This window comes from Lygodium microphyllum, chromosome 23, assembly GCF_053477565.2.
Source record: "Lygodium microphyllum isolate KBCC chromosome 23, Lygodium_microphyllum_v1.1.10, whole genome shotgun sequence".
In the NCBI taxonomy this organism is placed as follows: Eukaryota; Viridiplantae; Streptophyta; class Polypodiopsida; order Schizaeales; family Lygodiaceae; genus Lygodium; species Lygodium microphyllum.
The window spans coordinates 73,095,898-73,167,986 of NC_141157.1; the positions used below are offsets into that span (position 1 = coordinate 73,095,898).

At 40.0% G+C, this 72,089-nt stretch overlaps 1 protein-coding gene across 2 annotated transcripts; it reads left to right on the plus strand.

Moving 5' to 3' along the window:
- The first annotated feature begins 30,448 nt into the window (after positions 1-30,448).
- LOC148016331 (DEAD-box ATP-dependent RNA helicase 7-like) lies at positions 30,449-36,589 on the plus strand. Of its 2 annotated transcripts, none has more exons than XM_087663683.1 (15): positions 30,449-31,520; positions 31,624-31,758; positions 31,834-31,974; positions 32,058-32,169; positions 33,014-33,084; positions 33,175-33,329; positions 33,468-33,579; positions 33,658-33,759; positions 33,846-33,906; positions 34,929-35,100; positions 35,195-35,291; positions 35,545-35,639; positions 35,723-35,856; positions 36,045-36,159; positions 36,242-36,589. In XM_087663683.1, the coding sequence occupies exons 1-15, from the start codon at positions 31,020-31,022 to the stop codon at positions 36,354-36,356; spliced, it is 2,118 nt and encodes a 705-aa protein (XP_087519809.1). In that variant the 5' UTR covers positions 30,449-31,019; the 3' UTR covers positions 36,357-36,589. The 2 variants fall into 2 exon arrangements, with proteins under 2 accessions (XP_087519809.1, XP_087519810.1); XM_087663684.1 differs by having other exon boundaries at positions 36,048-36,159.
- Positions 36,590-72,089: the final 35,500 nt, after the last annotated feature.

Below are 72,089 nucleotides of genomic sequence, written 5' to 3' on the forward strand. Positions count from 1 at the left end.
TATTGTCTCGGCCTCTTCTTCACTTTCCTCATTCAAGGACAAGTAGCCCTCGTACTCATCATTTGAATTGCTACATTATGACTGCTTGTCATTGTCTAGGTCCCTATTCTTAACCCTTTTTTCATCCGTGATCAGTGCCCAATTGTACATGAGGTTTAGGTCATGCACCTTGGTCCATTGCCATTTTGGCTTATTCATGAGGTCTTGGAGTGGCTTGAGATTGGTAGCTGGGTTACCAGCTAGCTCCCTCATCAAGTACTCAAGAATCCTTTGGAGCTCGAGTATATTAGAAGGAATATGAAAAGGGGTAGGAGTTTGTCCTCTACTAGGACTTTTGGTCATCATGCAAAGTGGCGTTGAAGGTGGGGTCTCACCCTTTGCGGTAGAGCTGGGATGATGTGGTGGCTTTACGGGACTCACCTGACTGATATCCTTGCTGCGTGCTTATAATCCTCTTCTTCATCTGAAAACAATAGGTTGATGGTGGCTAGCACATGCATCCAATCCCACTCGTCTTCTTCAAGATAGGGAATATACTTCGTTAATGGCCTGCACGAATTCTTGGCTTGTGAGCCCCTTCAAGATAAGGGAGATGGCATCCAAGTTGACCGGCATGGTCTTCCAAGTGTCCATCTTGACTCTTACTATCTTTGACATGTTACCTAGGAATATGAGATCGTTACCCTAGTCTTTGATTACTCATGCGTTTCGCATCCAGGGTTGGCCTAGCAGAATGTCATAGTCTACTCCCTTCATAACTATGAAATTTATTGAGAACTAGACACTTGCTATTTTCAAGGGCAAGTCCTTCAGTACTCCAAATGGCCTAACTTTTATGCCATTTGCTAGTGTGACATTAAACCTTACGGTCTCCACCGGCGGGTTACCCCATGCCTATAGGACGGCATGGCTAAGCACACTGACTCCCGCTCCTATGTCTACAATCCCCTTCCTTGTGATGTCTCCTAATGCTACCACCAGGGTGGTAGGACTGCGTGCATCTCTCTACCCTCTCAAAAGGCATTTACATGCAAGGAATTAGGCACTGAATTCAGTGTTAGGTTTGGTATCTGCATGGCTACATCATGGCCATGCAAATCAGCTACTCTTGGCTCATTAGATCCCTCTACCCATTGTTGTAACTCTCGCCATAATGAGGAACTTTGCCTAAGCAAATCCCCCATTGGCAGAGTCACTAGGGCCAATATTAATGTCATAAGCAAGCCATTAGCTGCTTGCCTTTCACTACACTCTACACTCCTTTGCCACTGCTCTTGAGCAATTTGCATGCCTATGGCACCTAGGCTTTGTCTTTGTGTTGCTACATGGGGTGCAGATGCTTTTCTAGATTCTATACAAGTAGGTGAGACAAGCATGCACACACTACAGAGCTCATCGATCTCATCTTCTAATATGGGCTCAGCATCCTTTAGGTGCCCTTGATCCTCTCTCACCCGCTCCTTGACCTTGTTAACCACTTCCAATTGGTGCCTCGAGCAAGACCTTGGCACTCCCCTTCTCTATTGTCTTAGGAGCAGATGTTTCTGCTTTTGCATCTGTGACTTGCTTACCCTTTGGTAGTGTAGTGGCACTGTCATTTTTTAGTGTGACTTTTGTGTCAGCTCTCTTCCTTCTCCTCCTATGACTCCTCTTTCCTATGGAGGTTGCGTCAAGGTTGCTAGGTCTGAGTAATGAGATACAAGCTTGCCTCATCTCCGCCTTGTCGTCTGCGGCCTGATCATGACATTCAATGAGATGGGAGTGGCCTCACTATCAAGTGTCTCGACTCCAAACAGCTCCAAAGGCACAGATGGCACGATAGCTAAGAACTAGTGGATGCTTTTTGCCTAGGGCACTTGGCAAAGAAATGAGTCATTCCACACTTAGGGCATCTCAAGTCAGCCTTTTCTCGATTAGCTTCCTCTCATTTCAGAGCAACAAGATGAGATGTGCCTTGGGTGGTTGCAAGTCCAACATGTGATAAGTTCTTGGTTTTGACCTCCTAGGCCTCTACCCCTTCCCCCCGACCTAATGCCATCATCGGTACTAGTCTAAAATCCATTAGAATGGGATTACCCTCTTCATCGTAGAAGATGTAAGGGTTTATGTATTCCTCTTTCTCAGTTGGCTCCTCAATATAATGCACGATGGATGGGTCACGAAGGGTCCAGGTGGTCTAGATATCCCCGTAGGGTTGATGTCCATCCAAGGGATAGCTAGCCTTGAATCATTGGGTTCTGGAAGAGCTAATGGAGCTTCCCTTCCGTAAGGTGGGGGTCTATTTCCTAGGTAGTAAGGCTGATGGTATGGCTATGGGTATGGCAACCTCGGCAATCAGCAATGCACTACGTCATGGCCAAACCTACTGCAATTGGCATAGGGTCTGGATCTAGAATCCATGCACTCGACCAAAAGGTGGTTTCCTCCACAATGCACACACTGCACATGAGGTTTTGTGAGTCTTCTCATCATCTCTTAGAAAGCTTAGCCAACTCTAGGTTCATATCCACTAATTCCTTGATCTAATCGGTATTCTTTTCTTTCTCTTGGGCACTCTAGCACGATCTCTCACTAGCGATCGTGGATCTCTCTAAGGTTCTTGAGGTTATGTTATTTCAACTTGCGGTCCTTGAGCTTCTCTCTTTGAGCAGGTCATCCACTCATATGGATTCTTCAAATGCCCTAGCTAGTACATCTCTTTGCATATTCGAATTACCCACCAAGGCCTTGTAAAGCTCTTCTCTTCAAATTCCACTTATGAACATAGTGGAGACTGCTTTGCTAGTCTCCACTCTTCCTTGAGGTCCATTATGATGTCCTTGGCAAGTATTCTATGGTGCTCCATTTTGGTTTGCAAGTCATATCGATTTATCATCTACTGGATGTCGAGTGGGAAGTCCCCCAAGGTCGCGAGCTCACTATTTTTGGGATAGGTGTTGGATCCGACATTTTCTTAGTCTCTTGGGCTACTGGGTGTCGATCAGAGGCTGACTAACTCAAGTAAGATTGAGTCCCTAACCGTGTCAGCTCCTTTTCACTCTCCAAGAGGCTTGCTTTGAGGCTTAGTATCCTCAATTGCACATTCAAGGTCTGAGCCTATTAGTGGGTTCATTTGGTCTTGCGTATCTTGCATGTGAGTTCCTTGTTATTTTAGACAATTCTCAATTCTAAGTGCACTCAGGTGCTTGTGGGGTGCTTTCTTTTGTGTGTGGTGAAAAATCAAGATTTCAACTTTCTAGGTGCACTTCAAGTGATTATTTATGCAGTGTGTGACTGTGATGAAAACAATGTGGTGTAGCAACACTTTTCTAGTCTGCTCTTGTAGGTGATGGTTGCTTTAATAGGTTCGTGTGGGTCCTTTAAGACATTTTGGATCGGTGGTCCTTTAAGACATTTTGGATCGGTGGTATGGAGGCTCTATGAGTCTTTCGATGTGTTTGAAGGCCTAGGGGGTGTTGCTCAGCAGCTCCAAGTTGGACTCTATCTGGTCAAGGGTATGTTGTTTTGCCAGCTTCTAGGCTCTGGTTTTAGTGTTGAGTATTAGATGTCCAATTCCCAAAATGATCGGACTCTCCCATTCTGACTCTTGTCTGAGTCAAGTTCACTTGAATGGTCCAAGTCATCCGAGGGGTCGAGTTAGACGGTCTAAGTCTAAGTGCTCGATTTTGGGCATCTGAGTGACCGAGGTCTGAGTCAGATTGCGTTTGAGTTGGACTATGTTTGAGTCGAATAGTCCAAACTATGTGGTTTGAGTCAGACGGATGAGTGTGTCAGTGGCTTGAGTTAGAGCGTCTGAGTTTGGTGACTCGAACAAGGAAAAGTGTGTCCAAGTGGACAAATTTTGAACAGTCTGATTGGGGCAATCGGACCCTACGACTAATGTCCGAGAGAAGTGAAAATTTCCTGAACAATGAAAAGATCTTTAAAAACCCTTCTTGCACCTTACTAATGACGATTGCATCCACCATGGAGTTGACATTGATCAATAAACACCATGTGACATCCAAAACATACCTGGAGGGTCGACCATGATGCACAATCTCTCCTCTTTCCTATAGCTCTCTCTCTCACTCTTTGATGAGCAAATGAGTTCTCCCACTTGTTCGTGGCTTATTAAATCCCTTTTCTACTCAGTTCTTCCCTTTCTTCCTTCTAATGCATTATATGCATTAGAGCTCTTTTTCTTGTTTTTTATTGATCCTAATGCATTCAAATCACAAGCAAATGTCTACACTAATCCAATCTATTTATTGAGAACCAAAAAATAAAAAAATTTACTTGGTAAGGAGATCAAATACCTCTTCAAACTCCCTTGCTTCCTACCTATCCACCTCAAGCACTGGTTTGGGGAAATCCCTACTTCAATGCTCGATTCAGAGCAAGAATGCACTTAAAGCTTGAATCCATTGGTCCTGGAAAATGGAACCAAAATGATAGAGCTCACACTCAACTGCCAAGACCCATGAACCACTTATTGTTCAAGTGTTTCAAGCCAAGTGCAATGGCTACCTCTCACTTAGTCGTATGCGCTCTCACACGTACGAGTGTAGTGAGCTTACCTCCATGCCAATCAAGTTACCTCCTCCCTCAAGCACTCCAGTAGCTCCATGATCCAAGTGCAAGCTTTAAGCAAGCTCGATCCTCAATCTCCAAGATCCATGCTCCATTTCCATGTGTGCAAGATAAGAGAAGAGAAGAGAAGAAGAAGAAGAAGAAGAGAGGAGAAGATGGAGAGAGCTTCTCCACCACGGTCCCTCACCCTCACATACTTACTCCCCCACTCCCTCACACACACTCTCTCTCAAGCACAAGCTCAAGTAAGCAAGAATAAGAAGAATAAGAAAAGAGGAGAGCTAATTTTGGCCACACACAAGAATGAGCTTCTCTATTCACTTTTTGGCTTTTATATATGCCCTAATCCCTTTTGGACACCCACCCCTTTTTTACATGACCGGCCATTTTAGTGTTAAGATAAAGTTGTGGATAAGGATAAAAGCTTGGATAAGATAAGGATAAGTCAGTATGTGAACAAAAGGATCTCATATATATCCACTTTGTAAATAACTTAGATATTTAGAGATGGAGCTCACCTACCTCATTTAATGTACCATGTATATATACAACTACTAGCAATGAAATGTTCAATTGCAATTCACTCCTTTCTCTATATTATTTCTATCTCTTTATCTTATTGTGCACATTATTCTCTTCTCTACAAGTTCCTGGTTTTCACTACATGGTATCAGAGCACCAGGTCCTATCTTTCTAGCTTATCATATTCTCCTCAAAATCACAAACCACTAGTCCTCCTTTACTCTCATTCTTCCAATGGCTTTTGTCAATGCTACTATCTCCTACAACCGACACATCAAGATTGGCAAACTCAATGGAAGCAACTATCAAGTGTGGAAACTAAGGATGAAACTTTACCTATCTCAAGAAAACCTATGGAATATTATCAATGGCAAGGAAGACTGCCCTGAACAAGAAGGAGTAGACAAGGAAGATTGGATGCAAAGAGATTTAGCTGTGAGAATGGAAATACTTGTCCATTGTGGAGATCAAGAAGTACAACTAGTAAGAACAATACCCACTACAAAAGGTATTTGGGAATTCTTCAACAATACATATGAACACACATATATTGTTTATCAAATGACCATGTCTAGAAAACTATCTACTGCCATTATGCATGAAGATCAGTCTGCCACTAAGCTCTTAGAATAGTGGCAATCTTTGCTAGATGAAACCATAATATCTAGTTTAGTCATCTCAGAAGAATTACAAGCCATATTTCTACTCTCTTCCTTGCCTCTATCTTGGAGAGCCTTTATTACTACTCAAACCTCCACTAATAAACTCAAGCTTTAGCCACTAATCAATAGAATCAAGCAAGAGCAAGTTATGAGAGATACTCTTTCTACTTCTTCAAATCAAGAATCCAAGGCTCTATCTATAACTACTTACAACCCAAAACATCTTCACAAAAGAGCTCAACACTTTCAACAAAAGCCCAAGTTTTCTTCTCAATCTAACATCAAAGGAATTCTTGGTAATCCTAGCCCAACTCTTAGCTGTCTTTTCAATCCCTATCCTTAACAAGAAACCCTCATTATCATCTCATATGTAATGCTTGCAAAAGACAAGGTCATATTGAAAAATATTGGCATCAAATAAATAGATTCAACAAATATCAATCAAAAGGTCAGGCTCACTTTGTTAACATCGGCAATTATGACATAGAAGAGAAACCAAAAACTATCATCAGCCTAGCCACAAGTGTTTGGGCACCTTCCTCAAAATCCAAAGAAGAAAATACATGGTTTCTAGATTCTGGAGCTACTCATCATATGACTTTTCACAAGGAATGGTTAGTCGACTTCAAAGAAATCTCCACTCCACTCAGTGTTGCCATGGGGGACAACAACATTCAACAAGCTCAAGGCTATGGGACAATTCAAGTGGAGCTTCCCTCCAATCACATAATCAAGGTACATAAAGTCTATTATGTTCCCAATCTCAAGAAAAATCTATTAAGTATCAATGAACTCACATCTCAATCCTCTCTCACTGCTCACTTCTTTAAAGATCACTACACCTTACAGCTACTCTCACCTTCTCTCAAACTTACATGCCCCAGAGTAGGTCGGCTTTATACACTTGGGTATTCACTTCTACAACCTTTTTCAAATGCTTCAGCTAACTCCACTTCACTCACAAGTCTACCACAGAACACAATCCTATGGCACTCTAGGCTTGGTCATGCCTCTCAGAATGTTCTTCAACAACTTATTCACAAGAAGCTTGTCCATGGCATTCCACCTTCTCTCTCTCAACTTCCAATTTGTCAAGCTTGTGCTCTTAGTAAGGCCACAAATCTTCCTTATCCCAAATCTTACTCCATTATGACTCAACCACTTCAATTAGTACACTCCGACATTTGTGGTCCAATAAATCCTGTTTCTCTCACTGGCACAAAATACTTTATGGTGCTTATTGATTATTATTCAAGATACACTATTGTATATTTTCTCACAAGGAAGTCACAAGTCTTCTCCAAGTTCCAAGAATATAAGGAAGCAGTTGAAAATAAGCATGAGTTACGACTCAAAGCTCTTTGTACAGACAATGGAGAAGAATATGCTTCAAATGAGTTCGAAGATTATTGCAAGGCCTTTGGCATTCAACATGAGCTTACTATACCATATCATCCACAAAAAAATGGAGTTTCCAAATGCAAGAACCATACACTACTCAATGTTGCAAGAGCTATGCTATTACTAGCTCGTCTGGGAAAAGACTATTGGGAGGAAGCAATTGCTACAGCAACATATCTTCAAAACAGGTTGTACTCAAACTCTCTACAAAATAATACTCCTTATGGATTGTGGTTTGGTCACCCTCCTGACTTATCACATCTAAAAGTCTTTGGATGCATTGCCTTTCATGTCAACCACGATCACAAATCCAAATTTTCTCCTAAAGCCACACAACTAATTTTTATAGGATATGGTGAGCCACATGGTCATAAGGCCTATTGTTTCTATGATCCAATTGACAAGGTTTTTATTTATGGTCGAAGTGCCATCTATCATGAGGTTAATCTTCTTCCATCCAACACAACACAATGTTTATCTCTCACACTTTATCTCGTCAATGAATCCCTGACCTTAAACATACTTCATACAAGGCCCACCATATCTTCGATAGAATCCACTCCTTCTAGTTCTACCCACATAGGCTCTTCACCATTATCATCATACTTATCTCATTTCAGAGGTCCAAATTTGGTTCATTCATGTGAACAACCCTCACCTCCAAAATCTTCAATCCTTAATGCATCATATCCAACCTTAGTAAAGCCTTCAAAAGCTATTAAAGATCTAGCTCGTCACGAAGCAAAAATCATGCCTTCAAATCTATCAAAATGGTGGTGAATCCTCACATCAGGGAGCAAAACTTGCACCTCCAAATGCCACGCAGGAGCAGTTGTTGCTAAATGATGCACAAAAAAAGCCTTCTTTGATCAGTCCCAGGCCACTAGTTGCTCCACTCCACAACAAGTAGATACATGCATCTTCATTGAATCCCAAACGGCAGCACAACTGGCCCACAATGATAGCTCGTATCCAGAACCACAACGTGCCCACATTTATAGTGAACAAATTCACACTTCAACTCTACCAAATACTCTCTTATCTTCATAGCTTCAAAGCTCCCAATATGATACACGAAATCTATATAACCAGCAAGTCTCCTATCTCCCATAAGCTCCATTTCATCAAGAGAATTCGAATCCTCTCCATGCCTCTACTCCACAAATAGCGCCATCCTCTTCCCCTAAAGGGCACAAACCTCAAAGGTCTGCTCGCATAGCAACAATGTCTTCAACATCAAGCAATACTTCCCCTACGGCTCTCATTGTTACGACTCTACGACCTCCATCTCCAGCCTATCCGTCAATGCCCATCACTCTATTAAGTACTTCTGACTCCAACACTGAAGAGGTACAAGCACAATCAACTCTTTGCTTCAAAAACTTACATGACCTTCATCTTCAAGCTAACATTGCCCTTGGCCAAGCTTGAGATTCACCTCTAATCACTATTCCCAAACCCCCAATTTTCCCTTATGTTACTCAAGCACTTCAAAGTCTTGAAGGCTCTCAATGGCAAGCTGCAATGCTTGATGAATACAAAGCTCTTCTTCACAACAACACCTGGAAATTGGTACCCCTTCCTCCTAGAGAATTTGCAATAAGCTGCAAATGGGTACTTTGCAAAAAGCTTAAACTAGATGGCTCCATTGACAAGTACAAAGCTCAACTTGTAGCTCATGGTTTCGAAGAAATTGAAGGCCTCCATTATGGAAATACATTCTCTCATGTACTTTATTTATTTTCCTTATGGGTATTACTCTCCATTGCAGCTCATTTTAAATTGATTCTTCACCATATTGATGTCAAAACTGCCTTCTTACATGGTCACTTAGAAGAAAAAATCTATATATCTCAACCACCAAACTTTGTTGATCCAAAATTTCCTACACATGTTTGTCTACTGCATAAAGCTCTTTATGGCCTAAAACAGGCACCAAGGCAATGGTACACTCATATTCATTCTCACTCACTACACCATGGCTTTCGGCGGGGCTAGAAATAGATCACAACATTTATACTCATCTTCAGGGCAACACAACCATTATCTTAGGTCTCTATGTTGATGACATTCCTATTCTTGCCAACTCTCCTCATGCAATGTCCAAAGCCAAATCCATATCACTAGTGAAGGGAGAAGCCAAAGTGGAAGCACGAGCAAGCGGAAGCAAGAGAGGTGTGAGCTATGGCGGATAGAGCAAGAGAGAGAGACTCAAGATGTGGGAACTCTAATAGTTACAATGTGTGACTGGCCTTCCCTTTATTCAAATGTCACTGAAAGAATAAAGAATGAAGTGACAGTGATGGGCGCCTATTGCCTACAATGTGCAAGTGTGGGTACTGTCAGTGTAGTAATACACGGGTGGCTAGGCACATGCGCCTTTACCCCCAACAACCTCCCACTTAAAAGTGAATATGCCTCGAGTGAAGAGGGAATAAGAAAAGAAAAGAAAAAAAGGTGACAAATTACAAGGTGTACATAGAATACAATATGATAAGAAATAGAGATCGTCTCATCCAGTGCCCACCATCGACTTCCTAAGGAAGGCACAATGCTCTATTGAGAGGCTTTTCGTGAGCAAATCTGTAGGATTTTGGTCAACTGAGATCTTGACAAGGTCAACAAACTTGTCCTCAACAACCTCTCTGATAAAGTGGTATCGTACCTCGATATGCTTTGTCTTCACACATGGAAGACCAGATTCTTGGCTAATTGGATAGCACTCATAAAATCTGAATGTAATGTAGAAACCAAGTCAGTCATACCAAGGTTTACTGCTAGACAGCCTAACTAGAGAGTCTCCTTGCAAGCCTCAATGGTTGCAACATACTCGGCCTCTGTAGTAGAGAGTGCCATGTATTTTTGCACCCTAGACATTCAAGAAATAGCACCCCCAACAAAGATAAACACATAGCCAAAGGTGGATTTTCTACTATCTGCATGTCTTGCATAATTAGAGTCAGTGTACCCCCCACTTAGTTCATGGAGCAGATTTTTAGACTACATGGATTACCACAAGTGATTGTTCATGATAGAGACTCAAAGTTCATGAGTAACTTTTGGCATGCGATATTCACATCTATGGGCACTAAATTGGCTTCTTCTACGGCCTATCATCCACAGACTGATGGACAAACATAAAGGGTAAATAAATGATTGGAGACTTATCTTTGCCATTTCTACTACGGTGTCCAAAATTCATGGGATTCTAGGTTACACTTGGTTGAGTTTGCCTACAATAACTCTATTCATGCTAGCATTGGACAGCTAATAGGCTTAACATCCTGCATATGAAACCACTCAAGGATCTTCTAGATATACTCCTGTTGTGACAAGTAAAGAAGCCTCTAAGAGTGGTCACGCATAATGCACATCCCAATAATATATGAGGCTTGTCCCATCTCTTTCATCTCAACGTATATAGCCCTCTGAATGCATAAAAGCATCAAACTTGTGGTATCATTCCCTAGGTGCCTACTTAAGGCCATAAAGGCTCTTTCTCGATTTGCACACTAGGTGTTCCTTGCCTTTTTCCTCAAAGCCCTTAGGTTCCTACATATAAATCTCCTCATGCAAGTCCCCATGTAAGAAAGTTGTCTTAACATCCATCTGATAAAGGTCCAAATTTAGTTGAGCAACCAATGCTAGTACCAGGTATAGGGTAGTCATCTTGACTACAGGAGAAAAGACTTCCTTGAAGTCAACGCCATGCTCCTATTTAAAATCCTTAGCAACCAATCTAGCCTTGTAGGCAGACAAGCTTGGGGCGTCCATTGGTGCTCTTTAACTTGTACACCCACTTGCATGGTAATGCACACTTTCCACCAGGCAAAGGAATCAACTCCCACGTATGATTTTTTTTATAAAGAGTCAAACTCTGATTGCGTGGCCCTATCCCAAGAGTGACTATCACCACAACGCATGGCCTCATCATAAGTGAGAGGCTCACCTACATCCATCACTATCACATAATCAACAGAGGGCTCAAACTGCTCAAGAGGGCCTCTAGCTCTAGTAGAGCATCTCAAGGCAGAGGCTAAGGAGCCTCCACATTTTGTCTAGCATCATGATCATGGTCTATGAGAGCATCAGATTGCTATTACTACAAGTTGTCTAGCTGGCTATATGGGAGTAGGAGGCTCCTCCTGAAAGATAATCCTATGTATCTCGACTATCTACTCGTGCTGCTTATACATATTTTCTTCATGGAAAACTACATCATGGCTGCGGATGACTTATTGAGCCTGTGGATCCCATACGTGATAGCCCATCTCACATGCATCCCCATAACCAAGAAATATGCATTTCACGAACTTAGGATCTAGCTTTGCATACTTGTCCTTGGATACATGGTAGAAAGCCTCACAACCAGAGACATGCAAATGATCATACGAGGGAGGATTTCTAGATGGCACCTCTTCTACAACCTGAAAGTTAATAGAACTACAAGGAGATCGATTGATCAAGTGTACATTAGTAGTCATTGCCTTAGCCCAAAACTGCTATGTGGTAAGCCTACATGGCTAAGCATATTGCATGCCCTTTCTTGTATTGTCATGTTCATGCGCTCAGTCATGCCATTCTGGGGTGGGGTGTACGGTGTGGTCAACTGAAGCTTAATACCTCTCTCATTGCAAAACTACTCAAAGGCTTTAGAGACGTACTAACCTCCAATATCTGATCGTAGGCATTTCAGTCTATATCCAGACTAGTTCTCAACCAATGCAAGCCAATGCTAAAAGGCAGCCAAAACATCAGATTTAAGCTTTATGGGATGTGCCTAGACCATATGTGAGTAATCATCAATAATGTGACCAAGTACTTCGCACCTCTTAATGACTAACAGGGCATAGGTCCATAGACATTAGAATGAACGAAAGCCAAAGGCTCGCCCATGTGCAAAGTGCTAGACTTCTTATGTGTACTATGAGTATGTCTGCTATACAAACAATTATCACACATAACTCAAAACACTTATTGTCAAGAGGTAGAAGATACTACAAATGAGTAAGCATCTTCATTCCCTTTAAGGACATGTGCCCAAGGCGACAATGCCAAATAGATACATGTGGAACTACAACCACAGACAAAACATGATCTACGAATCCAAATACAACCAAGGGATATAAAGTGCCAAACTTGGCACCAAGTGCCAAAACAAGGTTCCCATGGGTGATTTTCCAAGAATAATCCCCAAAGGAAACAAAGTAACCCTCATTATCCATTGTGCCAATAGAGATAAGACTCTTCGTGAGAGCCAGTACATGTCAAACATTATGCAAAGTAAACATACTACCTAAACCAAAATGTAGTAGAATATCACCAATACCAACTATTTGGTAATGTCAAGTCATTCCCCAAATGGACAGATCTAGTCATATTGCGATAGGATTGGAACCACTGTCTATGAGGGGTCACATGAAAGGAAGTCTCTGAATCCATCAACCAACACTGAGTAAAACCAAGCAAGGCATTAGACATATGTGATTCATCCAAAGAAGAAGCTACAAGTATGTAATCATTGTTGGAGGTAGGTTGCTGCACTACATTGATCTCTTTGATAATCATTGGACTTGTCCTACGCTTTCCCTTTGTACTTTTCCTTGTACTTGTCATTGTGCATTTATGGCATTGTGGTCTAATATGTCCTGCTTTCCCACAATAATTGCTGAGATATTGGCAATCACACTCAGCTTAGCCTCTTTGTATGGAGCAGTGCGGGCTCAGGATGCAGAATCCCATATGCACAGTGGTGGAAAGTGCAACCTAGTCTATTCCTATAAAGCATTGTACTTGCTCTCTTTTTGAATGCAATGTCATAGTACTTTTGTACTTCCAGAAAAGTGTCTATGTCATTGTCAGTCCACTACACAAGATTGTGTGTATGAGTCCAAGCTTCCATCTTGAAACCTAATTCACTTGTGTGACATTTGGTTTTGATGTCTGTTACCTCATGAGCTCACTCTTCCTCTTTCAACCTCCATAGCCATACTCTAGATTTGACATTTTCTACATGGTATCAGAGCCTAGTTGAGCATGGCTCAGCTCTATAAATCACTCCTTCAACTCCTCTCAATCTTTGGTTAGCTTAGCTTTACATAAACCCTTCATCTTCCACCTCCATCTTCACTCTATCTCTCTTGGCTGCCATAGACAACACCTACCTACCTCTGTTGGAGTAGCCACATCTCTTCAACCAGGCAATATCTCTTCACTCTTTCTTCTTGAGAGTTGTTCCTTAGGCCAAGGCACATCTTTGTAGCCCAAAATTACCCGATATTGTGCAACATACAACCCAACATTGTTGAAAAACACAGATTTGGTGTAAATTTTGCTGTTGTAAACTGGACGTGTTCTCTCTCCCTGCTGTGATCATTATTCTACAAGTTATCATAGGGAATTTTTTGGTCATATAGGTGACTTACCTTAGCTAAGAGGGCTTGAGAAAATTCCACTCCAGTAGAGAGATATTAGAAGATTACTGAGAGGTCATACTACAAGAAGTCATAGCCAGCCTGCTGTTGTTCAACTGTGATGGCGCCATCATCACGCCTCTCACAATGTCAAGGGCTACCATATGGCTTTTGAATTTTATCATATGGCCTACCTCTTGACAAAATTTCAACTCAAATGGTCCGCTAGGTGAGCTGCTACAACCAAAATATCAGGCTGTTGTCCTAAAACCGTAACTAGTAGAGCCATAGCCACTTACCTTCAAGCTCATTTTTTCCTTCATTTTCTCTCTCTTGCCACTTAAACCAAACCTCTACGACTCTGATCCATTGAGAATTGAAGTTTCCAACAAGCAAGCCTTGGAAAGCTTTTGAAGATTTGAAGCTGTCACTGAAGTACAAGCATCAAGCATAGTGAAATTTTAGGCTACCATTGCTTGTGTTTTTCAACACATTGCAAGTCAACTTGGTTTATTGATAAACCTCAATCAAGTGAATCCATTTTGAAGCTATTTTTAGCAAGCATTTTCCATCAAATTAGGAAGGAGGGGAGAAATCCAAGCATCAAACTCAAGTGCCTGAAAGCATAGTATCTATTGATACTTATCAAGTGTTATTAGACACGACATTCCTTGTGTCTCTTAACACAATTAAATCTTCTGCTGCTCAAAACTAAGTGTTTTGGTGCTGATTTGCTGCTCCAGCATGGGCAAAGACTCTCCAATTTTTTAGTTCAAAGGGGTCGAGTTCCACGCCACTTGGCAAACTTGCATCAACCTCATCCTGATGAAGAAGGGTCTTTGGGCCATTACCAATGGCAAGGAGAAGAAGCCTCAGGATGTGGATCTTGCAGCTACTTGGCAAAAGAATGATGACAAAGCACATGCCATCATTAAGCTAGAATTGGATGACAACTACATTCACCATGTGGATACCTGTGAAACCTCTAATGATACATGGAAGAGATTAGATACTTTGTTTGGTGCACAATCAAAGTCATCTAAGTATGGATTACTGATTGAAATTTTCAGGCTAGACATGAAATCAAACACATCTCTTGCAACTCACTTAAACTACATGGAAAGTCTCTCAACTTAGCTTGCAAGAATTGATCTCAATATGGATGAAGATATTTGTATTGGTATGTTGTTAAAAAGCCTGCCTCCTGACTATAATAATGTGTAAACTACATTGATCAACATGCCTAGTCCTAAACTGGCTGACATTAAGGCCTCCCTGCTAGAAGAAGAAAAGATGTAAAATCCAAAGAAGAACCAAGCACCTCTAAAGATGAACAAATGTTATATGTAGGTACCAAGTACAAGGGCAAGAAAGATCAAGTGATATGTAACTTCTGCAAAAGGATCAGGCACATGGAGAATTTCTATCATGCTAGGAAGAGGTCCCAAAAGGCCTATCTAGTTATTGTTAAAGAAGAAGAAGACCATGGAGCAAAAGAAGAAGAAGACAACTAGGAGGAGAACAAACCTCATGAATCCTTCTATTCTAATAGACTTTTTAAACCTTGCATTGCCTAGCCCTAATGCTTCTGATATAAGCTTGTAAACTTCTCATGTAACCTTGTACTATAGCCTTTGTACACTTTGTGAGGCCCCTGTTACAGCCTCTGAATGTCCACCACGCCTTTGGTACCCATGCTTAGCCTTTTCTATGACAGCCTCTCTGGTGTTTACCATGTTTGTGGTATGCCCACACTTTTCAAGTGGTTACTCACTAAAGCCTCTACACACTTTGTACTTCTCTGGTTGTGATTAAGGAGGGGTGTTGAGATATTGGCAATCACACTCAGCTTAGCCTCTTTGTATGGAGCAATGTGGGCTCAAGATGCAGAATCCCATATGCATAGCGGTGGAAAGTGCAGCCTAGTCTATTCCTATAAAACATTGTACTTGCTCTCTTGTTGAATGCAATGTCATAGTACTTTTGTACTTCTAGCAAAGTGTTTGTGCCGTTGTCAATCCACTACACAAGATTGTGTTTATGAGTCCAAGCTTTCAACTTGGAACCTAATTCACTTGTATTACATTTAGTCTTGATGTTTGTTACCTCATGAGCCCACTCTTCCTCTTTCAACCTCCATAGCCATGCTCCAGATTCGACATTTTCTACAATAATGGCATGTCAAATCGGACTTATGTCCACGAGACTTATTGCGAGATTGTCCACGGGACTTAGAATGAGACTTCTGCGAGTCTCTACCATGGCGTTCATTCCTGCTCTTACCATCATGGCAACCCCGAGCAGTCAAAGCATGAGAAGTACGAGAAGCATCTACATTCTTCTTATTGATCTCCTCTGTCAGGAATTCACCCTCTACATCAGACAATTTCAGCCCCCATTCTCAGGCATATTTGCACACATAGTAGTATGGAATGTCCCAAGACTCAGCCAATGTGACCAACAAGAACAAAGGTGGATATGAAACTTGCTCAAATGCTGCGAAACATGGGTACCTTCCTTCGTATGAAGGTCCATAAGTTGCTTTAGCCAATACATATGAGAAGTAGGGCTTTGCTTATCATAGAGATTATGGATTTTCTCCCAAAGATCCCATGCAGACTGCCCATCGGTGACGACATTATAATAAACCTACTTGTTGAGGGACATGATAATCATGGACGTGCAAGGCTAATCTAAGTCATTCCATGCATCCTGATCGCGACCTTTAGGCTTCATGCTTTTATGTTTGATCAGTCTAATCTGAGATTTTGCACCAAAACTTGCCAAATTTGGGTCTTCCAATAGCCATAATTGCTACCATCCAACTTTTTAATGTTGAAGATGGGAGTGTCATTTGAATGACTAGCCATACTACAAGAAAAAGAGGCATAGTATAGACCAAACATGCTACTGTAATACCTACAAACAACACCAAAACCACTGCCAAAACAAGCCGAAAATAAGAGGTACGAACCAAATAATGAGCTATCCACAAACTATGACCAAAATAGCATCAAATGGAGAAGACTGCTCTCATAAATAATACAACAGTTTGCAATTATAGCATGTTGAAAATGAGGTATAGTATACTCAAGCTCACTGCAAATAAAATCCAAAGCTCAATGTAACATCCAAGTGTCAAGTAAGTGACTCCCACCGGAACAAAAGTCTAATGCCAAATGAGTAAACAAAGCTCAAATCCTCATGTGAGTGGCATCCAAGCATCCAAGATGCATCGTGCATAATCAAGAGGATAAGACCCAATTAAAGCATCAAGTTTGTAAGGTCATAGACGTCTCAAGCATCCAATGAAGTAACTGAGAATAGATGTCAAATATTGTAAGCTCAAATGTATTTAACAGCATAATCAAGCATAGAGCTTCAATGTCCTACATCAATACATCCGATAGAATGCCCGGATAGCATGAAAGAGCATTAGGCATAGACTATCCTTGTTAAAAGCTTGTTGTCCACTGTATACACAACAATAAAATGACAATCAAGACTGAGCAAAAGTGAGCTCAATCAAAGCCCAAAAGCATTTCGAGAGCATGGCCAAGCATGTGGCATCAACAATAGATATCAATGTATCATCCCTAGTAGTCGGGAAGCATTGATAAGCAACATGCATATGCTTTCAATGATAAAATAATCTTCAGCCCTACTTATTACAATAGTAAAAATGATAGTAAAACTGAGCCAAATATGGGCTCAATTCAATCCAAAAGCATTCCAAGCATGAAATGAGCATCCCAAGAGCATCACACAAGCAAAGAGCATGATATTTCCCAGATAATCAGCATTCTGTTATGATAGCAGTGATATCTATGAGAAAACTGAACTAAAAGAGTGCTCAAATTGGTCCAATAGCTTCTCAAACCAATGACATATGATCCCCCAAATATTCGGCAACAAAAGATAGGTATATGGGCATCCCAAGAAGCTTATACGAGCTACAAACATTGAAGATATGACTGTCCATGTTTTATGACAACATGCTACTCTATTTGTGTAGTTAATAGTTGAAGCTCAATGACTCAAAACCAATGCTCAATGTTAATGATCAATGCCAGGAGGAGTGGCAAACAATGCCAAAGCCTTTGTCCAATGCCAGGGAGTGGTTGAGTAAGCACAAGTACTTAAAAGTGGCCACATCTGAAAAAACCTATTTGTAGTTTCAAATCTGAATATTGAGCTAAATAGTCCATGAAATAAGCTCAATGTAGGCTCAATATTGCCATGAGATAGACCTGATAGGTCCTAAGAAGTCCTAGAGCAACGAGAGCTCAATATGAACCTCAAAAGGTAGAGCTATTGGCTGGCAATGATAAAACCCTACTATAGGTAACTCGAATGAGAGGTGAAATAATGCCAGTTTGAGCTCAAGCTCATGGAGAATGTGGCTCTGATACTAGCTGAAGGGAGAAGCCCAAGTGGAAGCACGAGCAAGCAGAAGTAAGAGAGGTGTGAGCTATGGCAGATAGAACAAGAGAGCAAGAGAGAGATATACTCAAGATGTGGGAACTCCAACAGTCACAATGTGTGATTGGCCTTCCCTTTATTCAAATGTCACAAAAAGAATAAAGAATGAAGTGATAGTGATGGGCACCCGTTGCCTGCAATGTGCAGGTGCAGGTACTATCAATGTAGTAATACACAAGTGGCTAGGCACAGGCACCTTTACCCCCAACAACTAGGTGTATATTCATGTGAATGCATGAAAGATTAAACCTATGGTACCATTTCATAGGTGCCTACGTAAGGCCATAAAGGCTCTTTCTCAACTTGCACACTAGGTATTCCTTGCCTTTTTCCTCAAAGCCCTTGGTGCATATGAATCTCATTATGCATGTCCCCATGTAGGAAAGCCATCTCTACCATCCATATAATAAAGGTCCAAATCTAACTATGCAATCAAAGGTACTAAGCATATGGTAGTCATCTTGACCATAAAAGATAAGAACTCATCAAAGTCAATACCATGCTCCTACTTAAAACACTTTACAACCAATCTAACCTTATATGTCAACTCGGGGTGTCTGAGGGTACTCTCTAACTTATACACCCACTTGCATGGCAAAGCACACTTTTCACTAGACAAAAAAACCAAATTTCACGTATGATTTTTCTGCAATGAGTCGTACTGTGACTGCATGGCCCTCTCCCAAGAGTGCTATCACATCTGCACATGGTCTCATCATAGGTAAGAGGCTCACTAGCATTTGTCACCATAATATAGTCCACGGAGGGACACAAATCGATTAGATTGATGTCTATCTCTAGTAGACCATCATAAAATAAATTGTGGGACCTGTATATCCTATCCAATATCATGATCATGGGTCACTATAATATTAGTTGTAGGTTTTTTAGTTGTTGTACGATAACAAGAGACTCCTCTTGAAATATCACTCTGCATATCTCAATTACTTGCTCGGGCTGCTTATGTATCTTATCCTCACGGAAAACAACATCATGGCTATGAATGACCTTCCTAGCCTATGGATTGCATAGGCGATAGCCCATCTCATCTATGTCCCCCGTAACCAGAAAAGATGCATTTCATTGATTTAGGATCTAGCTTATTGCGTTTATCCTTGGGAACATGGCAAAAGCCCTCACATCCAAAGACATGCAAATGAGCATATAACAATGGAGGTTTTTGAGACCATGCCTCCTATGCAACTTAACAACCAATAGTAGTGCCTGGGGATCTATTTATCAAGTGTATGGTACTAGTAATTGCCTCTACCCAAAAATGCTATGTTAAGCCTGATTGGCTAAGCATACTACCGACTCTCTCCTGAATCATCATATTCATGCGCTTTGCAACACCATTCTGGGATGGGATGTAAGAAGCGATCAACTGATGCTTGATACCTCGCTTATTGCAAAATTGCTCAAATGCTTTAGAGACATATTTAACCCCATTATCTAACCCTAGGTATTTTAGCCTATACCCATACTAGTTCTCAATAAGAGCAAGATAACGTGCTGAAAGGTGGCCAATACATCTAATTTATGTTTTATGGTGAATGCCCAAGCCTTTTGCAAATAATCATCAATAAAATTCACAAACTACTTTGCGCCACCTGGTGATTGATAGGGTATGAGACCACATACATTAGAATGAACAATAGCCAGAGGCTCACCCATGTGTATAATGCTAGACTTCTTATGAGAACTATGTGTTTGCTTGCCACCATAAAGACAACAATCACATAAATCAAAACATTTGTAGTTAATGGGTGGACGATACTACAAATGAGAAATAATTTTCATTTCTTTTAAGGACATGTGCCTAGGTCGATGATTCCATAAATATACATGTGGTATATTAGCCACAACCAAAACATAGTCAAATATAAGCAAGGGATAGAGGCTACCAAGCTTGGCACCTTAAGCAAATATGAGATTCCCATGGGTAATCTTTCACGTAGAATCACCAAAAGATACATGATACCCTACATCATCCAACTATCCAGTAGAGAGTAGGCTTTTAGTTAAAGTTGCAATATGGTATACATCATGCAAAACAAAAGTGCTACTTGAAGCAACCTGCAATCTAAGATTACCAATGCCAAGTCATTTCCTAGTCTCACAAAACCTGTCATGCTGCAATAAGAATGAAACTAATCCTTATGTGGGGTAGCTTGAAAATAAGCCCTTGAATTAAGTAGCCAACATTGAGAAAAAGTAGATGAGGCATCAACCAATTGACTAGCATCAAGAGAAGAAGCTATCAAGATATAATCATCATCAAACTCAGGCTCCAAATGTATTTATCTCCTCAATTTTTACACTAGACTTACTAGGAACAATGCTACAAGTATCAAACTTATCCTACACTTTGCCCTTGCCTTTCTCCTTTCACTTATCATCACATATCTTATGGCGTCGTCATCTAATATGACCCTACTTTCCACAATAATGGCATGTAAGAGAGGCCTTATGACCAAGGGACTTACTATGAGATTGCTCGTGAGATTAAGACATTTGTAGTCTCTACCATGATAGTAATTATCTTTCTTACCATCATGTGTGTCCCTAACAGTCAATGCATAAGAAGTATGGGCTGCATTCACATTATTTTTGCTTTACTCCTCCTCTATGAGTAAGGCACCCTCAACATCCTAGAGTTTCAAACCATCCTTAGGTATATTAGCACACATGGTAGTACCAAAAGTGTCTCATGACTCGAGAAGTGTGACAAGCAAGAATAAGGAAGAAAAACTAACCTTAAACTCAATGCCTTGTGAAGCCAACTGGTTGAAAATCAAACGAAACTCATTCAAATGCACATACATGTCCATGAGCTATTTCAAGCCAATGCAACTATGAAGTAGGACTTTGCTTATCATAAAGATTACATATCTTTTCCCATAACTGCCAAGTATTATCCTCAAGTGCCACAACATTGAAATATACTTGTTTTGACCATGAAAATGTAATATTGGATTTACATAGCTCATCCAACTCATCCCAAGTATCTTAATCAATGCCTTTGGACTTTACCCTCTTGGTTTTCAAAGGCCTACCCTACTTCTTTTGAACCAATACCTGACATATCTATGTCTTCTAATAGGGAAGTTTGTGCCATTAAGCTTGTCAATATTAAAAGTAGTAGTATCATTTGGAGAACCGGCCATAACGACAATTTACCAAAAGTAAAATCCAAGAGAGTAGGCTGCTATAAATGATTGCAAATCAACCCCTAAAACTAAGCCAAAACGAAGGCAAAATAGGAGGGAATACCAAAGAGCTATCCACCAACTATAAGCAATAGAAAATCAAAGTACAATGTCTCCTCTCTAAGACAGTGTTGAAAACTATCATTATAGCAATGCTGAAATAAACACAATTGCATATGTTAATCCAACTATGGGCAAGTAGCCAAGAAAGTGAGCTCCCACTACCAAGGATATTAGAGTAGTAATCGGGATACGAAGAATAAAACTAGCAGCGACAACTAAGCATAGACCACTATTATCAAATATTGTTACAAAGTCAATTTATCAGTAAGCCATGCATCCCATAAGCATATACATCACTTACAAACTACTGACAGAGATAAGCATTGGTGTCCAAAGTATATAGAATCAAATCAACCCATAGGGGCGGAGGTAGCTGTGTTCAATAGCATATAAGAGATCATATACATGAACCAAGAGTCCCATTGTTTCAAAGAACCAAGCTCTAGTAACTAAGTACAAGCATCTCCCATTGGAAGTGAATCTAGAATGCAAAGTGAGAAAGCAAAGCTCAAGACATATACATCAAAGCACGCGGGAAGCTCAAGTGCATCATAAATACATCTAGGAGCATGAGTGTCAAATGAAGCTTCAATATCTGTAAGTGAGTAAGCATAAAAACTCAAAGCAATCGATCAAAGCCAAAGTACATCAAATGTAGATTAAATCCAAGTGTCAAAGCATGCCATAACCATATCTGGACTCATATCTAAATGCTAGACATCATCGAGACATATAGCATACTCAAAATACCATGTTGGCACAATAGGCATTGAAAGCATGAAGCTCATGATTGTATGCTTGCTCTCCAAATAATCATGATAGCAGTAAACCTCTACAAAACTAAGCTAGTCAGGATCTAAACAATCCAAATAGCATCCCAAATCATAACCATACCATCCGAACACCAAAACAACATCCTGGAAGCATCAAACATGCATTATGAAATTTACAGTTTGTTGTCTAAACCAGAACTCGTTCTATTCTATGTGAAATAGAGAATAGAAAACTTCATAGAATCAACTTTCTGAGTGGTCAAATATGTAGCTCTTGTTGTGGTCTACGTTTTTAGCCATAGAATCCCTGAATATGATATGGTATGCAAAAGTTATGGCCAAAATATGACAATGTTGTCAAGCTGCCATAATTGTCCATGACTTCTACAACATGCTTTGTATCCACTCAAAATGGATAGAATGGCCGCTCCTCAGCTCAATAAGCACTCAACAAGCCTTAACTAAGCCTTGGGAAGCTCCTTAACAAAGAGTAAGCCGGAATAAGCCGAGAGTAGGCATGAAGCAAAGGATGAAGAAAGGTCCTCAAATGGTTGGCTTTGATACTAGTGGAAGCACACAAGTGAAAGTAAGAGCTATGGCAGTATATATATATATATATGTTAAGACTTCAAGCTCAATCTACTATCTTTGGTATGACCATACCCAGCACTTAAGTTGTCTAGTTGTACCACACTATGTGGACATTAAATAAGCCGGTGCTTAGGACTTAACTGCTTTGGTGTGAATGGTCCTTTGTGACCTTAGGTTGTACATTTACTAAGGAGTGTGTGAAATGATTATGAATTAGGGAGAGGACTCTGCTCTTGTTGTTGTCTCTGAATCTTAACATGGTATCAGAGCACCCATGACTGGGCTCTGTGGAGTGCATGCGGGAAGAAGACCTGCAGACTAACTTGCCAAGATTAAAAAGAGAAGAGGGCTGCCTGTCATTTCTCACCATTGCTCACACAGGGTATGCATTGTTTCATTGGTCTTGATCTTGCTCAAGAGTTGTCCTTGGCTTGTTTGGAGTCTTTCAAAGGCTCTATTGAACATCATGGAGAAGGCATTGAACATCATTTGTGAAGAAGCTTGATGTTGTGAACTCCCCAGGCTGCCAGCATGTTTGCACCAGGACAGAAGGCTGCCTCTGTTGGCTGAAAATCAAGCCATTGATCATCTACAAAGTGCTATAAAGCATGTTTGCACTCTTTGGAAGGTACTTGAACACTACAAGAAGCTATTGCTTGGGTTGGATCTCTGTTATGAGCTGGAATCAGAGTATACAGATTTGTAAAACAGTCCTGAACTGTTGGGAAAGTGAAAGGACAGCTTGCATTTGATCATCATTGAGCTACAGAAGCTCGTGGTCATGCCCAAAAGCATCAACAAGACTTAGACATTTGCTTGGAGGCCATATGTACATGTTCTCATGTGTTGGAGCTGGTTTTTTATGACTGAAATATTCAGATTTGGAAGCCATTGATAGGCTGAAAACTGTCATTGAATGCGGGCAGCAAGCATCATCTTCTATTGAAGCATGCTATGACACTGTTGATCTCTAACAAATGTATGCTATTGGGAATATATCTGGGAATGCTTGGAGCATTGAATCGGGCATTGAGCATGATTGAAAACTGAAATCAGAAGCTGAAATTGAATGCATTTACATTGTCTTAGCTGGGTACAAATTGTAAATGCAATGTATGCCACTGGCTATTGAAGACAGCTTGTCTCTGGGTGCCCATATGGTCATGCAGTGACCTTGATACTTCAAAGTGGATGTATGGTATGTTTTTTGAGCTATTTTGGAGCTAAAAAGGCTTGATTTCACTGAGTATTTGCTGACTGCAATCTGTGAACAAGTTATTTGACAACCGTACTTGCTGGTTATGCATTGTTTTGTAACCGTATGCTTATGTCTGGATTGCCACATGTACTAGCTGATATTCTGGAGGGTTTGGAACATGTATGACATGTATACACATTGATTTTGGCCTTGAAATTGCTGCTGGTTACTCACAGTTTACAGTTTTCAAACTCTATGTATTTACCCTGGCAGTGAGGTTGCAGGAGTGTAAGCTGAAGTAACTACATAGCATATGTATTGACTGTTATACCTACGGGTTAGACCACTTGTTTGTGGACTGTTTTGAGCTGTCATTGGGCTGAAATACCCTGGTTTTTTACTGCAATTAATTGCAGAAAATTGTCATAAATAGTTGAGGATTGAACTTGGTCAGTCAAACTTGTTGGCTTGTAGGAAGTCACGCAGTGACTAAATATTGTTCAGTACAATATGGCTAATGCAAAGAGGACTGACAACATAACCCAGATAGTGGGGGAAAACCTTGACAATAACAATTATGCCATATGGAAGTTCCTCATGGAGAACTTCTTAATAGGGAAAGGCTACTGAGAGTTGGTGACTGGAGCGGAAGCTGAACCCGAGCTCCCAGATCAACCTACGGCTGATCAGAGACGATTACATCGAGCCTGGACAGAAAGAGCTCGTAGAGTCTTGCACTGGCTCTCTTTATGTATCTCAGATGCCATGGTAATGCATATAATGAATTGCAGCTCTCCTAAGAATGCATGGGACATTTTGGTCAAGTACTATGGCACAACCACAAGTGCCAGGAAGATACAGTTGAAGCAGAAGTTCAACAACATGGAGAGAAAGAGCAGATCTATACAGGATTATGTCACGGAGGTTAATGCCATTGCGGATCAGTTGGCATCTGTTGGTTCACAGGTTGAAGATGAAGACATGGTTGCTGTGACTTTGAATAGCTTGGGGCCTGAGTATAAGTCTTTTGACACTTCTGTGTCTGTGAGGGCTAAAATGCCTGATTTTAATGAGCTGGTTGCATTGCTTATACATGAGGAAGTTAAACTTGGCTTGGCTACAGGGTCAAGCAGTTCTAAAAATAAGGATACAGTTTTTTATTCGAATCAGCGCGGCCGTGGCAGCTGAGGTAGAGGCTATACATCTGGCAGAGGAGGCCAGCAAAATGCATCCTATGGCAATAACAACTAGTAGGTATCGAATGCAAGAGGTGGTGGGAACTTTAGAGGTAGGGGGAGATCTAGCCCTAGAGGTAGAGGCTCGTGGCAGCATCAGCGCCCATTTGACAATCCCAATAGGGATAAGGATTGTCACTACTGCGGGAAGTATGGGTGGGCATATTGCCAAGGACTGATGGAAGAAGCAGGGCAATCAGAAGAACAAACAACATGGACATTTTGCTACGTCTAGTCAGGGAGATGATTTCTCAGGTGATAGACTGTTTGCCATGCAGTATGTAAAAGACAGGGCTGCTGAAAAATGCACTGATGATGCAGTTTGGTACATTGATTCAGGGGCATCGAACCACATGACCCCTCACGATGATTGGTTTACTGATATGGTGGCTGAAAAACATGGCTATGTTTGTACAGGTGATGACACGCGACATAGCATTGAGCATAAAGGCAAAGTGCCTCTTGTGGTTTATGATGGCAGAAAGAAAAAATTGCATGATGTATTGTATGTTCCTTCGATTACGAAGAACTTACTTTCTGTCAGTCAGATGACGAAGCAGAACTTGCAGGTTAGATTCAATAAGCATGGCTGCTTTATTGAAGAGTTTGGCAATGGATGCAAGTTGATAGCTCGCGGTCACAGGAATGACAGAATGTTTACTCTTGATGCTACCTTGCCAGAGCTGAATTCAGCTATGTTTGCCCATGGTTCTAGCACTATCAGAGATTTGGAAAATTGGCATAAGAGAGTGGGACATGTGAATTTGCAAAGGCTGCAAATTATGTAGAAAAAATAGCTTGTTATAAGTTTATCCAAGTTCCAATATTCAGATATTGGTCATGTATGCGATGCTTGCCAGTTTGGTAAGCAGTCAAGGTTGCCATTTGTCAGGGATGTAAGGCAGAGTATACATCCATTGCAGTTAGTGCACTCTGATGTTTGAGGGCCAGTCCATAATGTATCTATGGGAGGCTAGAAGTATTATGTGACATTCATTGATGATTACAGTCGCTATACTTGGGTTTATATTCTGAAGACAAAGGATGAGGTGTTTGCTGTTTTTCAGCAATTTAAAAAGCAGGTTGAAAAGGAAATTGGCTGCTATATCTCTTGCTTGAGATCAGATAGCGGTGGGGAGTATGTGTCAAATGAGTTTGACAATTTTCTGGCTGAAAATGGCATATGCAGGTAGCTTACCTGCAGCTACACTCCTCAGCAGAATGGGGTAGCTGAAAGAAAGAACAGGGTCTTGATGGAAGCTGCTCGTGCCATGATGAATGAGAAGAAGATGCCGCTCCATTATTGGGTTGAGGCTGTTATGACAGCCATGTATATCTTGAATCGGACTCCCACTGCAGGTATTCATGAGATGACACCGTTTGAGAAGCTGTATGGCTATAAGCCGGATGTAAGTCACATGAAAGTCTTTGGTTGTCTTGCTTATGTGCACATTCCAGATGAGAAAAGGAAGAAGCTGGATCCAAAAGCGCATAAGTGTGTTTTCATTGGATATTCGCAGGAGAAGAAGGCATACAAATGCTATGATCCCTCTACCAGGGAGACTTTGGTGAGCAGGGATGTTAGTTTTGATGAGATGGGTTCCTGGTACGTATCACAGGCTACAGTGCCATCAGATATGCCTTCCACTCATGTATCTACAGTTGATTTGCAGCCGTGCACTGCTATGACAGGACCTAGTAGTCAGACAGTATCCCCATGGATAGGGAGATTGAGGAGCTCACCGTCCACTGACACCAGTATGTCAGTGAGGGGGAGATATGATGTCTTGGACAGCAAAGGAAAAGAGAAAGTTACTGAGGATGCATCTGGTATGATGACACCTAGTAGAATGACTTCTGGCTATGAGTCTGCTGACACTTTAGACAATGAACTTGGTATTCCGACTGTCTATACGCCTGGCATAAGCCAGAGCAAGTACATTCCGCCTCATGAGAGAGGGGAATCGAGTAGTGCACCACAGCCTAGACGCTCACAGAGGGTCAGATATCATGTTGACAGGTTGACATATAGTGGCTACTCTGCAAAGCATTATGCTTATATGACAAAAGTGATAGAGATCAAAGAACCAGGTACATATGCTGAAGCAGTAAAAGATGAGAACTGGTGTGCAGCTATGGATAAAGAAGTGAATGCCTTGGCTGAAAATAAGACATGGGATCTTGTGCCACTACCTGAAGGGAAAAAGACCGTTGGCTGCAAATGGGTTTACAAAATCAAATGCAAATCAAATGGCAATGTGGAAAGGTACAAGCCAGGCTGGTTGCTAAGGGGTATGCCTAACAGTATGGACTTGATTATGAGGAAACATTCAGCCCTGTTGCCAAGATGGCAACCATATGCACTGTGATTGCTTTGGCTACTGCTAGAGGCTGGAAATTGCAGCAGATAGACGTTAAGAATGCATTTCTTAACGGTGACTTAGCAAAGGATGTCTATATGGTTTAGCCGGAAGGGTATGTTCACCCTGATTTTCAGCAAAAGGCATTGTACGGGTTGAAGTAGGCTCCGAGAGCTTGGCATGCTAGGATCAATAACTACTTGTAGAGATTGGGATTTGCTGTTGGTAGGGCTGATCATAGTCTATTTACGAAAAAGACAGACAAAGGCTTGGTAGTGCTGGTCATCTATGTTGATGACCTGATAATCACAGGTCATGATGATTTGGGGATAGAGCATGTTATGCAAATGCTGAAATCTGAATTTGACATGAAAGATCTAGGTGAATTGAAGTACTTTTTGGGTATTGAGGTGATCAAGGCTGAAAATGGTTTATGGCTGATGCAGAAACATTATGCCATGGAAATGCTGAAGAAGTATGGCATGGCTGAAAGCAAACCATTGGATACACCCCTTGATCAGAATGTCAAGTTGGACATTAGCACTGGAGCTGAGATTCAGGATGTGACTATGTACATGCAGATGGTTGGAAGTCTGATCTACTTGACCATCACTAGGCCAGACTTGAGTTATGCAGTTGGGCTCATAAGTCAGCTTATGTAGAAGCCCAGCAAGCCACATTTGGATGTTGTTAGGCGGATTATGAGATATGTTAAGTCCACTATAGACTATGAGTTATTTTATGTCAGAAATAAGCCCTTGAAACTCATTGGATACATGGATGCAGATTGGGCAGGATGCTCATATGATCGCAAATCTACGAGTGGTTATGCTTTTGGCTTTGGAAGTGGCATGATGAGCTGGAGCAGCAAGAAGCAACCAACGGTTGCATTGTCTAGTACTGAGGCAAAGTACAGGGGTTCTGCATTGGCAGCATGCGAGATTTCATGGCTGCTCAAGCTTATGGCTGATTTGGATATTCAGGTGGATGCTCCAGTGACCTTATTATGCAACAATCTCAGTAGTGTACTCTTGGCCATGAATCCAATATATCATGCCAGAACCAAACACATAAAGGTACACTACCACTTCATCAGAGAGATGGTTCTTGCAGGACGAGTTGATCTCATGCATGTAAAGACTGATGAGCAGGTTGCGGATATCTTTACCAAGTCCTTGGGTAAAGATAAGTTCAGTGTTTTTAGACAGCTGCTTGGTGTGCAGATACTGGCTTGAGCTTGAGGGGGAGTGTTAAGACTTCAAGCTCGATCTACTATCTTTGGTATGACCATACCCGACACTTAAGTTGTCTAGCCGTACCACACTATGCGGATAGTCGGTGCTTAGGACTTAACTACTTTGGTGTGAATGGTCCTTTGTGACCTTAGGTTGTACATTTACTAAGTAGTGTGTGAAATGATTATGAATTAGGGAGAGCACTCTGCTCTTGTTGTTGTCTCTGAATCTTAACTATATATATATATATATATATATATATATATATAGAGAGAGAGAGAGAGAGAGAGAGAGAGAGAGAGAGAGAGAGAGAGAGAGAGAGAGAGAGAGAGAGAGAGAGAGAGAGAGAGAGAGAGAGAGAGAGAGAGAGTACGTGGAAACTCCAACACTCACAATGTGGGAACTCCAAAGGCACATCTCTTAGAGTACTATTATGGGAGGCTATTGAACATATGCCAACAAACCTATAGCCTACATGTTGATGGGCCTTGACATCAAATGCATGACTCGGTTGTCTATGAAAAATGTGTATTGCAACATGGAGGGTTGCAATGTTATGATTCTTTGCCCCAAGCCCACAACATAGGCACCCTAAGTGAATTTTGTATCAATATGCCTCCTTTTGTTATATCATGGAGTCCATGTTTCCTGCTATATATGTGCTATTTCTATGCCCTCCACACCTCATTAATTACAACCACGTCAAAACCATGAGTAAGATGATAAATAAGTCACCTTCCACTACTAGAAGCATTTGTGAAATAGTATTAGCCTCATTTGCAGAGCTTGCTTCCAACTTGAAACTAGCATCCTCTAATGAATACCCAAATCTACCATGGAAGCTACTTTTGAGAATGAAATTTGAGACATTTCAATAGTAAGCATCTTACATCTCTCTTTTGTAACCCTCCCTAATTATTGCAAATTTGAATGTAATATCTAGATCAATGCCAATTAAACCTTGAAACTAGCAATAGTAGTAGCCATGCCTCTCAACTCCTATAAACAGGACATTTGCTAAGCCAAATAAGTTTCTCTTGACTCTCAGTTGTTGCCATAATCCTAGTACATCATCTTTTGCCATTGCTAACAAATTTTTTAGTCTTTACTCCACATTCACTCCATAGAAACCACCCAAGAAGCCTTCCATTGAGTGTTAACAATAACTCGTACTACATTAGGTCTGCAAAACTTCATTTTACTGTTCATTTTGCAACAGATTCAAACAATAAAACCAAGGTGCTTGGGTGGTGGCCATTTCAATCATGCAGATCATCATATAGAGACAACTTGTGGAACATTTTTTTCTCTCTCTCCTGCCTATGCACTTAAGCAAAATGTGTGCAAAACTTCTCAGCTTGCACAATGAGTTCACTCCCCTTAAGTGTGTCCTATTGGAAGGCCCTTTTTTATCATCCAAAGGTTTTTCAAATTGATTGAAGATATGTTCGAAAACCTTTGAATAATAATAAGAGAAACATAGTTGCAAGCAACCTTGCACCTCAATTGGACCCGGAATTTCAAAGCTCACCCAAATAAGAAAAAAACACCAGTGACCACATATACTGGTGTCAACTAAAAGCACAAAGTGTTAGCTCTTATTCTATGTTAAAGAAAATAAAAGCACAAATTGCTAGGTGTTATTCTACCTTAAAGAAGATTTTTCCGAGTGTTAGGGGTTAACGGGGGAGTTTAGGGTTTCGATAAATATCATTGGGGGCGCCACGACTTCCTTCTTTTCGGGTCGGCTGCTGAGAGCTGCCCTCTTTGCCATCTGTGTGCTGTGAGCGTATGCGATGATCAGCTTCATCTAACGTCTTTTAGGGTTTCCTCTTTCAGCAACGCCTGTGCAGAGCTGCCATTTGGATGCAGCAACCGATTTGGATTGTGCCAGCATTTAACTGTTCGATCATCCGCAAGCTTATCTCGTCGTTGCATGTAGTACTGCATCAGCGTTTTTTAACTGATAGGGTCTGTTGAATCCGGCAAGTTCCGGAAAGCTTTGTCCTTTCGTTACACGTAGTACGCGAATAATCAGCGTTCGGTTTTAGGGTTTTCAGTGTCAGCAAGTTCACAAAATCGAAGGAAAGTACTCCGGCTCGTCCTCCAACAGCAAATCGAAGGAAAGCTCACAGGAGCGTTTCGGGGACTTTTATTGTTTGTTATATCGGCAAGGCAACATAGTTGACGGAAATCACACAGAGGCGTTTTGCCGACGGAAGTAAACGTCACGCATTGTCATCGCAGAGGTTGTGGTATCGTGACACTGCTTCTTCACGATCCCTTTGAGTCCACATCGACCAATGCCAGGGCCAGACACGAAGAAAACAATGGCATTAGAGGAGACAGTTGATTATTCCCCGATCGACTCAGGCAAGAAGAAAAAGAAGAGTAAAAACAGGGACGTGGATGGCATTGTTCAGGATTCCTCAGAGCACCAAGTTGTAGCTGACGACTGTAAAAAGGTGAAGAAAAAAAAGAAAAAAGGGGACGACAGTGGTTCACCGCAGCCCTTACCACTTTCTGATGAGCCAAGGAAGAAGAAGAAGAAGAGAGAATCCTCTGAATCACCGGAAGTGGAACGGAAACATAAGCTTGCAAAGTCCGAACCAAGTGACAGTGCTGACAGTGAACAGGGAAGCGAGGTCGTTAATCCTTATGCAGTAAGCAATTTCAAAATATCAGATGCTCTAAGGCAGAAGCTAAAATCAAAAGGCATAGAGGCTCTGTTCCCTATTCAAGCTCTCACCTTCAATGCCATCTATGAAGGGAATGATCTTGTTGGTCGAGCTCGCACTGGGCAGGTGAGAGCAGGAGGCTTATAATGTGGTGCTTTTGAACAGCCCCAGCTTTACTGGTTTCGGTCATTTGCTACAATGCAATAATGTCTGTCTGGTCTGCTTTCAGGGTAAAACTCTGGCTTTTGTGCTTCCCATTTTGGAGTCTCTGAAGCTATCAGATGCATTCAAGGGGAGAAGTCGTGCCTATGGAAGAGCGCCTAGTGTCCTCGTGCTTGCACCTACACGCGAGCTTGCAAAGCAGGTGATATGATTACATGCTGTTTCTTAAGCAATAATGAATTGACACAGCATCAGCTGAAGCCCTGCCATTCACCAGGTTCATGCAGATTTTGAGTTTTATGGGGAGGCTCTTGGTCTCAGTACTGTTTGTATATATGGGGGAGCACCATATGGTCCCCAGCAGGGTGCATTGCGAAAAGGAGTAGATGTGGTGGTAGGAACTCCTGGTCGCGTGAAGGTATGTATTACACTGCAGGTGCTCTATTGTTATTTTTGCTGTGATATCTATGAGTATGATTCCGTCTTACTGACTATTATCAGGATCACTTGGAACGAGGGAGCTTGAATCTGAAAACATTGAAATTTAGGGTACTTGATGAAGCTGATGAGATGCTGAACATGGGTTTTGTTGATGATGTTGAGACTATACTCGGTGAGATTTAGATGCTTCATGATCTTTCTTTCTTGCAGGGAACTTTATAATATAATGGTATTTGGTGTTGCAAACAAATTGTGATGGGATTCAAAACATTTCTGAGCTCCAGTATTGCAGAATTTTAGATTGTACATGGTGATCAAATCTGTTAATTCCTTTTGCAGATCTCTGGTCTTTCAGTTTGCTCTAAGGATCACTTTTAGGCTTTTCATACTTGTGTGCTACACACGTAGTAGATTGCACTAGTGAAAGTCAGAAGCTGCTGGTTCATTGTGTCATCTCTTGAAACTCTTCCTGCTCCCCTTTGCTTTTTTAGTTGCTAAGCCAAGTAAATGTTTGATGATTAAGCATTAGTCAGCACAGACAAACATCTAGAAATGATCTATGACTTAAAAATATTGGCATGGAACTTGCAACCGCTTGAGCCAGCAGATTGTAGGTCCTCTTTGATCAAGAAAAGAAACTTGGATTATGGTAGAACAAGCATGTATGTAGATAAATGGCTGTAGTTCCTAAGATCTGCCTTACTCAACAAGTAATTGTAGGGTGTCTTGAATTGGCAAGGTTCCAAAGAGGCCTTCTACAAGGCCTTTGTTAGTTTGATCTCTTAAGTCGGGCCTTGAATCTGCAAGGTTCAAAACAGGCCTTTCTATGAGGCCTTTGTTAGTTCGCTCTCCTAAACTAGGTGACTTTTTCACTTTCCTGAGAAGTATGTGGGCTGTTTGGTCCTTCATTTCATATTGACAGAAATCTTTCTTTGCTTTAGCATGTGCATAGTTTTGGCTGCTGTTATGTGATTGATTATTGCTGGTTCTTATCCTATTTTTACCTTGACTGATAGGCCATGTTGAGGATGCAACAACGGTTCAGACTCTTTTGTTTAGTGCAACTATGCCTGATTGGGTACAAAAGGTGTGTTCCATTTTCTTACTTGGTAATGTAGGGTTGTGTCCAAGTCATGCAGCCTGTTTGTGACTTATCTGTATGATGGCATATTTGCAGATAGCATCTAGATTCTTAAAAGCCACAAAAGAAACTGTTGATCTGGTGGGAGATGAGAAAATGAAGGCGAGTTCAAGTGTCAGACATCTCCTCCTCCCGTGTGCAAGATCAGCACGAGCACAGCTTATCCCAGATGTGATCAGCTGTTACAGCAGGTCTGCATAATAATGATTTTGTTGCTAACAAGCTTGTAATGCATTACCACCTATCTTGTGTTCTGAGTATTATCGCCTTTCTTGTATTTGGAGATTAGACATGGATTATGCTGACGTTCATTTGAAAAACTGTTTCAGTGGTGGCCGTACCATAATTTTTACAGAGACGAAGAACAATGCATCTGAGCTTGCAAGTGTATTACCTGCTGCCCGAGTGCTACATGGGGATATAGCCCAGGGTCAGCGGGAGGTAAGACTTAGGGTTTTACATCTTTGATTTCAATTTCTTATCAGTAGCATGTGTGGCACTGATCTTCTCCTGTTTCAGGTGACTCTTGCTGGGTTTCGTACAGGCAAATTTTCAGTACTGGTAGCCACTGATGTAGCCGCTCGGGGTCTAGATATTAATGATGTTCAGCTGATTATCCAGGTAAAATTTCACTCATTCAGCATAGACTGATTGTCTCCTGCGTCTTTTTATTGTGAAGTATTTCTGAGTGCTTTGCATGCATGCAGTGTGAGCCCCCCAGGGATGTTGAGGCATATATTCACCGCTCTGGACGAACAGGAAGAGCAGGTAATCCCACTTGTTGCTGCAAATACCTTTGGATACAGCAAATAAACTTTTCGGTCCCTCTAAGAACTAACATGACAGAACTAACTCTTTATGTATCTGTTAAATGTTAATTTTGAAATATAATGGTAACACAGTAGGATGAGCTTCCCAACCTGTTTCTTCGTTTTAAGTGGCATATCTGCATCTAGACTTACAGATGTTCCTGGAAGATGTAGCAGTAGAAAAAACAGAAATTTGCAGAAATTAGAGGATAGATCGAGACTCAAAATCTGGAGATGTGCAAGGATGAAGTCAATAGCATTTCAGAGTGTAGCATCCATCCTTGTAATATGTATATGCAAAACTCTAGCCCTTGTCAAGGGATGTTGACAATGTCTTTAAGCCAGTATTTAGATTTAGAAGTATGATCTATTACTGCAGGGATACGGGCAATATCTTAAAGCCAATATTTAGAAGTATGATCTGAACTGCCACAGTTTGATTATTCTGACCTTGAAAGTGTGCACATCTGTCAGCACTGTGCCTGTCAGGATTTGGCTGTGTACATGGCTTTTATGATGGCCATGTATTTGTTACCTTGATAGACCTAAGTCCCTGACCAACCTGAATTTGATTCAAGTTTCACTCCACCATGTGCTTTTGACTGTCAAATCTTGCCCATATCAGTCTATGGTATAGGTCAAACAAGTTGGAATTGGTTTTGCTATGTTGGGAACATAGTCTTAACAAGAATGCACATAGAGTTATCTCGAAAGTCTGTGCTGAGGTAAAACAAGTAATATAGCTCGACAATTTATAGTTCACAACGCATGGTAAGTGTTATACCTGCTCCCCTGTTCAGTGGCAGTTAAGTGAGTAGCACTAGTAGATAGGCTGGCAACAGCTGAGGTGTCATGTCTTTTTGGTTGATTTTGTGGAGGTGTACCAACCTGTCAGTTTCAGTAATTTTGTGTGCTTAATAGTATTCTCAAAACTGATAATCTGCCTTTTATCCATTGTTTGTTTTATACTGCTTGACACAGGAAAGACTGGCATTTCTGTGCTGTTCAATGACCGTTCAAAAGACTATATGATACCTAACATTGAACGGAAGGCTGGCTTCCAATTTGAGAGGATTTCTGCTCCTCATCCTGCAGATATTGCACGATCATGTTGTGCATCTGCTCAGGAGAAAGTTCTTGAAGTCTCAGACAGGTACCAAAAATTTTGTTGGAATCACCAAGGGCATGCAAATGTGATGGTTTAAAGGCAGGGCATCACTGCTCATACTGGGTCTTGTTGATTGCAGTGTACTATCTATCTTTAGACCGGCTGCAGAGCAGCTGCTGGAGAGCGGGTATCATTCTGCTGCAGATCTTTTAGCAAAAGCTTTAGCAAGGATTGCAGTAAGTAGTGTTTCTTTTTCTTTCTGTTGCTTGTAGGGCAATAGCTGCTGTTTGGTTTGTATTTGGGCATCTGGAAGGTCTTTAGCTCTGTAGGGTCCATCACATCTTGATGATTGGCTGCTTGTTAAGGTATAACTCTGGTGTGTAACATGGAGATAACATGCAAGACAATAAGATATTGTTTGGCCAATTGTTCTGTTAAATGTGCCAGTTCAGTTGCCATGGATCCTGATGTGCTCTCATATTTTGGCAGGGGCATACTGATGTGAAAAAAAGGTCATTGCTAAGTAGTCAGGACAACCACGTCACAGTGATGCTTCAAACTGGCAGACCATTTTACACCCCGACGTACGTCTTATTAGCAAGTACTGTGTGCCCATATAGAGTTTGAATTGTTTGGCCCTTACATGGTGTGGTTGATAAATTTGCAGCTATGCATTCAGCTGCTTGAAAAGAGTTCTACCAGAGGAGACTGTAGAGAAGGTTAAGGGCATGTCTATTACAGTTGATGGACTGGGTGCAGTATTTGATGTTCCTGTCGAGCTTTTGGAAGATTTTACTTCAGGTATTTGGTCTCCTTTGACATCAAGGGAGTCCACCTTTCAGATTTTCTTGTTCGAGTCAATGAAATGTGGGCACTAGCCTTTAGAGTCCACCTTTCAGATTTTCTTGTTCGAGTCAATGAAATGTGGGCAGTAGCCTTTAGATTTTATTGTTTGAGTCAATGAAATGTGTGCGTTTTTGGAACTAAAGCAGCTCAAGGAGGTGAGCAAAGAAATTTTGGGACCCAGGAGAGCTTTAGTATAACAGTACCAGACAGTCTTCCTGAACTGCAAACTCGTTCAGAGCGCAACAATTTCGGAAGAGGGTAATTTTGAATGTTATTGCAAAAGATTAGTTTTCATATCATGAATGTCCAAAACATAATTATGCTGTTCTGTCATGTGTAGGAGCGGATTTGGTGGAGGTCGTGGTAGATCTGGCCATGGGGGTGGTTCTACCAGATTTGGCAGATCTACTTCTAACAGAGGTGGATTTCGCGGTGGTAACAGAAACAGGTATTAGGAGAAACAGATATTAAGAGCCCTGGAAGGGGCTCAACAATTTTGGAGACCCATTTTTTCCCATTTTGGCGGCTAAGCCAAATACTGTCATATTAGCTTGTAAGTTTAACAGAGTGTCATCTGTGTATGCAAGAAGCAGATGCCATCCATTTGAATCTGATCATCTGCATATGTAAGAAGCAGATATCATACAATTCATGTTTAAAAAACCTACTGTCTGTATATTCTTGCTCACCAGGTTGCAGATTATCTAATCATTGCCCAACTTAAATGGTTCAAATATGCCGAGTAATCTTCTGCCTTATGTTGCCTCAAGCTAAAAAATGGTCAATAGTGTCAGTTAAACTTTCCACAGCCGTGCAGGCTGTGGAGGTGATGGGGGTCAGATGAAGAGCTGATTAGAGGAATGAGCGGGAAGGGCAGCAGAGGCAAGGGGAGGTGGGCATACAGGGGACTGTGGGGCACAAAGGGTCTGCAGAAGTTAGGAGTGATGGTTGGGGTAGGATGGAGGAAGAGCTGATAGAGAAATGGGCAGGGAGGGCAGCAGAGGCAAGGGGAGGCCATGCAACAAGGGGGATGATAGGTTGGGGGGTCAAGGGCCAATGGCTGAGGAGGCATGTAAGCAGATGGACAGTAAGAGGGTTACTCATGAGACTCCTATCTGTATCTTGGTCAACAAGAGAGAGACCTAATTTTATCTTCATACAAACCTTGGGATTGAAGGAGCATAGTAGAAACTATGGGAAGTGAATTTTTGACTCTTATAATCTTCTATGTATGGTGGTTGTCAATAGTTGACTGTTTGCTAGATTGGTCAGGAGCTATAAGAGAGAATGGTCAGAGCTGAAAGAGAGAATGGTCAGGAGCTAAATGCCTTGTGCTTGAAGTCACGTTAGGAAGAACTGGAGTATATATGTTCTTTGGAATCTTATGTGGTCCTACGTTTAGTAGTTTGGAAAACGTGGTTTTATTGGATTTTGTGGCATAAAGGGAAGAAAGGTCTTGAGCTGGATTGTGTAGCTTAAAGAGGAAGGGAGAGAACTTAGGTAGGGTAGTGATAATTGTCGAACTGGTTGCAAGATTCTAGGGCCAACTAGGAAATGTCGAGTGGATATCTAGTTTTGAATCTTAAATGCTTCCATTTTTGGTGGTTTGCATAAGTTGGTGGTTTTGTTCAATTAGTTAGGTGAGTTGTAGCCTCTAAGAAAAACAATTTGATGTATGATGGGTAATTATTGTTGAGATGAATAGGATTTGATTACAAAGGCTGTAGGCTTAATGGAAAGAGTCGCAGCTTAGGGGTGGAGGGTGGAGGAAACACATGTTTAGGTTGTATAGGGTTTTGGTTGAAAGTTTTTTGGTTGAGGTTAAGGGGAATATGGTTAAAATGTTCTAGGGTATATTGAGTTTGGTGTAGGGGTTGGAGAGATGGGAGATGGATGTAGGGTGTAGGGGTTTCATTGATAGATTTGGTGGATTGGTTGGGAAGTTGTGAAAGGTTCATGGCATTGGAAGTTGCGGGTTAGGGGTCAGTTGGAGGGGAGATAGGTTTAGGGTTAGGGATTTTTGAATTCAGTTCTGTTCATTTGTTTGGGAAGTTGTAGCCTTAAAAGGATGTCCTAGTGGAGGACTTGCAAGGGTTGCAAATTTTAGGGCAGGGATTGTGGTGGTGAGATTTAGAGAACATAATTGGGTGTTTATGGTTTGGGGATGGGGATATGAGTTAGGGGTAGGGACATGTTAGGGTTAGGGATTTTTGAATTCAGTTTTGTTCATTTGTTTGGGAAGTTGTAGCCTTAAAAGGATGTCCTAGTGGAGGACTTGCAAGGGTTGCAAATTTTAGTGTAGGGATTGTGGTGGTGAGATTTAGAGAACACAATTGGGTGTTTATGGTTTGGGGATGGGGATATGAGTTAGGGGTAGGGACAAGTTTAGGGCTTTAGGGGTTTTGTCGAAAAGTTTTACGATTGAGGTGTAAGAGGTATATGGTTGAAAGGTTCTAGGATGTATTGAGTTTGGTGTTATGTATTGGTGGTAAAGTGAAGGTTTAGGGGTTGGAGAAAAGGGAGATGGGTATAGGATCAAGGGATTTTGTTAGATTTGTTGGATTGGTTGGGTAGTTAAGAGGTTGCAAGATTCTAGGGAGTTGGGGGGGTGAAGTGTCAGGGGTTGGTGGGAAGGAATAGGTTCAGGTCAAGGGATTTTGGAGAGAGTCTTGGGTTGGAGAAAAGGGAGGTGGGTATAGGATCAAGGGATCTTGTTAGGTTTGTTGGATTGGTTGGGTAGTTAAGAGGTTGCAAGGTTCTAGGGAGTTGGGGGTGAAGTGTTAGGGGTTGGTGGGAAGGAATAGGTTCATGTCAAGGGATTTTGGAGAGAGTCTTGTGGGATTGGCTAGGAAGTGCCTCAATAGGAAGTTGAAGTCGGAGAACTTACAAGGGTTGCAGGTTAGGGTAGGGATGGTGGTAGTGAGATTTAGAGAATGCAATCAGGAGGTCGTGGGTAGGAGATGGGAGATGGGAGTTGGGAGTGGGGGTTAAGGGGTAATGGTTGGAGGGTAGGGATGCAAGACAAGTTGAGGGAGTATGATTAGGGGGGTAAGGGGTTGTAGTTGGGAGTTGAGGGTAAATGTTTAGGGAGTGAAAGGACGGAGATAGGCTTGGGGGCTTGGGAAATAAAGGGGAGTAAGCACAAATCAATTCGCGATTAATAAAACTAGAGGTTGGACATAGTAGTCTGGAACTTGGAGGTTTTTGTGGCCAAGGAACTTGGGGATTCTAATGGCTTAGGATTTTCGATGTTGGGTGAAATGGAAGTAGGTTGGGAGTTTAGCTAGTTGTAAACTTTGCCATGGGTGTGGGTGCCTTGGGAAATAAAGGGAGTGAGCACAAATCAATTAGTGACTAATAAAACTAGAGGTTGGACATAGTCTAGAACTTGGGGATTTTAGTGGCCAAGGAACTTGGGGATTCTAATGCCTTAGGATTCCGGTGTTGGGTGAAATGGAAGTAGGTTGGGAGTTTAGCTAGTTGTCTTTGCCATGTGTGTGGGTTCTAAGAGTTGAGAGTTGTGGGATAGTTTTAAGAATCTTGAAAATCTTACATTCTTCTTTTCCACCTTGCTTGCGGGCAATATTGATATTTGGTTTGTTGATTATGTAAGTGAGCCCTTAGATTTTATTGATTAAAAAGGCAATGTTAACTTATGGTGTTCAATCCTATGTACAATGTGTTGTGGACCTAGCCTTATGGCATTCGATCCTATGTACAATATGTTATGGACCTATAATAGAAAATTGAATTGTGCCTTATGGGTTCATTTTGTACACATGCCTTCCTAAGTTATCAACATGAATACACCACATTCGGATTAATGGGGATGATGAAAACCTTGTAAGAATTTTGAAAGGAGTATGCTTGTGAGGAATCTATAAATCAATCGAGGATGTAAATATTGTTAATTTGATGATAGGAGCATACATCCTCTAAGTTTTTTAGAATCATATTGTAGGGTTGTGATTGGATGAGCAATTTTCCTTGAAATCTTAATCCAACTTATGGTTGTTGGATGGATTTTAAAGTACATATACTTTTGAAACAAGTTTTCCATCGATTATTTAAGCTTTTTTTCCTTAAAGAATAAATTTTAGAGTGCAACACAACTCCCCACATCTTCTTCAACCATTACTAGCCTATCATATCCTTGGGCCTCAAATAGGGGCCATGTGGGGACTTGTGATCCTCAGAGGGGTAAGGAAGGACCTTTGGTCACAATGTCTATTTCCTTGTAGTGGATTAAGGACCTATGGTCCTTAGAATAGGTTCTTAGAGTGCCCTAGAATGGATGTAGTGTTGTAATGATGATGGTCTAGTGGTTGGGACTTGGGATTGAAAAGAAAAAGCAAGACAATGATAGGAAAGTTATTCATGGAAAGTGTAGTAGGAAGTTTATCTTTTGCACTTTCTTGAGATCATGGAACTTGAAATTCTTCATTGTGGGGGGTGGGTGTTCATATATTTTTCATGTACTTCCTTTCTTATTGGTTCATGGATACATTATGTATGGCAAATGTGAGAGCTTGCAAGAGTGTTTCTCTCCTATCATTCTTACCCACTTTATTAGGGGAAAAGTTGGAATGGTCAACTTACATTTTTTTCTCCATGATGCACTTGCAAGTTGTGTCGTTGCCTATACGAACATGCACAAGTTCTCAACATACTCTTACATTGTCAACATGAGCTTTTGCTTGGTCCTACATTGGTCAACATTAGCTTTTGCTTGGGGGGCATTGCCTGCCTAGTTAAGTGCAGTTTGTCCTCAAGTGCATCTAGCTAGGTATGTGGTCCCCTCCCTCACAAAAACTCATGATGTGGTGGATATCGAGTAGGAATTTGTTTAAAATTTCTTGTGATGGAAATAATATAAATAATGTTTTAGGATTTGATTATCTTTCACCTTGTGTTTCTAGTTTGATCCTAAGATGACTTTCAATCCTTTACTTTTTGGGGCATGCTACAAACCATGTTGGCCTATATTCATGTTTCAAATGTAAGAATTGGAATCTGTCTAAACCATGTAACCCAAGTGTACTAATGTTAGACCATCATGTACTTACTCCTTACAATGTATGAAACCATCTTGATTTGTTAGCACATATTAAGAGCCTAATTCCAATGCACTTGAGAAGGTCATGTAATGAGAGAGTGCTTCATGTCTTTATAAACAATCCATACAAAGGTGTGTGACATATTGAAATCGAAAAACTGACAATTTAACACCTGTGAAAGTTTGTCTCTATTGTGATAAATGCCAAGATCATGGATAGATTCTAGGCCCCTCTTAATGACCAACCGAGATCTACTAGCCAAGAGAAGGGCTACAAAAAAGAAAGAGAAGCATGGAATGTAAGCTCTAGTGATATAGAACCTCATTCTTTGGTGTTAGCTTACTCACATAATAAAGAAGCATTCAACTAGTAAATGAGCTTGCAAGTGAGAGGACTCTATCTCATTAACTAATTATACAACATGTCATATTACAAAAGACAATAGTTTGAATGCTACCAAAATTATCCATTGAAAATAATGGTATGTCCTTTGTCCCATCTTTCACCTTGTTGCACATTGTCATAAAATGATATCCCCCTCTTAGGACCATTGCTAATCCCATGGCACTCATGTGAAAGGTAGTATGTTATAGCTTACACCAAAGATGAGGAATGCTCAGATAGTTGATGAAGAGAATTGGCATAGGAGGGATGGTTGCTTGGTGTTAATTGGTTACATAATGGAAGAAAAAGATAGGAATGATGTAGGGCCAATAATGTTGAGGGGGGTCTCTAGGGGATTCTTCGCAAGCATGTAAGACAACTCCTGTCATTCCTAAGGGGTACATTTACCTCGCTTGTGCAATGACTAGTGCGTGTGCAAGTGCAATTGGGAGATGGGTTGAATTCTAGGTGAAACCCTAATGTTGTTCTACACTTGAGAATCTAGTTGATGTAGAGTTTTATTGTGTAATGTAGATTTCAAGGTAACAGATCGTTCTAGCAAGCTCGGGATGTCTTGCCCTTAAGTGCCTTGAGATTGTGTTGTGACGTGAGGGCTAGGGGGTTAGAAATGAAGCTTACTGATCAATGCAATTAGATGCTTCTAACTTGAGAACCCCTAGGTGCAGTGAAAGTGTGGTGTGTATCTTTTTTATATTTGTTTTTTCGAATATACGAATGAATAATTGGAGAGTTCATGACTCAAGAAGAGGATAGAGTGTCATGTGGAAGCATCACTTTTGTTGAGAAGATATTTGTTCACAGACTCTTGAAGCTGCAACAAAAACTTAGAGAAGAATGTGTGGGAGCATTTGGTGAATTTTCTATCCACCATATCATCTAGCAATTCTATATAAGAAGTAGGCAATAGTAGGGCTTGGATAGAACAATAGTAAGAGCCTTGTCTACATAGAATGTGATTAGATGTGGTAGAAGCTTGATCAAGAGCCCAAGATAGTTATAAGTTGTGATAAAAAAAGGGTTTGGGTAGTTGTTAAAATCTCGTATGAAGTGTTTGAAGGAAGGCACTAAATCTATGGGTTGGAAAAAAATAAGTAAGTTCATGTGAGTGATCCTTACATTTGGAATCCTTGGAAAGTTATACCTTGCATGCTCACTTTCATTGTAATTACTACTGTGCCTCTGTGGGTAGGGGTAATATAGTGGATTGATTCGCTCGTCTTGATGTGAGTAGTAGAAGACCTTCCCTTCTCTTTTATTGGATTTGCGGATGAAGTTACCCCTCTCTAAAACTGGAACATCTGGAGCACCAAGATATAATATTATCACTACAACCTGAATCTCAATATAGCAAGTATTCAACATAACACTCATAGATGAGGAAACCATGGTTGCGTGTGGAGCATCAATATGAGATGTAGGAGGAGCCATGATAAGGGAGACACAAAGAAGTTGAGTAGATGGAAGAGATCTTAAGGGAGAGAAGCGTGCCAAAAATTACAGACTCACAAGAGTTTCAAGGGTTCAAGTAGTAAAGAAAACACATAGATAATAGATCTACAATTCACAAAGTGTGGGGTAGAGAAACACGACAATCGGATATAGAAAAACACTCACAAAAGGTGAGTAGTGAATCACAGAGGTTGATCAGAAAATAAGACAATTGCGGTATAGAATAAGAGAAATCAGAAGAAATTAGAACAAATGCAACCAGTCAAAGATAAAACAAAGAGTTGGCAACAGCAACATGCTTGAAAATAGTGTCACCCAGTCTTCAAAGAGTTAGAAATCTAGAAACATAGATAGCTAAAGCAAAACACAGATAGAGTAAGCAGTAAATGCATCTATACAATAGGTTAAATAGGTCATCTCAATCCTAAAACAAGGTAGGAGCAGTAAATGTAGATGGCAAGTTGCAAAACACAGGTTGAGAAGGGCAGAGACATGTTGTTTTGGGTTAGTAGATGGTCACCTAGACTATGAACATGGTCATAGCATTCCAAAAAATCCAATCAATATAAGCAAACTCAAAATGTAGATTTGCATCTCTACCACATTGCTTAAGGGGTACGAGAGGATTCACAAAAAAAGAAATCAGTACTAGCACACCTTAGATATTCGATCACTGGACAAGAGCAAATCCCAACCTTAAATAGAATACCATGTGAGAAGTGGATACAACAATGTGTTGGGGGTAAAAGCACATGTGTCTTAGTCGTGTTGTATTCATTATACACATTGTACCCACACACTTGTATATTGCAAATGGCGAGTGCCCATCACAGTCACTTTATTATTTATTATTTATTCTTTCATTGATTATTGAATAAAGGAAGATTGATCACACATTATTGTGATGGTTGGAGTTTTCGCATACGATGCCTCTCTCTCTCTCTCTCTCTCTCTCTCTCTCTATCCATCATACCTCTTGCTTCCGCTTGAGTGCTTCCACTCGGCTCCACCTTTCAATTGGTGTTAGGAATTAGACTTGAGGAGTTTCAACGATCATTTGCTTTAGCCCATGAAGAAACTTCAACTCAAGGTTTCATGGGAACCATTGTTTCTTCCTCCCAAGGTATACATTGAATCTTCCCTTCTCCCGACTAGTTTGAGCTTGCTCCGAACTTTGTCAATGAGCTTGAATCTTCCCTTCTCCCAACTAGTTTGAATCTTTCCTTCTCCCGACTAGTTTGAGCTTACTCCCAACTTTGTCAATGAGCTTCCCATAGCTTAGTTGAGCTTTTTTGAGTGTTCGTTGAGTTGATAAGTAGCCATTCTATCCATTTTGACTACCTATAGAGCATGCTTGCAGAAGTCATGGACAACTATGGCAACTTGACAACACTTTCATATTTTGACTATAACTTTTGTATATGATATCAGATTCAAATGTTCTATAGCTAGAAGTACAAAACGTGATGAGAGCTATAGATCCTAGCACTTACAAAGTTGATTCTATGTAGTTTTTAGTTCTTTGTTTTATAGAGAATAGAATAGTTCTATTTTTGATAGCAAAAGCATTTGATTGGTTAATGCTCTACTGATGCTTATGGAAAATGTTTGCAATGCCAGGATGATGCGTTGATGCTTCAGAAAGGATTTTGGGTTGGTTAGAGCTTCATTAGCTCAACCATTGAAGTGTTTATTATTGTAATAATAGTTTGGATAGCAAGTATATAATAGTGAGCTTCATGCTTTGTATACCTATTGCACATACATGGTATTTTGGATATGCTACTTGGATTTGAGATATATTTGATATATTTTGGATTTGGTCAGTTGCTTTGAGCTTCTGTGCTTACTCACTTATGGATATTGAAGCTTCATTGGACACTTATACTATCAGATGTATTTGTAATGTGCTTGGGATTCTTAGATGCTTTGATGTATATGACTTGAGCTTTGCTTGCTCACTTTGCATTCTGAATTCGGTTCAGGTGGGAGCTGCTTGTACTTACTTTTGGCAAAGCTTGGTTTATTGTGATAGTGGGACTCTTGGTTCATGTATATACTCTCTTGTATGCTATTGGACATAGTTACCTCTGCTTGTGGGTTGATTTGATTTGGTACGCTTTGGATACCGGTACTTACCTCTATCAATAGTTTGTCACTAATGTATAAATGTATATTGGTTATATACTAAGTTCCATTGCTCTTTGCTTAGTCAGTTGTGCATTGGAGTAATCTTTGTAGTTGCTCTTGAGATCTCTTCTACATGCATGATGTATATGGTTATGGAATGTATGATTTATTGACACTTTGAGTTCGTGGCAGTCTTTGGTACTAGTGGTCTATACTCAATCATTGCTAGTTGCATTCTTTATACCCCAGTTGCTAACCGGATATCCTTGGTAGTAGGAGCTTGCTTTCTTCACTATTTGCCCATAGTCAGATTGACATATACCGCTATATTTGTTTGAGCATTGCTATAATTATAGTTTTCAAGCATTCTTTTGGAGAGTGAATAGGTTTTTTTGACACTCTTTTGATTGTAGTTTGTGGAAAACTATATCATCATTTATTCATGCCCTTTTGCCCATCCTTTTGGATCAATTGTGAATTTGTTTTGTTGAATTTACAACAACCCATACTCTTGTCATTTGTAGGCATTTATAGTCATTATTGCACACACATCAACATATAGTGCTATTTTCAATATTAAAAAGCTTGATGGCAATAACTTTCAATATTGGAAGACATAGATATGGCAATTCTTGGTGCAAAAGAGGTAGGTTAAGATAATTAAAGTTAGAGAGCCTAGAGCCTGAGCTTTATGATGTAGAGGAATGGGCAGAACTTGATGAGCTATATAAGTCCACTATCATTTTGTCATTGTCAAAGCACATGTATTTTAATGTCATTGACATTGAGGGTGGTGCTTATGCATTATGGAAAAAGATTTGTAAACTTTATGATAAGAAAATTCTTGCATCTTAGTTATATTGGTTGAAGAAGCTTGTGGACATTCGCACGAAGGAGGGTACGACTCTATCTACTCATTTAAATGAGTTTCATGTCATTTTTAGCCAGTTTGTATCACAAGGCATTCGGTTTGAAGATAATATTAAGTGTTTGTTCTTGCTTGTTAAATTTCTTGAGTCATGGGATACCTTTCGTAGTGCTATGTGTAATCATCCCCTTGAGAATGGTTTTAAATGTAATGATGTAGAGAGTGTGCTATTGATAGGAGAGGTAAACAAGAAGAACATTGATGCAACCCACACTTCCTATGCATTGATTGTTAGAGGTAAAAATGGTACTAATGGCAAAAATAACCATGGTAGAGACTCACAACCCAATAGAGGCAAGTCTCAGTTTCGTGGGCAATCTCACACTAAGTCATGCAGATGTAAGCCCTATTTGACATGTCATTATTGTGGAAATAGAGTCATATTAGGCCGCAATGCCATAAAATACAGAATGAGAAAGGCAAGGGGCAAGCACTAGTAGGTCTAGCGTGAAGATCAAAGAGATAAATGTAGTGCAACTTGAGTTTAATCATGAATATATCTAGTTGCTTCATCTACCTACTCTTAGTGTTAGGGGTTTCTTGATTGGGGGGACTTCTTTCCATGTTACCGCTCATCGGGATTGGTTTCATACCTATCGTGATATTACAAGTTTTGTGAGACTAAGAGATGACATTACATTGTATATCATTAGCATTGGGGATGTTAGATTGCAGTTTGCTTTAGGTAGCTCTTTTATTTTGCATAATGTACGTCATGTACCCACTTTGACTAAAAGCCTTGTCTCTGTTGGATAGTTGAATGATGTAGGATATCATGTCTCTTTCGGTGATTTTGCAAGAAAGATTATCTGTGGTTTCCTTGTTTTTGCTTGATGTGCCAAGGCTGGCAACCTCTATCCTTTGTTTGTATTTGGATCTGTTGACTATGTATTTGGTGTGACCGATTTACCACATGTATCTTTATGGTATCGTTGCCTTGGATACATGTCTTTGAAAAAAATGAAAGTACTCACTCATTTGTAATATCTTTTGCCTCTTGATTACTCATATTTTGATTCATGTGACCATTGTCTTTATGGTAAACATACATGTAATCATAAAAAGTTGGGCTCTACAAGTATCGATGAACCTTTGGCTCTTGTGCATTTTGATGTATGTGGTCCCATGCCTTGTCAGTCATTGGGTGGTGTGAAGTACTTTGTGACATTTATTGACGATTATTTGCATAAGGTTTAGGCTTATCCTATTAAGTAAAAAATAGATTTTTTGGCTACATTTCAATGCTTTGTTACTCTTATTGAGAACTAGTCCTGGTATAGGTTGAAATTTCTAAGATTTGACAATGGGGATGAATATGTCTTTAAGGCATTGAACAATTTTGTGATGAATGAGGTATTAAGCGTCAATTGACCGTTCCATACACCCTATGCCAAAATGGTATTGTAGAGTGTATGAACAAGAAAAAGTCCGTATTATGCTTAGTCACACATGCTTACCATAATACTTTTGGGTTGAGACAATTACTACAACTATATATCTCATTAATAGATCCCCATGCAATGCTCTTGGTTGTTAGGTTGCAGAGGAGATATGGTCTAAACAACCTCCGTCATATGCTCATTTGAGGGTCTTTGGATGTGAGGCTTTCTACCATATTCCCAAAGACAAGTGTAATAGGTTGGATCCAAAGTTTGTTACATGCATCTTTCTTGTATATCGGGATGCAAGTGAGATGGGCTGTTGCCTTTGGGATCCACATGCTTAGAAGGTGATTTGTAGCCATGATGTAAATTTCCATGAGAAAAAGATGCATAAGTAGTAATACGGGTAGTTGAGGTTTGTAGAGTGGTCTTTTAGGGGGAGTCTTATTGCCGTATAACCAATCCGAGTTAGACAACTTGCTGTAGTTGATAATGTAGTGGCCAAGGATCTGCTTGTTGTGCATGTTTATGCTGTTAGATAGAGAGGACATGCCGTTAGATAGAGAGGACATGCTGTACAAGCCCCATAGCCAACTTTAAGATGCTCTACTAGAGCTTTATGTCCACGTAATTGCTATGAGCCCTCCTCTATGGATTATGTCATGGTGATAGACTCTATTGAGCCACTTACGTATGAGGAACCTATGCCTAGAGGTGATTCTCATTCTTGGGAGAGGGCTATCAAATCTGAGTTTGATTCAATTCACTCTAGAAGAATCATACATGGAAGTTAGCCAATATATAAGGCTAGATTGGTTGCAAAGGGTTTTAAGCAAGAGAGTATTGTGTTGGCTATGAAGTCTTTTCTCTTATAGTCAAGATGACTACCCTACACTTGGGTCTTGGGCCTTGGTTACTCATTTGGATTTGGATCTTTATTAGATGGATGTCAAGACTGTTTCTTACATGGGGACTTGCATGATGCGATTTATATGTATTAGCCCCTAAGGACTTTGTGGAGAAAGACATGGAAGACCTAGTGTGCAAATTGAAGAAGAGCCTTTATAGGCTCAAGCAAGCACCTAGGAAGTGCTACCATAATATTGCTGCATTCATGCATTTGCAAAGGTATTCCCACAACGATATGGATCCATGTTTATACATGAAGAAGACCTGTGATGGTAGCCTTATTATTTTGGTGCTTTATGTTTATGACATGCTTATAGTTGAGAGTGCTCATGTTGAGCTGGATGCTCTAAAGAGACTAAGCTCAACAAGAGCTTTGAGATGAAGTACATGGGACATACCACACACATGGTATGCACATTATGCACAATCTCTTTAAGGGACTTTTCTATTTGTCCTAGAAGGAGTATATACACATAGTACTTGAGCGATTTCATATACAAGATTGAACTCTACTGGGTGTCCTTTACCTTATGTGAAAGTTAGTCATGCCGATTGTTTGCAGTTAGAGATGATAAGAGAGTCAAGATGGCCAAGGTCCTATATACATCTAGATTGGATAGTTTGATGTATGCTATGATAGCCACTTGTCATGACATACTATTTGCAGTGAAAGTTATTACATGTTATATGGCTATACGTGGCAGGTGACATTGGGATGCTGTGAAGGGTATCATGAGATACCTAAAAGGCACAATAGATATGTGCATTTTCTATGGTAGCCAGGATACTATAGTTGTGGGTTACATTGACTTTGACTATGCTACATTGAAGATAGTAGGAAATCCACCTGTGGATATATCTTCACTTTTATTCCATGTGCTATTTTTTGGATGTCCAGGGCGTGTAGAAATGCACGGCCTTATCTACTACTGAGGCATAGTATGTTGCAACCCCATTGAGGCTTGCTGTAGGGTTAGGACATTTGGTGGCAAACCTTGGTATTGCTATTACGCCTACATCAAATTCTTATTCTATGAGTGCCATTTAGTTGACTCGTAATTTGGTCTTCCAATGGAAGACCAAGCACATTGAGGTGCGCTATCACTTCATCATGGAGGTAGTAGAGCACAAGTCTGTTGAGCTTGTCAAGATCTCGACTAATAAGAATCCTACAGATCTGCTTATTAAAAGTCTCTTAGTGGAACATTTTTCCTTCCTTAGGTGGTTGATGGACGTAGGATGAATTGACATCTTTTGTCATCCTATTGTACACCATGTGCATTTGTACTTTCCTCTTTTTTCTTTCAATGCTCACTTGTGACACATTTGCCTTTAAGTGGAAGGTTGTTGGGGGTAAAGGTGCCTATGCCTTAGCCACCCTATATTCACTACACACACTATACCTGCACACTTGTACATTACAGGTGGCAGGTGCCCATCATAGCCACTTTATTCTTTATTCTTTTAGTGACTATTAAATAAGAAAAGGCTAGTCACACATTGTGACGGTTGGAGTTTCAACATATGGTGTCTCTCTCTCTTGCTCTCTTGCTCCATTCACCGTAGCTCTTGCTTTGCTCTTGCTTCTACCTTTGTGGTTCCACTCGAGCTTTACCTTTCATAATGGAAACATAAAAGAATGCCAAAATAGACTGCTGAACACAAGATAGAAGAGAGAGAAAATACAAGAACACTGCAAAATCAGAGAACTCATAGATATGCTTGAGAAATGGAATCCATATACAAAGACATGAGATAGTACAAAAACAACATGAGCCACCAACTGTGTGGGCACTGGCACATGCTCCCTCTCTCCATCATGCTCTCTTGCTCCATTTACCATAGCTCTTGCTTCTACCTTTGTGCTTCCACTCGAGCTTTACCTTTCACAATGGAATCATGAAAGAATGCCAAAATAGACTACTAAACACAAGATAGAAGAGAGAGAAAACACAAGAACACTGCAAAAGAAGAGAACTCAGAGATATGCTCGAGAAATGGAATCCATGTACAAAGACATGAGATAGTACAAAACCAACATGAGTCACCAATTATATGGGAAATGGCACATGCTCCCTCTCTCCATCGGTCCTCCCTCCTATGGAAGTATGCACAATGATACAATCAATGACACATGAGGAGGGAGTTCTTGAATAAATATGTTGAGGTTAGCCAACATTTAATGCTAGTTACCTAGCAATAAATACCTAAATCACCATGAAAATGACAAATATAAAATCTCAACAATATCGAACCATGCCCAGCCCAATCAAACATGCATAATAAACTCACACATGAACTGACGTATGTACTAACAACCTCTCTCACATCATGGGTGATCTGGTACCATACAATATACAATGATAATAAGCCATCATAATACATCCAACAATTTCCATAAGATAGAACCATAGATATCCAAGCACTGGGTGTATAAGCCACGACTAATGTGCCTTGATATTGATGTCGATCATACCAACTCCTGGAAATAGAGAAGAATAATAGTAGCTCTCTATGTTTGTCAACAATGCCTCTGAAATAGCACATGTGTCCATCGTGTCACTGATGCCATGGCATGTAAATGACCATGGATTCCCTACTTTGGCTAGACAACCAAAGTGTTTCCTCATGTGAACTTGGACTAGGAGCCAAGCCTGCTCTCTATCAAACAACTCAACATGAACCTAGAGGTCAATTCCATCTCTAGGATTTGAAAATATGCTAGAATTTGGTTGATGCATTAGGAAAACCCATTTTTGGATCGTGTACACTTGTATACATGTATAGATGAGGTATAATTGCCCCACATCACCACCCTGTTACACACCCTCTCTCTGGCATTGGAGAGTTGTGAGGGATATCTTGCATCACTTGTATTAGCAAGCTGAAAGGGAGGCCCTTGTAGCCATTGCCAGGGATGCATGGTAGGAGTCTAACCTTGGACTCGTAGATGAGGAAGAATCATTGAGAGAGTCATTGCCAGCCATCTCACTGGCTATACCTAGATGGGACCAAATACAGTTATTGGGAGTCCTAGATATGTCAAGTTTTAGTGCAAAACTTGTAGGTTGGACCACTAAAAAATGGGGGTGCCAAACCCAAAAACATTGCAATCGAGGGTTGGGATGAACTAGATGAGCTATGCAAGCTCACAATCATTTTATCACTCTCTAAGGAGGTCACTATAATGTTGTAATTGGAAATCAAATTGCATATGAGCTTTGGATATTTATTAACTCTTTATGACAAGCAGAGTCTTGCATCTCAAATATATTGGCTGAAATAGTTGATGGACCTTTGCATGAAGGAAGGGACTTCTATGTCTGTACACTTGAATGAGTTTCACTCCATCATCAACCATTTAGCTTCACAAGAGATTGAGTTCAAGGATACTTTGCATCATTTATTTCTGCTTGGCGCTCTAGTTGAGTCATGTAACACTTTTTGTACGGCTCTCTGTGCTAAGGATGGGTTAAAATTGCAAGATGTTGAGAGTGCCCTCTTGACAGAAGAGATCAACGGAAGGAATGTGGATGCTACCCATATATCCCATGTTGCATTGATTGTGAGAGGTTGGCACGATGAAAATGGCCATGGTAGAGACTCTAACACATCTCAATCTAGGACACATGGATACTCTCGTAATAAGTTTCATGCTTGTAAGTCTGGTATTACTTGTCATTATTGTGAAAAAGTAGGTCATATTCGGCCATACTACCATAGAATGTGGGGGGGAAGGGCAAGAAGCGAGCTTTTTGAGTGAGCATTTAAGGGAGATTTTCTGGGCAACCTCCATTTATTGTTCCACATATTCCACTTATTCCTCCTATTCTCTTGTGCACATATGTGCATATATCAAGCACCACTACCACCCCTACTACTACTACCACCACCACCGCCACCGCCACCGCCACCGCCACCGCCACCGCCACTGTCATTACCACCTCCACCGCTTTCACCACTACCATCCCCTCCCATGTTTCTCCCCCCATGTTAATTAAGGTCTCTCTCTCTCTCTCTCTATCCCCCATCTTCCACCAATTATTCTCTCTATTTTCTCTCCTCCCCATCTCCCTCTCTCTCGCACACACACACACACACACACACACACACACACACACACTCTCTCTCTCTCTCTCTCTCTCTCTCTCTCTCACTCACTCACTCACTCTCTCTCACTCACTCTCTCTCTCTCTCTCTCTCTCTCTCTCTCTCTCTTAGCAACTTCTCACTTCTCCCTCTCTTACACTCACCTTGTCTCTTGCTTGCTCTCTCTCTCCTTGTGTCACTCACAAATACATATACACCCACTCTCTCTATCCCTTATTCCTTCCCCTCTCTCACTCTCTCACTCTCACACACACACTCTCTATTGTGTCTCCTTCCCCCCCTCTCTCTCTCTCAAATATAGAAACTAAATAAAGCAACTAATGAATATTAGATCAGAGAGCACTAGACCAAATAAGCAACTCCTCTCTTTCTCCCCCTCTTACACACACACACACACACATATGTATGTGTGTGTGTGTGTAGAGAGAGAGAGAGAGAGAGAGAGAGAGAGAGAGAGAGAGAGAGAGAGAGAGAGAGAGAGAGAGAGAGAGAGAGAGAGAGGGAGAAATTGCATGTACAACCCTAAACTGAGAGAGAGTAAAGACATGGAGTAATTTGTGAGAGACATAGCGAGAGAGAGAGAGAGAGAGAGAGAGAGAGAGAGAGAGAGAGAGAGAGAGAGAGAGAGAGAGAGAGAGAGAGAGAGAGAGAGAGAGAGAGAGAGGTGGGCCATGGTGTTCCATTCTTCCGAGGTGATCGCATGAATGAATCCACATTACGTGCTAGAGAGAGAGAAATCATTTGCATGAGATGGAGTGCTATTTGATTGAGTGTGTTAGAAAGAGAAAAATAGATTATACATAGAGAGAGAGAGAGAGAGAGAGAGAGAGAGAGAGAGAGAGAGAGAGAGAGAGAGAGGGGTGTGTGTGTATGTGTATGTGAGTGAGTGAATGTAGTGGTGGAAATCGTGGAGGTGGTGGGGATAATGGTAGTGGTGGTGGAGATGGCAACAATATTGGTGTAGGCCGTAGAGATGGTGGTAGTGGTGGTGGAGGTAGCGTGGTGGTGGTGGCAGCAGTGGTAGCAACGGCCGTGGCAGTGGTGGTGGAGGAAGTTGTTGTGGTAGTGGTGGTGGAGGTCAAAAAAATCAAGGGGTGGAATAAGTGGACTATATGGAACAAGAAATGAAGGTTGCCTAAAGAAGCTCACTCAAAAAGCTCGCTTCTCGCACACATTTGAATGTGGGAAAACAAGTGTAAGGAAAAGGGAAAGGGAAAAGTACATGACAAGAATGATGATCGCAGCATTGTGCCTATCAAGTCTAGTAATGTCAAGATTGAGGAGATTAATGTGGTGCAACTTGATGTGTTTTCCTTTCATGTGACCCCTCATAGAGAGTGGTTTTACTTTTATGGCAGTATGACTGGATCTGTTTGTTTGGGTAATGACCTAGCATTGGAGATCATTGGTATTGGTGATGTCCAAGTGCGTTTTGGTTTAGGCAGTATCTTCACTCTTCGTGACATACATCATGTATCGGCTCTCACAAAGAGCCATATCTGTGTTGGCACCTTGGATGATGTAGGTTATATTGTCTCTTTTGGTGATTCATCATGGAAGATTTCTTGTGGGAATCTTGTTATTGCATGTGGTGTTAAGTCTAGTATCCTCTATCCTTTGCTTGTATCTAGGTTAGTTGACTATGTTTTAGCTATGGTTGGAGTTCCACATGTATCTCTTTGGTATCATCGCCTTGGGCACATCTTTTGAAATGAATAAAAATGCTTACTAGTTTGTAGTCTCTTCCGCGCCTAAGTCTTGGGATCATTATTTATATGGCAAAGGTAGACACGTAGTATGCATAAGAAGTTTGGCATGAAGTGCATGGGTGAGCCTTTAGCTGTTGTTGATTCAGATGTATGTGGTTCCATGCCTTGTTAGTTGTTAGGTGGTACAGATTACTTTGTCACATTCATTGATGATTACTCACATAAGGTTTGGGATTTCCCTATTAAGTAGAAATTGGATGTCTTGTCTACCTTTCAACATTGGCTTGCTCTTGTGGAGAACTAGTTTGAAACACCTAAGGTCTAATAATAGGGGTGAGTATGTCTTAAAAGTTTTTGAGCAGTTTTGCGATGAGTGGGATATTAAGCATCGGTTGACTGCCCCCTACACCCCTTCCTAGTAGAATGGTAATGTCGAATGTATGAATAGGACATTCAGGAGCACGTCTAGAGTATGCTTAGCTAGGCAGGCTTACCACAACTCTTTTGGGCTAAGGTAGTTACTATTGTCATATGCTTGATTAATTGGTGCCCTTGCACTGCTATTGATTGCTAAGTTACAAAGCAGCTATGGATTGGAAAAGCTCCATCACATGATCATTTATGCATATTTGGTTGTGAGAAATTTTGCCATGTTCCCAAGGACAAGCACAATAAGATGGATCCTAAGTCTGTGAAATACATCTTTCTTGGTTATGGGGATGGAGGTGAGATGGACTATCATCTATGGAATCCATAGGCTTGCAAGGTTATCCACAATCATGATATCATTTTCCATGAGGAAAAGATGCATAAATAGCCTAAGCATGTGGTTGTGGTATACAAGGTGATATTTCAAGAGGTGCGTCTTGCTTCTAGTATAGCCAGCTAGACAGCCTATAAGCAATTGATACTCTAGTGGCCTAAGATCTGCATGTTGTGCATGATCAAATGTGCTTTGAGACGCTCTACTAGAGCTAAATGTTATGTAATGTTCCCAGCCTATCGGCTGTCCAAGCACGTTTTTAGAGGTCCATCGAGAGACGAATCTAAGCGACGTCGCCTGGCACTCCCATGGAATGTTATGGGGTTTGTCACCTAAGGTTTCTGGAGTTCGCCTTGCAATGGAATATTCACGATTGAACCCATTGGGATCGACCTGAAATCGGGGTTCCTAGTGGTTAAGGTCTCCTGATAACATTCTAGCCTCAGGTCTTGGACATCCTACTTTATGCAGATACCCAAACTAAAGCAGACCCATGCCGCACTTCGTTCAAAGAGAATGGGAAATGAGAGGGATGCGCCGCTCAACCTCTCTACCTGTAGGGTATAGTCCCATTTTGGTCTCCTAAAATGGCATGAATTAGGTTCTAACCTAACAATACCTAAAGGTCGATGGTAAAACCTTGTGAGAAGCCTCCCAGTTCTCTGGGACCACCTGACCTGTTGAGGGTTTCGCCCACCCGCTTCCCTCAATGTGCATTCTTTAGTTATCTAATTAGGTTCTATCACATTTATGTGTGACATTTAAAATCAGCTTTCTTAATTAAGCCTTTTAGGGAACATAGTTTGTTCACGTAAATTTATAGCACTGACACAAAAACAAAACATGCAATCCTTTTGTCAAACAAGTTCCTTAACTTATCTTCAAGTTAATCTTTGTCTCTTGCCCATACAAGAGAAATTATATGTCCCTTCTGCCCTATACAAGTACCCGGTTCAAATCATATAGCACCATAATTTCCATCCTTTATCTAGAATGGGATCTTCCAATGCCATAGACGTTGGGCTCACAAAAGTCTTCAACTCCGTTCTGGACTAAGCAAGGGGTGTCCAGAGCTCCACTTGACCCACAAGCAGCCTAGGAGTGAGACACAATTTCCATGGTTGACCTTTTCACCACTCCTTCGGCCCGTTAATCAAGTAGTGCCCTTCTTGGGTTAATCCATAGTGCGATCTTGGAGATGATCCACCCGTGCAAAATATCATTTCCTTAATTAATTCATTTAAGAATCAAGCACAATCAAGGCAATCGGCCCTAATATCATCTTCCAAGAAAACATTCCTTTATTCTCATGGCAATTTGTCATCAGAGATCCCCGCCATGAATTTACCATCAATCACAAGCATTTGGAATAATCATCCAAACCACAATCCAACAATTCGTTGAATGTAAAAGCATTTAGGGTGTTGTTCGATCAACCAACAAAACCAATTGTATTTTTTCCAAACAATACAAGAATAGATGCGATAACAATTCCATCGCATATTTGCTCTCCCCCTTGGGATCAAAGAGCGATTCTATGAAAAAATTACTTAACACTTGTATGCACAATTCTTAATGTCATTCTTTTTATGATTATATCATTCATAACCCTTGACCGGTTCATCCTTGTAATTGCTCTATCAACAAATAAGCCATATGCAACTAGGTGAAATTAACTTCCCTTGATACATGCACTTCACAAACTCCATCTTTCGAATATTTACGATAAATTTATCATTTCAATAACCCATTCTCATGCGGCATAGTACGGCTTGATGTGTATCGTGTGAAATTAAAGCAAGCAGCTTAACAACTTAGAAATTCATTATTTATATTCGGTACCATAGTTGTATTGGCAGTGATACCCTCGCCCCAAGCTTTGTTGCTGGTTGTGGGATTGCCATCCACACACAACATTCTTCGCTTGGGGGCCATCATCCACAAGTAGATTCAAGAGATAAAGAAGGAGGAATGAATTTGAGATGGGAGAGAGTAAGAGATGATGGCTTAGTCAAAGATCGAGATAGGGGGAATTGAGCTAACTCTCTCTCTCTCTCTCTCTCTCTCTCTCTCTCTCTCTCTCTCTCTCTCTCTCTCTCTCTCTCTCTCTCTCTCTCTCTCTCGTAGCCTCTTGGGGTCTCCTTGTGCTTCCCTGTCCCTCCCATGCCTCATATTTATAGCTAAACAAGAGAAGAGGGGTTGTGTGACTCAGAAGAAGAGCTCTTTGTGGAGAGGATCTTGGAAAAATCAATGATTTGATGCTCAAATCATAAATCACATGGTTTCATTGGCTCCAAAAGGGGGGTAAAACTACAAGACACTTGCTTAAAAATCTTTTAGATCACTTCTTCTTTTTCTCCCTGTTGGAAGTGTTGTTTGTTGCCTATGAATTGCGATCGTGGCGTGTGCGATTTCACTAATCTCTCTTTTTTTTCCTTTTTAAAAAACTAGCTAAAACATCACTTGCTTTTTTAAAAAATATGACATCTAGTTCTAGAAATCTCCATATCTTTTTAGGATAATATCTAAAATATATAAAATATACTAGTTTTGCCCAAAATCTAATATTTTTAGGCCATCCATACTACACACATTAACATTAGTGATTAATATGGCTCATAGCTCTCGTTCATGTTGTAACTTCCGTGAAGGGTGGCTATGGTCCTTGTCAATTTGAGAAAAATATCGGATTACGACTCTTGGTAAAAAAAGAATATACTTTTAATTAAATAAAAATTGTTAGTTATTAACATTAGTTAGGTTTTACTTTAGTTAGTAATCTTACTAACTTATTAATTGACTAACTAACTTTTAAACTAACCAACTAACTTTTAATTACGTGGAAATATTACATGTTAGCATGAACGATTTATGCCCTCCATGGATTATGTTATGGTGATAGATGCAAAGTGAGTCTCTCTCTTATGATGAGGTCATGCAAAAAGATGATAGTCAAAGATACTAGTCACTCATGGGACAGGGCTATGTAGTCGGAGTTTGACTCCTTATAGACTAACCATATGTGGGATTTGGTTCCTTTGCCTAGTTGTAAGAAGGCATTGCCATGCAAGTGGATATACAAGTTGAAAAGTATTCCTAGACGCCCCTGCTTGCTTATAAGGCCAGATTGGTAGCTAAGGGTTTCAAGCAAGAATATGGTGTTGACTTTAATGAAGTATTTTCTCCTGGGTCAAAATGACGACCCTATGCTTGATACTAGCATCGGTTGCTCTGGGACCTTTATCAGATGGATGTAAAGATGACCTTTTTACATGGTGATTTGCATGATGAGATCTATATGCAGTAGCCTGAGGGATTTGAAGACTAAGGGATTTTAAGAAAAAGGCAGGGAACACCTAGTGTGCAAGTTGAGAAAGAGCCTTTATGGCCTTAAGCAGGCACTTAGGGAATGATACCACAAGTTTGATACTTTTATGCATTCACAGGGATATAGTCGTAGTGCTATGGATTTGTGTTTATACATGAAGAAGGTTCGTGATGGTAGCCTTATGATTTTGGTTCTTTATGTGGACAATATGCTTATTGTTGGGAGAGATCATGATGAGTTGGATGCCTTGAAAATTCAATTGAAGAAGAGCTTTGGGATGAAGGACATGGGACATGCCTTACACATTCTTGGGGTGTGCATCACATGTGCGATAACTGTAAGGGACTCCTTCATCTATCACAGGAGTATGTGCAAAAAGTCCTTGAGTGGTTTTGAATGCAGGATGGTAAGCCTATTGGTTGTCCTCTACCTTCTCATGTGAAGGCTAGTTAGGTTGATTGTTCGCTGTTTGTTGATGAGCAAAAGAGTAAGATGGACAAGATCCCTTATGCATCCGTAGTGGGCAGTTTGATGTATGCCATGATAGCCACTCGTCTTGATATAGCATTTGTAGTGGAAGTTGTGGCACACTATATGGCTACACTTGGTAGATGGCATTGGGATGCCATGAAGGGCATCACAAGGTACTTGAAGGGCACAATGTCTATGTACATATATTATGGTGGCCAAGATTTAGGATTCACGCTCTGATTATGCAAGACATGTAGATAGTAGGAAGTCCACCTTTGGGTATGTGTCCACCTTTGCTAGAGGTGCTATTTCTTGGATGTCCAGGGTGCAAAAATGCATGTCTTCTCTATTATTGAGGCATGTAGCATTTGAGTGCTTGTTTTCCAAGTGAGACTTTTAGAGGAACCTCCTTAAGAAATAGCCATGGCATCCACTAATTGATGCTTTATGCTCAAAGCTTCCCCGATCATACAACCCAATCAATGTGATCATTCTTCCATGCTAAGTGTCATATTCCAATCACAAAACAAAGGTAGTATCTCCTGTTATTTGCTCATCAAGCCAACACCACTTTATTCACACATATGAGACACATTAGGAGCATATATCATGATACAATCCAAATCTTCCCCACTCACTTTAAGCCTTACTCCTAGTAGATATCCTTCATTGTCTTTGAGTAGGACTAAAGGGCTAAGACTTTCCTTAACCATTAGCATTATGCCCCCTTTCCCATAGGGTATTGTACCTCTAAAATAGTAGTATCTATCAACTAAACTAGGTCAATAGGTCATCCTCTCCCAATTTGGTCTCTTGGAGCCCAATTACATCAACTCTGCATCTCTCGATTAATGTTGCCAACTCAATTTGTTTATCCTTTGAGCACAAGGCTCTCGCGTTCTAGGATAGTGCAATGATTTTTTATTAAAGCTTGTCCATAGAATATGAGGAGTTATGTTTCTGTAAGACTTCCGAGAGGAGTGTATACATTAGTGAACGATTTCTTTCCCCTTGCTAGCTTCTTAATAGGAACTTTACCCAACTTTTCTCTCTCAACCCTCTACTAGCCTACTTTAGGAGGATAAATTTTCTTTTCTATCAACCTTAGCATCACCTTTTGCTTCATGTGTCTTGGTGAAACCATTTTTCTTTCCTTCATTGCTACCTTCATTCGGACTTTCGGACAAAGTAGAATCAATCGTCTTAGATAGGCAATTGCTCTCTTCTCCAAGCTTTTACATGTTGATTGCTCACTCTCAATGTGAGTCTTCTTTGCCTCATTATCTATAGAGGCACCTTCTTCATACACTATTTTTGTGGACAAGCCCATGTAAAATTGCCCGATTTTTTGTACAAGTAGCAAACATCAAGAAAACTAGCAAATTTGACTTCACAAAAGATATTAAGACTGTGTTAATCAATGATTTTCAAAGCTTTAGGGGGTTCATCCCTCTTGTCCCATAGAATACATGCCCTCCTCTCACCTCTGGGGTTAGAAGATATAGGTGGAACATACAGAGCCTTTTTGAGTGCACCAACAATAGCTTTAATCTCAATTTCAAATATTATATGTAGATTTGAGAGGGTGACCCACATAGGGCACTCTAATAGTAGAACCTCTTTAGGAGAGAAAGTAGCAGACCAAGGAAGGCTATGCACAAAATATGATATTCTTAGCTTGTAATTAATTTTTATAGTTTCTCTCTCATCAACCATTCTCTTTAAGCTCCTCTCTCTCCTCCTCTCTTGTCAAAAAATTGTTTTTTTTCTCTCTTCTCTCTTGATTCTATTGAGTCCTTATATATATAGTCATTAGGAGACTCTCTCTCTCATCCATTTTTAATGAGAAAACTACCTCAACATTCAAGTGGACAAAGATCTGTTCTTCTACTTCATGCAAGAGAGAAATCAAATTTCAAACCAAATGATGATATTGAGTCTTAGAAGTTGTGCAATTTAGTGACATGAAGACTTCTCTATAGGCATAACTTGATATTCTTTTATAGAAGTATATTTGCAATGATATCTTGTTACTGTATTCTCTATACGTAATAGAACTATGAATGGCAGCTTTATGTACAAGCAACTCAAGAAGGGTGTGCTACAAACTTTGCCAAGAGATCTCTGTGGCCCATTTGAAATAGAAAATGATTTAAGAAATGATTAGCCAAGTGATGCATTCTTTTGATTACTAGAGGCATTGGAGGAGGTTAACCAAAGAGAAATATTCCAAGTGGACAAGGAAACCTCAAACATTGCATATGATATCATGCATGAGCAATTGGAGAAGGGTGTGTTGCAAACTTTACTAGGAGAATGTGAGGAATTGGTGGACTTAGAGGGGGAGTAGTGCATGTATGAGGATTACCAAATTGAGTAGCTATGGAATGAGGATGTGTACCGAAGGCACCCTATCTTCCTCAACTATCTTGAAGGTGAATCTCCCTCCATTGAGAAGGCATTATACCAAAAGTACTCGAAGAAAAAAAAAGTGTAAGAGACATAAGGATCCGTAGCCTTAGTAAGTAATTCCACATGTATTCTTTAGAATATGTCAGACTTTTATGTCTTCTTCTAAGGAGAGGCTATGGCTAATCATAAAAAAGTGATACCATTGGTGTGATTGTTAGAAAAAGGGAAATAGAAAAGCAAGCATACTCCTACTATTGAGCAAGAAAGGCCTCCGCATTGCCAATTAATTTGGTTTTTTCAATCCCCATAGGTTTGATATATTATAGTTGCCAGTAAACATTTCTTGCATATTGTAGTCAAAATATGTTGCCAAACATAAATTCTGACTACAATTTTGTAGGCCCTACAAACTGAGGCCTTGGAAGAGCAAATCATAATTCCACTAGTGCAAGAGAGAAATCGATGTATGGAGAGTGTTTGAAATCAAAAAGTTTCAATCCATTGATATTCGTCCAAATGTCTTAAATGTTCTCGATGTCCTGTATTAATACTTTTTTAAAATGGTAAATTATTGCAATGAAAACAATAATCGATGTAGTTCTATCATTAGTATGGACAAAACGATGGAGGAAATTCTCCCAGATCGTGCATCGGAAATGTTTACCTTCCATGCCATTGTATCAAGAGGTGCAACAATGGTCGAAAGCGCAAAGGGGAGTGTTGAGAATACAAGGTTGCACCTTACTCAAATAAATTGTCTGGATAACCTAGTTGGTAAGGTTGAATGTGTTGTAATCATATGATGTGAAAGCTTTCAAGTCTTTTTCTTTTTTATAAGATCAAGAACAACGTTTTGATTTGTGCAAAAGAGGAGAGAATTCAAGAGCATGAACTTGCAATGCTAGAGGACACAACACTTACACATGCAGGTAAAATAACATGACTCTTAAATTTTATATATGTTAATATACATAAAGAGAAATATGTAGCTAACAATCAACTTTATTTCTAGAGGGCCATACTAGCGTCCATGTTGAAGCACCTCGCAATACATTATCTCTCACAATCTAGCAATGGTGAAGGTGGAGTAGGGTATCATCCTCTATGACCTATTTGATTTAAGAAATACTTTAAGAAGTGATTAGCCAAGTGATGCATTCTCTTGATTACTTGAGGAATTAGAGGAGGTTAACCAAAATAAAAATTTTGAGGTTAACGAAGAAACCACAAACACTACATGTGACATCATGTACGGGCCATTAGAGAAGGCTGTGCTACAAATTTTGCTAGGAGAATGCCAGGATTGGGTGGACTTAGAGGAGGAGTAGTGCATGTATGAGGATCACTAGATTGAGCAGTAGTGGCACGAGGGGTATATCACAGAGGCCTTATCTTCCTCAACTATTTTGAAGGTGAATTCCCCACTAATGAGAAGGCATTACACCAAAAATACTCAAAGAAAAAATAAATGCAAGAGATATAAGGATCGAGAGCCCTGTTAAGTAATTCCACAAGTATTCTTTAGAATATGTCACACTTTCATGTCTTCTTCTAAAGAGAGACTATGGTTGATCATAGAAGAGTGATAGCACTGGTGTGATTGTTGGAAAAGGGAATTAGAAAAGCAAGCAGACACCTACTATTGAGTAAGAAAGGCAGATCCTCATTGCCAATTAATTGGTTTATCCAGTTTTCAAAGATTTGATTTATTATAGTTGGTAGTTGAGATTTCTCGTGCATTGTAGTGGAAATATGTTGCAAAACATAACTTGTGTCTCCAATTTTATAGGCCCTATGATTGAGACTAGTAAAGAGCAAACCATAATTCCACTAGTGCAAGAAATAGTGTAACAGAGCGACAAATGTGTGGAGTGTGTTTCAAATTGAAAAGTTTCCATCCATTTATACTCATCCAAATGTCTTAAATATTCTCAATATTTCATATTAATACTTTTTAAAAATTATCTATAATTGCAGTGAAAACAACAATTGATGCAGTTTGTGTCATTGCTATGGATAGAATGATGGAGGAATTTTTCCCAAATCTTGCATTGGAGATGTTTATCTTCCATACCATTGAATCAAGAGATGCAACAATGGTGGGAAGAACAGAGGGGAGAATTGAGAAAACAAGATTATACGTCACTCAAATGCTAAGTCTGGATCACCTAGCTAGTAAGGTTGAATTTGTTGTAATCATACGATGCAAAAGCTTTCAAGTCTTCTTCTTTTTTATAATATCACTAACAATGTTTTGATTTGTGCAGAAGAGGAGATATTTCAAGAGCATGTACCTACAATGTTAGAGGACACAACACTTACACATGCAGGGGAAAAAACATGACTCATAAATTTTTTATATGGAAATATACATAAATAGAGATATATAGCTAGCAAAGAGCTCTATTTGTGGATTATACTAGCATTTATACGGAAGAACCCTTGCAAGAGATTATCTCCCATAGTTTACTGATGGCAAAGATGGAGTAGCCTATTGTTCTCTTTGACCCATTTGAAATAGGAAATGCCATAAGACGTGATTAGACAAGTGATTCATTCTCTTGATTACTCGAGGCGTTAGAGGAGATTAACCAAAGTAAAATGTTTGAGATTGATGAAGAAACCATAAACATGCATGTGACATTAAGTATATGCAATTGGAGAAGCATGTACATGCAATTGGAGAAGGGTTATGCTTTAAACTCTACCAAGAGAATGCGAGGATTGGGTGAACTTAGAGGAGAGTAGTGCATGTATGAGGATCACCAAATTGAGTAGCAGTGGAACAACTAGGTATATCATGGAGATACCCTATCTTCCTCAACTATCTTGAAGGTGAATTCCCCTCCAATGAGAAGGCATTAAACCAAAAATACTTGAAGGAAAAACAAGTGGAAGACATAAGGATCGAGAATCCTAGTAAGTAATTGCACATGTATTCTTTAGAATATGTCACACATTGATATCTTCTTCTAATGAGAGACTATGGTTGATCATAGGGGGATTGTAGGAAAGTGATATCACTGGTGCAATTGTTGGAAAAGGGAAATAGAAAAGCAAGCAAAATCCTACTATTGAGCAAGAAAGGCTGAGTGAAGATCGATACTTATCGCCAGTTAAATTGGTTTCTCCAATCCCCATAGGTTTGATATAATACAATTGGTAGTTGACACTTCTCGTGTATTATAGTGGAAATATGTTGCCAAACATAACTTGTAACTACAAATTTGTAGGTCCTACATTTGAGATCACTGAAGAGCAAATCATAATTCCACTAGTGTAAGAAATAGTGCAAGACAGCAAGAGACGTATGGAGAGTATTTCAAATTGAAAAGTTTCCATCCATTACATATTCATCAAAATATCCTAAAAGTTCTTGATATTTCATATTAATAATTTTATCTGAATTGTCTATTATTGGTGTGAAAACAACAACTGATACACTTTGTATCATTGGTATGGATAGAACGATAGAGGAAATTCTGTCAAATCTTGCATTGGTGATGTTTACTTCCCATATCATTGTATCAAGAGGTGCAACAATAGTGGGAAGCATGGAGGGGAGTATTAAGAATACAAGATTACACCTCACTCAAATGCAAAGTTTGGATCACTTAGCTCATAAGATTAAATGTGTCATAATCATATGATGTGAAAGCTTTGAAGTCTTCTTCTTTTTTATAATATCAAGAACAATGTTTTGACTTGTGTAGAAGAAGAGAGAATTCAAGAGCATGAACCTACAATGCTAGAGGGCATAACACTTACACATGCAGGTAAAAAACATGACTCGTGAATTTTATATATGGAAATATACATGAAGAGAAATAAGTGGACAATAGTCAGCTCTATTTGTAGAGGGCCATACTACCATGTGGAAGCACCCTTGCAAGACATTACCTCCCAAAGTTTAGCGATGGCAAAGGTGGAGTAGCGTATTGTTCCTTGTGACTTGTTTAAAACAAGAAATGCTTTAAGAAGTGATTAGCCAAGTGATGCATTCTCCCGAAACATTGGAGAAGGTTAACCAAAGCAAAATGTTTAAGATTGACAAAGAAACCACAAACATTGCATGTGACATCATATACATGCAATTGGAGAAGGTTGTGTTGCAAACATTGCTAGGAGAATGTGAGGATTCGGTGGACTTAAAGGAGGAGTAGTGCATGTATGAGGATCATCAGATTGAATAGTAGTGGGATGAGGAGGTGTATCAAAGATGCCCTATCTCCTCAACTATCTTGAAGGTGAAATTCCCTTCAATGAGAAGGCATTGTACCAAAAGTACTCGAAGAAAAAACCAAGTGCAAGAGACATAAGGATCGAGAGCCTTGGTAAGTAGTTCCACATGTTCTCTTTAGAATATGCCACACTTTTATGTCTTCTTCTAGAAGACTATGACTGATAATAGTAAGAAAGTGATACTATTGGGGTGATTGTTGGAAGAGGGAAACTAAAAAACAAACAAACTCCTACTATTGAGCAAGAAAGGCCCGAGTGAAGATTGATCCTCATCGCCGATTAATTTGGTTTCTCCAACCCCTATAGGTTTGATATATTATAGTTGGTAGCTAATAGTTCTCATGTATTATAGTGGAAATATGTTGCCAAACGTACCTTGTGACTACAATTTCCCAGGCCCTATGAGTGACACCATTTAAGACCAAATCATAATTCCATTAGTGCAAGAAATAGTGCAAGAAAGTAAAAGATGTATGGAGAGTGTTTGAAATTGAAAGTTTCCATCCACTACATATTCTTCCAAATATCTTAAATGTTCTTGATGTTCCATCTTAATGCTTTTTAAAAATTTATTTATTACTGCAGTGAAAACAACAACTAATGTGGTTCATAACTTGGTATGGATAGAAAGATGGAGGAAATTCTCCCAAGTCTTGCATTGAAGATATTTATCTTCCATACAATTATATCAAGAGGTGCAACAATGGTGGCAAATCATAGAGGGGAGTGTTGAGAATATAAGATTATAACTCACTCAAATGCAAAGTCTAGATAACCTAGTTGGTAAGGTTGAATGTGTCATAATCATATGATGTGAAAGCTTTCAAGTCTTTTTCTTTTCTCTAAGATCAAGAATAATATTTTGACTTGTGTAGAAGAGGAGAAAATTCAAGAGTATGAACTTGCAATGCTAGAGGACACATCACTTATACATGCATGTGAAAAAACATGACACATGAATTTTATATATGGCAACATACATTAAGAGAAATATGTAACTAACATCTAGCTCTATTTGCAGAGAGCCATACTAGTGTCCATGTGGAAGCATCCTTGCAAGACATTATCTCCCACAGTTTAGTGATGGCGAAGGTGAAAACAAACAAGAGGGAAGAGAGGTGAAGAGATCAAGAGCATACACCAAAAGCAATGGAGACTTCAACACATAGAGAGATAGGGTTGAAATCTTATTCTTCTTCCACACACAAAAGAACTAAGTCTATAACATGACGAAGGACTAATATGAAAAGTACCACAATGTATGTACATGCGGTCACTAAGTGTGAACATGCTAAGGAAAGAAGAGGTGGCACAATGAATGTGCAATAACCAAGAATGGACTACATGGGTGTAGTCTAGTTATAGAATCATTGACATATCCTCATGTCAATTACCTAACACTCTAGCGAATAATACCCTATCACATCTCCAAAAGGTACGTAGTGGATGTTAGTTCATGTAAGCATGTGTGGATATTGATGATAAACGGCCTGGCTAGATGGGTTTGGACGTCTATACTTAGCACACCATTGGTCATTATGATCCTCAGATGGCCATTGACTTATCACTTATTAGATTTAGTTTGTTGCATCTATCTGATGACTTAGTTGTAGTGCTAGTCAATTAGTCTATTCAATTATGCACTATCTGACGACTTAGTAGGCCACTTTCCTTTATGTTGTATCTTATCTATACTTTGTGTACATTGTATAGTGTATAGAAGAAGAAAAAACCATCAAGAAAATGTTTTGGCCTCCATCTCTCTTCTTATGTTCTTGAGTGAGCTTCCTCTTATGTGTATAGTGTGTGTTTGGCATAGTAGCTTAAGCAAGTCCCCTCACCATGCGATTCTTGACATGGTATTAGAGCAGTGCCATTGAGAGAGGTTGGTTTTGAAGGTTGAAGTGAAGGAGAAGAAGCAAAGATTCGAGCAAGCAAGCGACGTGTAAGAAGCTCTCCCATTCTTCCAGTCTCTCTCTTGGATAGTGCTTGTGGAGGCATTGGAAGCAAGGCAGAGTGAAAATCTCACATTGTTATGAGATTTGGTGTGCAATCAAAGCACTGCATATCCTACAAACAAGCCCTCTAGGTCTTTTCCATTGCTTTTTTGGATATTTGAGGCTGTTTCAGGTCTTGTTTTAGAGCCATAAGATTGTGGATAACAGTTTTAGGGTATACTATGATTTCGATTGTATCAATCGAAAGTGGGTGCACAAGTTGTAGATTTTCAATTTGTAAATTTTAAGGTGTTTGCCATGAAGCAAACATAAGTTTTATATACAAATAGGTTGTTGCAGATTACATGTACTATTGAGAAATCCTCAGTAAAAAAGGTTGCTTGGTGTATTACTGTGCACTTATTGTGAAAGATTGCAGAAGACTCGCTTGCTATTTTGTATCATTTTTGTTATACTGGTAGAGAACAGTGGAAATCCCAGCATTGGGAAGTTGGACAATAATAACTACCCTTCATGGAAGTTTCATGTGATAAATTTTCTCATTGGGTGAAAGGGCTTTTATGAGTTCGTTTTAGGTGAAGAAAATGAGCCAGAGGAGCTGAGTATCCTTGCGACTCCAGATGAATTAAAGGTGTGGAAAGAATGGAATGTGAATGACAAAAATGTGATATATTGGCTATCTGCAACATTCATTAATAATACTATTTGGTGAAATGCAAGTTTCAGGAGGCCCTAGAAACTTTAGAGGTAGGGGGAGCTCTAGAGAAAGAGGTGGGTGGCATAATAGAGGTTTTGAAAACTCTACAATTGTTTGCCATTTTTATGGCAAAACATGTCATATTGTAGTCTATTGTTAAGAAGGATGATATCCATATTGGTAAATCGCAGTAAGAAAACTATGCATTGTCTTCACGACAGAATGAAGACAAAAATGAGCATCTGTTTGTTATGTAGCATATGATGAATGAAGTTATAGGAAAAATGACACATGATGATGTATGGTATGTTGATTCAAGCGCATCTAATCATATGACCAGTCATGTTGAATGGTTTGGAGAGATGCAGGACTTGCAAAATCCAGGTTATGTGCAAACGACTGATGATTCTTCATGCCACCCAATTTTACACATCGGAAATGATGCTAATTGGGATGCAGCAATGGATGAGAAGATGGCTGCATTAGAAGCCAATAAGACTTGGGATTTGGTACCCTTTCCTAAGGGCAAGAAAGTTATTGGTTGTAAGTGAAGCATAATGCAGATGGTTTGGTTAGTAGGTATAAGGCTAGGCTAGTTGCAAAAAAGGCTATGCTCAAATATATGACATAGATTATGAAGAGACATTTATTCCAATTGCTAGGATGGCAACTATTAGATGCGTGATTGCCTTGGTAGCAACCAAAGGTTAGAGTTTGTAGCAAATGGATGTTAAGAATGCCTTATCACATGGTGAATTATAAGAAGAGGTGTATGGAGCAACCAACAAGTTATGAGGATTTAGAGCATCCCACATATGTGTGTAGGTTAAAGAAGGCACTCTATGGGCTGAAGCAAGCACCTCGAGCATGGTTTGACAAGATCGAGGAGTATTGTGTCAATATTGGCTTTTATATTTCCGATGCTAATCATTAACATTATGTGAGAAGAGGAGATGTAGGTTTGGTCATCATAGTCATCTATGTGGATGACTTTATTATTACAGGTGACATTGATAATGGGATTGTTGAAGTTAAGGACTTATTGAAGAAGAAGTTTGGGATGAAGAATTTGGGTGAGTTGAGATACTTTCTTGGTATTGAGATGATCAGATGTGATGATGGTATATGACTATCCCAAAGGTAGTGTGGCTTGGATATATTATCCAAGTATGGTATAACAGCATGTAAGCCTCTTTCAGTGCCATTGGAGCAAAATGTGAAGTTGAGTGCTGACATTAGGGATGAGATAGAAGACCTTACTATGTTCAAGAGGATAGTAGGGAGTCTAATTAATGTGACTATCACAAGGCCAGACTTGAGCTATGCTGTTGGCCTTGTCAGTTAGTTTATATAGATGCCTAGAAAGCCTCATTTGGATGTAGTTAGATGCATATTAAGGTATGGGAAGTCTACTTTACATTATGCAAATTTTTATGAGGTAGGTAAGGATGTACAAGTGTTTGGATATGCAGATATAGATTGGGTTGACAGCATGTCAGACAGAAGATCTACAAGCGGATTCATGTTTTTCCTTGGTAGTGCAACAGTTACATGGAGAACAAAAAGAAATCTATAGTTGCTTTATCAAGTATAGAGATTAAGTATAGAGATGTTGCTATGGCAGCATGTAAGATGGTATGCTTGCAAAAGTTATTGGGTATTTTGGATGTGCAGAAAGATGGTCCAGTTGTCATTAACTATGACAACATAAGTAGCATACAACTAGTTGGGAACCTTGTGTTCCTAGGACAAAACACATTGAGGTGCACTACCATTTTGTGAGAGAGAAGGTACTTGCAGGAGAGATTGACTCGGTATATGTCAGCACACAGGATCAGATAGTTAACATTTTCACAAAGGCATTGGATGGAGAGAAGCTTCAAAAGTTTTGAGGCTTACTTGGAGTTGCACAGATAGAGTTGAGCTTGAGGGAGATTCAACACGTGCAAACATTGACGATGGATCGCCTATGGCTAGATGGGTCCACACTTATCATGTCAGTGGTCATTATGATCTTCACATGGTCACTGACTTATCACTTATTATATTTAGTTTGTTACACCTACCTACAGCTGCATAGTTATAGTGCGAGTTGATTAGTATAGTCAGTTATGCACTATTTGACTTAATAGGCCATTTTCCTTTATATTATATCTTATCTGTACTTTGTATACATTGTATAGTGTGTAAAATAAGAAGAAAAAAGCCCATCAAGAAAATGCTTTGGCCTCCATCTCTCTTATTGTGTTATTGAGTGAGCTTCCTCTTGTGCGTACAATGTGTATTTGGCATAGCAGCTTAAGCAAGTTCCCCCACCATGCAATTCTTGGCATAATAGATCTAAGTTGCTTCGACAATACTCTTGATATTCAAGGCATGATAGATTTTTGGCCTTTGTATTTACTTTAAATAGCCTTGCTAGATTGTCCCATGTAATAGAAAGGGTTTTAGATTCTTGCAAATATCCCATCATGCTATTAGTGACACTGATAGACATCCAATACATGACGCTACTCTGTGTCTCCTACTACCAATCTTTCTTAGTAACTTTAGGTGCTATTGCCATGTCTCCTTTAATCTAATTTCAAACACCTTTTCTCTTCAAGAAATTTATAATCTTAAACTTTAATGCAAGTTAATTATTCTCATCAAGCTTCTCACTGACGATCTGGTTGAAGTTATTGAACATTTTGACATAATAAATAACTTGCAAAAAACTACAATCTGCAAGTAAGCTGCTAGGTGCACCATAACTAAACATGTAGCCATTTTCATTGACTGTATAACAATAACTGTAATTACCAATCTAAATGTATATGCCTTTTGTGTTTGCAACCCAACAAATACTTGAAACCTTACAAATTCAAAATTTGTAACATATACACATGTAAACGGTCAACATAGCCAAAACTGCAGTATACCCAAAAACCATGGTCAAGACCACTTGTTGCAGGTCCAAAACGGAGGCCAAAATGGCCTCAGATGCAAAAAATCACATCATGCAAGTCCTAAAGGGATTATTTGTAGTATATGCATTGTTCTTCATGCTCACCAAGTTTCATTGCAATTAGAGACTATAGCCCTACTAACTATAGGAGCCTCTTGCGATTATAACCTGAGGCAAATCAAGCAAGGTGGAAGAGCTTTGTATCTATTGCTTGCTTGCTTTCGTGATCCAACACCTTCACCTCAGCCTTCAATCGAGCTCTGCACAATTGTGGGATGGCTCTGATATTATGAAAATAGATAAGAGAGAAGAGAGGTGAAGAGACCAATAGCACACATAGACTTGAGCACATAGAGAGATAGGGATGAAATCTTCTTCTTCTTCTTCCACACAAAAGAACTAAGTCTAAAACATTATAGAATACTAATATGAAAAGTACCACATTGTATGTACAATCACTAAGTGTGAACATGCTAGGAAAGAAGATGTGGCACAATGAATGAAACATAACCAAGGATGGACTATATGGGTGTAGTCCAATTGTAGAATCATTGACGTATCCTCGTGTCGATTACCTAACACTCTAGTGAATAATACCATGCCGCATCACCAAAGATGCTAGCTCATGTAGAGCTCCACATCTCAATAGAAGGTGGAGTAGGATATCATTCTCTGTGACCCATTTAAAATAGAAAATGCTTTAAGAAGTGATTAGGAAAGTGATGCATTCTCTCAATTACTAGAGGCATTGGAGGAGGTTAGCCAAAGCAAGATATTTGAGGTTGACAAAGAAATCCCAAACAATACCTATGACATCATGTACGTGCAATTGGATAATAGTGTGCTACAAACTTTATTAGGAGAATGCGAGGATTGGGTGGACTTAGAGGAGAAATAGTGTATGTATGAGGATCATCAGATTGAGCAGAAGTGGGAGGAGCAGGTGTATTAGAGGTGCCCTATCTTCCTCAACTATCATGAAGGTGAATTTCTCTTCAATGAGAAGACATTATACAAAAAATGTTCAAATAAGAAACAAGTATAAGAGACATAAGGATCAAGAGCCCTCATAAGTAATTCCATATATATTCTTTAGAATATGTTACACTTTTATATCTTCTTCTATAGAGAGGCTATGGTTGATCATAGGAAAGTGATATCACCGGTGCGATTGTTGGAAAAGGCAAATAGAAAAGCAAGCAGACTCCTACTAAGTGAAGATCCATCCTCATCACCAATTAATTTGATTTCTCCAATCCCCATAGGTTTGATATATTACACTTGGTAGTCG

Excerpts from the sequence above, each read along its gene's own strand:
- LOC148016331 (XM_087663683.1), top strand. The coding sequence starts at position 31,020 with ATGCCAGGGCCAGACACGAAGAAAACAATGGCATTAGAGGAGACAGTT. Across the intron at positions 31,759-31,833 it reads CACGCGAGCTTGCAAAGCAG|GTTCATGCAGATTTTGAGTT; the intron begins GTGATATGATTA and ends GCCATTCACCAG. Across the intron at positions 35,292-35,544 it reads AAGCTTTAGCAAGGATTGCA|GGGCATACTGATGTGAAAAA; the intron begins GTAAGTAGTGTT and ends ATATTTTGGCAG.